A 60,948-nucleotide genomic window follows, 5' to 3' on the forward strand; every position below is an offset into this window, starting at 1 on the left:
TGGGTTATATAACGGCATAAACTTTCCCCTTAGCACGGTAACGTTTTACTATTGGTTTTTGAACCGGTAGACGCGAATCTTAGTTATGGATCCATAGGGTTTGACATCCCCACTCGGGCTAGTCGCGCTAGCATTTAACGGGTGTTTAATATTCGAGGACATACGCACTCGCCAGGTGTACTTTTAGGGGGTGATATTTATATTTACGTTAAGTCTAGTTACCATGTGCCCACGGTTATACATATACTTTTCATACTGTTTTGAAACATTGAAATCTCGTGGTCAATCTTATATTACTGTTACAATTTAAACTATAGCTCACAAACATTATTGTTGACATTTTTAAGCATGTTTTCTCAGGTGCTTAGAGGTTTGTTGCTTCCGCTGTTAGACTTGCTGTCATGCTGTTTAGACTTGATGTTAAGGACCTGCTGTGTTAGATATCCGCTGAATAACTTAGAGATGTCTCAATTATGGAACTTTTCTTTTACATTCGTAATTTATGTTATTTTCAAAAATAATGACTTTGTAACGACCTTTATGTCACGTTATCTTTTGTAAATGCTATGTCTTTTTATGAATGCAAACTGGTTTTCAAACAGCATATAGTATTTGACCGTGTAAAGATCCTGTTGTTGACAAATTGTACACGATGGATTTGTACGGGGCGTCACATTTGGTATCAGAGCATTGGTTGTAGGGAATTAGGTTGCATTAGTGAGTCTAGACAGGACCGAGTAGGATTCACTAATAGGACTAATCTACAACTTGCTAGTTTACTTATTTTCGCGAAACTTACTGCATGATGGTGCTTACTTTTACTACTATATGACGTATACTGCTACTTGATTTTCACTACTGCATGACATTATCTGCTTTCGATTGCATGATACTTCTGTACGATTTGCTATTATTGCCATGATATTTACTACTATAGATGATCTAGACTGTCGTAGTTATTTTGCCTAATACGTGCTTGCATTATGACTTACTGACATGGAAAAAGTTATTTTTCCATGTTCAGATGTCGGATATCCCGCCCGTTGTCATTTTGGAGAGCGACTCAGACACATCCGCCACCTCGCCTGCCATTGTTGCCGATTCTCAGATCCCGTCGTCGACACACTCAGTGACTCTGGCGCTTCGTCCTCTGGAGCCAGTGGCCATGCACCCTACCCAGTGATCATCTCAGACGGACAGATCCACCAGAGATTCCAGCTCTACTCATCCCAGGACCCTCAGAGCCACAGCACCATTCCGGTGGTGTTGTGATTCCCGGGGAATACGGGGACGTTTCGTTATGTAATGAGCATAACTATTGGTGTAGATGCCTTCCTGATGGACGTGTCATACCGATCCCACCTTTCAGATAACGGATTATGATTATCGGCCTAGCAGAGCCACCTCCAGCTGTTTTTGATGACTTATCATCAGACGACTCATCCTCTGATGACTCCAGTGACGAGGATTCCGACGAGGACCCTGAGGAGGCGCCCGTGCAGCCACCCTCTACCCCACCGAAGAAGCGGTATCGTTTCGATGGTACCGTTATTCCAGGGGTTAACGGAGGTAGGTCGTTCGTTAGTGCACATGGACTGAGGACTATTGTCACCGCCCGCAAGCGGGTTGTGCCGTATCCTGCCGATCCATTTGTGCGTAAGGCTTACCATTGCGCACCATCTACTTCTGGCATTAGACCATCTGCACCACCTGTACCGACTGCACCGCCTGCCCCACCATCTCCCTCCGTCGAGGAACTGACGAGGGGAGTGGAGATCCTCCGTGCCCGGGTAACTGAGCTCGAGGACCAGATGTCCCACGTAATGGACATCCTTTACCGACCGTCACCATAGGGCATTGTAGTAGATTTCATTATGTAATCTCGTTTGTAGTTTCATGTTCTACTCATGTATTGTGCGAACCTATGCGGATGTATGCAACTTATTATTAATGAATGGAACTTAATGTTGTTTACTTTTTGTACGGTGTTCTAATTACGTTACTGTATGTTGATTTTGTGGTATCTGTATCTAGTGCATTGCTTAGTTAACATGTGTTGCGCTGATTCCATGTTGGTTTCCATATACTATATTATTATTTATTAAATGCTGGATTTTGACTTAAGTCAAAATTTTTGTTTAGTAGAGCAATGGTAAACGGAAGAGCAGCTCCCACAGCAACACAAATTGGGGAAATGATTGCTGAAAGAATAGACGCAGCTATTGCGGAAATCAACCCCCCAGCTCCACCAGTTAACCAGCCCATTCGTAACGGGTGCACATACAAAGAGTTTCAAAGCTGCAAGCCCCACAACTTTAGCGGTACTGAGGGGCCAGTTGGTCTGACTAGGTGGTTTGAGAAATTAGAAGCTGTGTTCCGTGTAAGCAACTGCTCAGAGGTGAACAAAACCAAGTATGCTTCATGTACGCTGTCAGACGGCGCCCTAACCTGGTGGAACACACTGGCTCAAGCTAAGGGTATTGACGAGGCTTATGCCACTCCGTGGGAAGAATTTAAGGGAGCCCTGATCGAAGAGTACTGCCCCAGAGCAGAGATATAGAAAATGGAGGCTGAGTTCTGGGAGTTGAAGGTTGTGGGAAACGATCTTGATGGTTACCACCGTAGGTATCTGGAATTAGCACTGATGTGTCCCACGATGGTTACCCCAGAATTTAAGAGAATGGAGCGATACTTGTGGGGACTTCCCAAGTCCATTCATGGAAATGTCACCTCTTTTAATCCACCTAACGTCCCGGCAGCTATGCGCATGGCGCAAACCCTTATGAACCAAATTATCAGCAAGGAATCGGAAAAGGTAAAATCCGAATCGGGAGCCAGTGGTGAGAAGCGTAAGTGGGACAACAACAAGGGAAGAGTCTATGATCAAACCCCCACTAAGAGGCATAACGACGGAAGGAACCCCAACCCGAACACCAGCTCGGACCCCAACTACAAGGGTAGTCTACCGTAGTGCAAGAGGTGCTACAAGCACCATACCGGGTACTGTAATGTGGTCTGTGAAAAGTGCAAAAGGACCGGGCATATTGGTAAGGACTACAAGATTCCCATCCGAGCTGTGAGGACCAACCCCAATGGACCAAGAAAGTGTTATGAGTGTGGACAACAGGGCCACTTCAGGAATGAGTGTCCCAACAAGAGAAAGGATGGCGGACCAGCGCGTAGAAGAGCTTTCAATGTAAACGCAAGGGATGCTCGTGAGAACCCCGACTTGGTTACATGTATATTCACTATCAACAATCTATTAGCTTCTGTCCTATTTGATACCGGTGTCGATAGGAGCTATGTTTGCAGATACTTTTGCTCTAAGATAGATTGGTCATTAGTTCCTTTAAAGGAGAGTATGCTTGTTGAGGTAGCCAATGGAAAACTTGAGAAAGTTGACCAAATTGTCCGAGGAGCTATTATCAACATAGCTGGTGTGGATTTCGCAATTGACTTGATACCCATCAAATTGGGAAGCTTTGACGTGATTGTCGGCATGGACTGGTTGACCAAAGTGAGGGCCGACATTATCTGTGGAGATAAAGCTCTTCGTATACCACAAGGAGATGGTGAGCCACTGGTTATATACGGAGAGAGATGTAACTCGGAGCTAAACCTCATTAGTTGTATGAAAGCGCGGAAGATCATGAAGAAAGGACGTCTTGCTGTTTTAGCACACGTGAAGGCTTTAGAAACAGAAGAGAAGAGCATGAATGATGTACGAATCGTGAATGAATTCCCCGACGTCTTTCCGAAAGAACTGCCTGGATTACCACCACCGAGAGCCGTGGAGTTCCAGATCGATCTAGTGCTGGGAGCTGCACCCGTATCTCGCGCACCTTATCGTCTAGCACCTTCCGAACTGCAAGAGTTGCAGAGTCAACTGCAGAAATTGCTCGACCGAGGGTTTATCCAACCGAGCTTGTTGCCTTAGGGCGCACCTGTTTTATTCGTGAAGAAGAAGGACGGATCCTTCCGCATTACCGCGAACTCAACAAATTGACGATCAAGAACCGATATCCTCTTCCCCGAATTGACAATTTTTTTGATCAGCTGCAAGGATCAAGCGTTTACTCTAAGATTGATTTGCGATCCGGTTATCACCAGTTGAGGGTAAAGGAGAGTGATGTGATGAAGACTGCGTTCAGAACCCGCTATGGTCATTATGAGTTTCTCGTGATGCCGTTCGGTTTAACCAACGTACTCGCTGTATTCATGGACCTCATGAATCGTGTATGCAAGCCATACCTGGATAAGTTCGTTATCGTCTTCATAGATGATATCCTCATCTACTCCAAGATCGAAGAAGAACATGAGCAACGTCTCCGACTAGTGCTTGAACTCTTGAGACAAGAGCAACTTTATGCCAAATTCTCCAAGTGTGAATTTTGGTTGAAGGAAGTCCAATTTCTGGGTCATATTGTGAGTGATCAAGGTATCAAAGTTGATCCCACAAAGATCGAGGCTATCAGTAAGTGGGAGACACCCACTACTCCAACTCACATCCGCCAATTTCTAGGCCTTGCCGGTTATTACCGGAGATTTATTGAAGGCTTTTCGTTGATTGCGCGTCCTTTGACCGCACTGACTCACAAAGGGAAGAAGTTCGTTTGGTAGAACGAACAAGAATCAGCATTTCAAACCCTGAAGCAGAAGTTAACCACCGTACCTATCTTGTCGCTTCCTGAAGGCAGTGACGACTTCGTGTGTACTTCGATGCTTCAAAAAATGGTTTTGGTTGCGTATTGATGCAAAGAACGAAGGTCATTGCTTATGCTTCTCGTCAACTGAAGATACACGAGCAAAACTACACTACCCATGATCTCGAACTTGGAGCCGTTGTCTTTGCTTTGAAGTTGTGGAGACACTATCTTTATGGGACAAAGAGTACCATATTCACCGATCACAAAAGCCTCCAGCACATCTTTGATCAGAAGCAGCTGAATATGAGACAATGTCGATGGATCGAGACGCTGAACGACTATGATTGTGAACTCCGTTACCATCCTGGCAAGGCAAATGTTGTAGCCGATGCCTTGAGCCAAAAGGAGAGAACGGTACCGCTTCGCATCCGTGCCTTGAATATCACCATTCAGACAAATCTCAATAACCAGATCCGCGTAGCTCAAGAGGAAGCTCTTAAGGAGGAGAATATTTCTCAAGAGCACTTGAACATTCTCGTTTCTCGATTTGAGGTCAAGGAGACTGGACTCCGATACTTTGCCGGGAGAATTTGGGTACCTAAATATGGAGATCTACGGAGCCTTATACTAGATGAAGCCCATAAGTCGAGATATTCGATTCATCCAGGAGCTGGTAAGATGTACCACGATCTCAAGGTTCAGTATTGGTGGCCAAACCTGAAGAGGAATGTTGCAACTTATGTTGGTAAGTGTTTGACTTGTTCGAAGGTTAAGGCCGGACATCAAAGGCCATCTGGATTACTTCAACAACCGGAAATCCCGCAATGAAAGTGGGAAAGAATAACGATGGACTTCATTACGAAGCTACCGAAGACGGTAGGCGGTTATGATACCATCTGGGTTATCGTTGACCGACTTACCAAATCTGCTCACTTCCTAGCTATGAAGGAAACTGATACGATGGAGAGGCTTGCTCAACTGTACATAAAAGAGGTTGTATCTCGTCATGGTGTGCCTCTATCAATTATCTCAGATCGCGATCCCCGTTTTGCTTCCAGATTCTGGCGTTCTTTGCAAGAAGACTTGGAAACCCGTCTCGAAATGAGCACATCGTACCACCCGCAGACCGAAGGTCAGAGCGAACACACGATTCAAACTTTGGAGGACATGTTGCATGCCTGTGTTATTGACTTCGAAAAGGCTTGGGAGAGGCATTTGTCACTAGCCGAATTCTCTTACAACAACAGTTATCATTCGAGTATTAAAGCCGCACCTTTCGAAGCCTTGTATGCCCGTAGATGTCGTTCTCCTATTTGTTGGGCCGAAGTAGGCGAAAATCAAATCACCGGACCCGAGGTAGTCCATGAAACAACCGAGAAGATTGCCCAAATTCAAGCTAGACTTAAGATGGCCCGTGATTGCCAAAAGAGTTATGCTGATCTTAAACGTAAGGACTTCAAATTTAACGTGGGTGACCGTGTGATGTTTAAAGTCGCACCTTGGAAAGGTGTAATCCGCTTTGGAAAGCGTGGAAAGTTAAACCAACGATACATTGGTCCGTTTGAAATCTTGGAGCGTGTCGGACCAGTTGCTTACCGTTTGGATCTTCCGACTCAGTTGAGTGCTGTTCATCCTACCTTTCACGTGTCGAATTTGAAGAAATGTCTTGCTGCACCAGAACTTGTCATACCACTGGAAGAACTCACAATTGATGACAAACTCCACTTCGTGGAAGAACCTGTCGAAATTATGGACCGTGAGGTCAAAACTTTGAAACGCAACAAGATTCCGATCGTCCGAGTTCGATGGAATGCCAAACGAGGACCTGAGTTTACTTGGGAACGAGAGGATCAAATGATGCAGAAATATCCTCACCTTTTCCCGACTTAAACACCTGCCTCAGCTTAAATTTCGGGACGAAATTTCCATTAACAGGTGGGTAATGTAACGACCCAACTTTTTCGACTTGCTTTTATGCCTTGTATTTTAGCGAAACTGCGTATTTGTGCGTACTATGCTACTTTATACTCTAGAACCTTTATATACATGGTTTACTTTCATTTATATATTAAAACATGCCTTAGAGTACGTAGGATACTTAACTTGTTCACCGGAAGCTCTTATGACCGTTAGTGTCACTTGACGTTTCGAATAAACTGCGAACCGCGCACACGTTTATCTTTTGTCATAATCGGAATATTATGACTACGAAATATTAATTATTATTTTATAAAAATAATTACTTGGGTTTTTGGATGCTTAATTATGCGTAGTAATTTAATTATGCTTACTAGTTAGTCTTGTTGGACTTTCTACCTTGTTGGACTTAAGCCCACCCTACTCTAGCTAGTAGCCCATTTATTTAGCCCACTATTTAATTACTAGTGACCCAATAATAAGTAAGATAAATGTCCATTTATTAGAGGGAACATGCTAGCATTTGTGTCAAGTATTATCCTTAATGTTACATGGGATCCCAACATAAGCACCTACTTTAAACAACCATTAACCAAAAAGTAAATCTTGTCCCCCCTCCCCCCTACCAAAACCTACGGCCCTAATGGCCTCCCCCCACCCTCATTTCCTATAAATACCACCCTTATTCCATCCATTTAACACTTGCTCTCATTTGTATTTCACACACACTTACTCTCTTATTTCCTTTCTAGTCTTTCTCACTCTAAAACTTGTAATTTTTTGATTTTTCTTCTTCTTCTTCTTTCCTTTTCGTGATCATCATCATTCTTTAAAAGATCAAGCTTTTTAGCTTTGATCTTGATTACATCTTGTAGATTCAAGCATGAATCCTTCAAGAACATGGAAGATTCAAGCTTTCTAGCTTTGAATCTTCACCTACTTTGTAGATCTATATCTTTTAACTTTAATCTTGTTATTTTTTTATAAAGATTCAAACTTGTGTTTGTAATCTTCATGTAACTTAAAGATCCAAGCTTTATGCTTCAAGATCTTCAAGAACAACCAAGATGCAAGCTTTCTAGCTTGAATCTTCATATCCTTTGTTGGATCTAAGTTTCCTAACTTATGATCTCATTATTTTGTTATAAAGATCAAAACTTGTGTTGATGGTCTTCATGTAACTTAAAGATCCAAGCTTTATGCTTCAAGATCTTCAAGAACACTAAAGGTTCAAGCTTTCTAGCTTTGTGACCTTATAACTTGTGTGAAAAGAATCCAAGCTCTCTAGCTTAGGGTTCCATCACTTCATTTGACTTATATTATGTTCATACTTGTTTGATTGAAGTAAAGTTTATAGCTTTAGTTGAAAATGTAACTTGTAATTGTGTTAAGACTAAGGATATGATGTAACCTTGGTTCATCATCCATCTAAGACTCTTAAATGAGTTGTGTTCTTACTTGGTCTTAACATATTGTGTGTTGATGGTAGAATCTTGGTCAAGGTGATGCTAACCCATCAACGAGTTGTACACTTGAAGCTACAAGCATCAAGGATGAGAACCGTGATGAGCATCAAGCACTAAGAACCCCACCGGAGCACCTTGCTTACTATTTTCAGGATCTGATCATACAACCTGGGCTACTGGAAAGTTAATTTTCAGTTATTTCGGTTCGATTAGATGATTTTTTGTTTAGACCTCGTCTTAATCCGAGTTACGGTTTAGGATTTATGGCCTTCCGAAAGTAACTACACCCTATTAACGTTGTGCTGAAATTTCTGATCTACTCGCGCTTAAACCATCACCAAGGTCAAATGAAGACGAGTTTGGTTCTGGAAATTGGTCAGCAACTAGAGGACTCCCATACGGAGCCATGGCCACTGATTAAGCATCTTTTCCTTTTGTATAGAGGTCGTAACAGCTGACCGAAGTCAGCCTATTGTTTCGACCTCTATACTTGATTAAACTTACTTAGCTTTTACAATGATGAATGATGATGATGATGACACTTAAACTTATTTTATGCACTATTGGACTTATAAGGACAACATACTGACCTAGTAACCTTTGATTTAGGTTGACGACCTTTCGGACCAACTTACTACTTGCATACTTTCATTACCTACTTTACCGCTTTTATCACTGTGAGTTATAGCTTTCCTTTTTACTTTACTATTTTTGGGACTGAGAATACATGCGCTTTTTATGTTTTACTTATTTGACACGAGTACTTAAACTTTACATATGTGTGGGTTATATAACGGCATAAACTTTCCCCTTAGCACGGTAATGTTTAACTATTGGTTTTTGAACCAGTAGGCGCGAATCTTAGATATGGATCCATAGGGTTTGACATCCCCACTCGGGCTAGTCGCGCTAGCATTTAACGGGTGTTTAATACTTCGAGGACATACGCACTCGCCAGGTGTACTTTTAGGGGGTGATATTCATATTTACATTAAGTCTAGTTACCATGTGCCCACGGTTATACATATACTTTTCATACTTTTTTGAAACATTGAAATCTCGTGGTCAATCTTATATTACTGTTACAATTTAAACTATAGCTCACCAACATTATTGTTGACGTTTTTAAGCATGTTTTCTCAGGTGCTTAGAGGTTTGTTGCTTCCGCTGTTAGACTTGCTATCATGCTATTTAGACTTGCTGTTAAGGACCTGCTGTGTTAAATATCCGCTGCATAACTTAGAGATGTCTCAATTATGGAACTTTTCTTTTGCATTCATAATTTATGTTATTTTCAAAAATAATGACTTTGTAACGACCTTTGTGTCACGTTATCTTTTGTAAATGCTATGTCTTTTTATGAATGCAAACTGGTTTTCAAACAGCATATAGTATTTGACCGTGTAAAGATCATGTTGTTGACGAATCGTACACGATGGTTTTGTACGGGGCGTCACAAATATGGTCGATTATACCGCCTGAATTATATTTATGTAATCTAACTTTTATTAACCTCACTAACATTTATATTTATGTTATTTAAGTTATATATGGTCGGTTATTCCACCTGAATTATATTTCTGTAATCTAACTCTTATTTACTTCACTAACATTTATATTTATGTTATCTAACATTTTTGATTACTTATGCAATTAATCATTATTTATTTCATGCATACTAATGTTTATTCTTAAAATTTATTATTTATGCATAATATGTTTATTCTCTTAATCTTCATATTTATACTAAACATATTTATACTAAATATATTTATAGTAATCGTATTTGTACTAATAAAATTCTTTTATTAAAAATTATTATTAATACAACGAGTACATAACAGTCGTTAACGTCAACTAACGACGTTACAACGGTCATATATACATAACGGTTGTTAACGTCAATTGACAACGTTACAACGACTATATTTTTCAAATATAAAATAAACATCTCCGTTTTCACATTTTCACAAATCAATCTTCATTTTCTCAGATTATCACCATCAATTTTTTTTTTTTTTTTTTTTAAAGATGATTCACACAAGGATGATTTTTCCTATTGTATTGGTCATACTAACTATCATCATTGTTGCTAATATACCACCGGGTGAGCCTATATTCTATCCTGCTCTTGTGGTTTTATCATTTGTAATCATGCCATTATTATGTTGTTTGCTACTTATGAATTTAAAATAATTCTAATTTCATTTTATTATTTGTTTATGATTAGAAATTGATTATGATTATAATTTATGTTGTTCATCTTTCTGATAATAGAAAATGTTAAACTTATCAAAGCTTGAGTTTGATGCCCTAGACGTATCGAGAACAAACTACACATCATGGGTCATGGATGTAGAAATAAATCTTGGATCATTGGGTATTCTAGAAACTTTAAAAGAAAACAATACTTGTTCTGATCAAGATAAATTAAAATCAATTGCTTTTATTCGTAAACATATTGATATCACCTTAAAACATATGTATCTCACTATCAAAGATCCACATATTTTATGGAAAAGTATCAAGAGTAGATTCGATAATCAAAAGGAAATATTACTCCCATCTGCGAGGGAAGAATGGAGAAATCTAAGGTTCCAAGACTTTAAAAAGGTAAGTGAATACAGCTCGGCCATGTTCAAGATCCGTTCAAAGCTTCAATTTTGTGGTCAAGAAATAAGTGATGCTGATATGATGAAGAAAACTTTCTCCACAATGCATTCTGCAAACATAACTATACAAAAAAAATTTGGGATTGCAGAATTACAACACTTTTTCAAAACTTCAAATTTATCTCTTAGTTGCAGAAGTGAATAAAGAATTACTGATGAAGAATCAAGAATCTCGTCCTACGGGTGCGCTAGCATTTCCTGAAGCTAATGCTATTAACAATAATAATAATAATAAAAGAAATGCACCTGGACGAGGACGTTGGCGAGGTCGTGGTCATATTGGCCAAAACCATCATCATGAAAATTACCATAACAATAATAAAAATCATAACTATGTTCGAAATCACCCTTATGGCAATGGTCGTGGTGGTGGTCGTGGTCATAATGGTTACGGTGGTCGTGGTCGTGGACAAAGAAATAATAATCCACAAAATTATAAATTTCAACCACCATACAATCCCACAAATCATAATGTTGAAGGAAGCTCTTCAAAGAATATTGAAGATTCTTGTTATCGATGTGGTAAAATTGGACATTGGTCTAAAAACTGTCGAACAAATCAATATTCTGTTAATCAATATCAAGAATCCCTAAAGGGAAAAGGAAAAGAGGCAAGCCTTGTGGATGACCTTGATACAAAAATCACTGAACCAACAAGCGACAACTTTAATGAATAAATTTTCTATTATATGTCCATATCAAATAAATGGATGTAGATTTACGATCTATACCATATCTACTTTACTATATGTTTCCTTATTATGTACTTTCGTTTATAACATATTTTGAATGTAATATATTGATGAATTATGTACTCATTATTTGTTTATCATATTTTGAAGTTCATGATGTACACTACTGGACTGCAAAATCAGTCAAATGGTGGGGATCTTTGTATTGCAGACAGTGGTACCACACACACTATACTCAAATCTAAAAAAAATCATTGATTTTAAAGCAACAGAAGGAACGGTACATACTATATCTGGTCCTGCGAATTTAATAAAAGGAATGGGAAAGGCAAAATTCATGTTACCAAATGGTACAAATTTTCTGATAAAAAATGCCTTATTTTCTCCCATATCAAAGAGAAATTTGTTAAGCTTCTCTGACATATACCAAAATGGATATAATTATCAGTCAGTGACTACAGAAAATGATAAATATTTAAGTATCACTGACAAGAAGCATGTAATTGAAAAACTACCAAGACTTAGTTCTGGTTTACATTATACATATATAAATGTACCAGAAGCACACATGGTAGTTAATGAAAAGGCATGTGATCCTGTAATGATCAATCTGTGGCATGAAAGATTAGGCCATCCAGGATCAACAATGATGAAAAGAATAATTCAAAATACACATGGACATTCATTGATGGATCAAAAGATCCCTCATGATGCACTTATCCCATGTACATCATGCTCACTTGGAAAATTAATAATAAGACCATCACCTCTTAAGGTTGAAAAAGAATCACCAATGTTTCTTGAAAGAATTCAAGGCAATATATGTGGACCAATTCATCCAACATGTGGACCATTTAGATATTTCATGGTCCTAATAGACGCATCTAGTAGATGGTCTCATGTTTGTCTATTATCAAGTCGAAATATGGCATTTGCAAAATTTCTTGCTCAAATTATTAAATTGAAAGCACATTTTTCTGATTATAATATTAAAAGGGTGAGATTGGATAATGCTGGTGAGTTTACATCTCAAGCATTTAATAATTTTTGCATGCCTATTGTGATTGTTGTTGAACATCATGTTGCCCATGTGCATAAACAAAATGGTTTAGCCGACTCACTAATCAAACGATTGCAGTTAATAGCTAGACCATTGATAATGAGAACAAAACTCCCAGTATCTATATGGGGTCATGCAATTTTACATGCTGCATCATTAATTTGCATTAGACCAAGTGCAAGTCATACATATTCTTCCTTGCAACTTACTTTTGGTCATCAGCCAAATATTTCCCACCTTAGAACATTTGATTGTGTGGTTTATGTTCCTATCGCACCACCATAACGCACTAAAATGGGTCCTCAAAGAAGGATGAGAATATATGTTGGATATGAAACATCTTCAATCATAAGATATATTGAACCCATGACGGGTGATGTTTTTACAGCACGTTTTGCTGATTGTCACTTTAATGAAACATTGTTCCCTAGATTAGGGGGAGAAATAAAAAATAAAGAAAATGATATTTCATGGTGTGAACCTCAATTAATGTATCTTGATCCTCACACAAAAGAATGCGAGACCGAAGTTCAAAAAATAATGCATATGCAAGAACTTGCGAATAAATTGCCTGATGCATTTACATATACAAAAAGAGTGACTAAATCATATATACCAGCAGCAAATGCTCCAGCTCGAATTTAAATTCCAAAAGCTAGAAATAATGTCGCTCTTGAGTCTTTGCCACGCCAGAAACGTGGAAGACCAATTGGTTCCAAAGATAAAAATCCTCGAAAAAGAAAATCAGCTGATAATGAGGTAAAAGAAAGTGTTCAAGAAGAACCACAAATCAATACTCTTTCTGCAGAGGAGATTGATGATGTCAATACGGAATTTTCAATCAATTATGCACATTCAAAAATATTATGGAACCGAAATGAAATGAAAAATCTTGATGAGATATTTTTATATAATGTTGCATATGACATCATGAATGATGATGATGATCCAGAACCAAAATCTGTCATGGAATGTCAAAGTAGACATGATTGGGATCATTGGAAAGGAGCAATACGAGCTGAATTTGAATCGCTCAATAAAAGAAAAGTTTTCGGATCTATCATTCTCACACCTAAAGATGTGAAACCTGTGGTGGGTTTTTGTACGAAAAAGAAATGAGAAAAATGAAGTTACAAGGTATAAAGCTAGACTTGTAGCTCAAGGCTTTTCCCAAAGACCAGGAATTGATTATGAGGAAACTTATTCTCCTGTTATGGATGCAATTACTTTTAGATACTTAATCAGCCTGGTAGTTTCTAAAAATTTAGAAATGCATCTCATGGATGTTGTGACTGCTTATCTATACGGATCAGTTAATAGTGATATATATATATATATATATATATATATATATATATATATATATATATATATATATATATATATATATATATATATATATATATATATATATATGAAGATACCTGAAGGATTTAAGGTATCAAAAGCAACCAATGCAAAACCAAAAGAAATGTACTCAATCAAGTTACAAAGGTCTTTATATGGGTTGAAACAATTGGGTCACATGTGGTATAAACGATTAAGTGATTACTTGATAAGCAAAGGGTATACTAATAATCTTATTTGCCCATGTGTATTCATTAAGAAAACAACATCCGGATATGTGATCATTGCCGTTTACGTCGATGATCTTAACATCATAGGTACAAATAAAGAGATCCATGAAGCCATTCAACTTCTAAAGAAAGAATTTGAAATGAAAGATCTCTAAAAAACCAAGTATTGCCTTGGTTTGTAGATTGAGCATATGCCTAATGGTTTACTTGTACATCAAACAACTTATACAGAAAAGATTTTAAAACGTTTCAATATGGACAAAGCAAACCCATTAAGTACTCCTATGGTTGTTAGATCACTTAATGTTGACACTGATCCATTTCGTCCCTGTGAGGATCATGAAGATATCCTGGGACCAGAAGTACCATATCTTAGTGCAATTGGAGCTCTTATGTATCCTACAAATTGTACAAGACCTGACATTTCTTTTGCAGTTAATTTGTTGGCAAGGTTCAGCTCAGCTCCTACCAAAAGACACTGGAATGGGATCAAACACATATTTCGATACCTTCGAGGAACTACTGATTTAGGATTATTTTATTCTAACGAATCAAAATAATATTTGGTTGGTTATGTAGATGCAGGTTACTTATCTGATCCACATAAAGCTAAATCTCAAAATGGATATGTATTCCTAAATTGAGGTACTGCAATATCATGGCATTCTAAAAAACAAACACTTGTTGCAACATCATCAAATCATGCCGAAGTGATTGCATTACATGAAGCTACTCGGGAAAGTTTTTGGTTGAGATCAATGACACAACTCATTACTGATTCTTGTGGACTAGAGCGCGATAAAAGTCCAATAATTATCTATGAAGATAATGCAGCTTGCATAGCACAGATAAAAGAAGGGTATATCAAAAGTGACCGAACAAAACACATACCTCCTAGATTCTTCTCATACACTCAAAATCTCATTAAGGACAACCAGATTGAAATGAGATATGTTCAATCCAACAAAAACTCTGCTAATCTTTTCACGAAAGCACTTCCAACTGCTATTTTCAGAACACACGTTCACAATATTGGCATGAGGCATTTCAAAAGATGTAACAGCTGAGGCGATGCCTACTTGAGGGGGAGTCAACTTTATACTGCACTCTTTTTTCCTAGCTAAAGTTTTTTCCAACTGGGTTTTCTTTAGCAAGTTTTTAACGAGGTAGTACTATTGATCTCTAAATGATAATAACATTGTCATCCAAGGGGGAGTGTTGTAAAGTCAATTGTGGCTAACAATATTATATATATTATTATTATATCACCTACCATGTACAGTACATTATATACTATAAATAAGGGATGTAAGCTACCATATTAAGCACACCATCTATTGAACAAAAATAGTTTTGCTCTCTACTTCAATCTTCTTTAATATTTGTAGTACTATTATCAAGAACCAAACCACTAAAGGTAGTTATAAGCCTACTGAATTATATATATATATATATATATATATATATATATATATAATTAATTGATTTTTTTAAAAGCTCCGTTTCGAATGTAGTTAATTTCAGTTTGTTCATAAAATTATTTCGAGTTGAACGGTGATAACGGATAAATTAAACTCGCGGCGGAAAAAAAAAGATAGATCCCGTTAAAATTTTGGTTGGAATTTATATAATGTTTAATATATTAAACTTGAAAGTTTTATTTTGACTCCCAATTAATTGAATGTTCACATCTTTTTACCCTGACAAATTTTACCCCTCAAGTTTGAGCCATTTGACTCGTTCCTTCCTTGGCAAAAACGACACTTTTTCCACAATCACAAATAGTCCTAAACAACCAAATTTCTTGTGGGTATTAGTAAATAAGGTTAATTTATTAATTATATTATTATATTATATATATACTAAAAGAGGTTAGTTTTGATGTCGTACCCGGCTAAAAAAATGCCGTTCCAACTTTTGCTTTCACACCACAAATTTACACCCAAACCCCCTCAAGAATTCAACAAATACAGTTTACCAGGGGTATAATTCGTAAATTTACAAGGTTTTAAATGTAAATTTATTTTTTATTTAATTAAAAAAACAAAACCCACCATAAAATTCAACGGCCTTATCTACCTACTCGGCGCAAGTTAATTTTCACCGCTACTACCATTAAACTTGAAATAATTTTTGGAACAAAACGAGACTAACTACGCTCAAAATGGATAATTTTTCAGAAACAGTACGCGCATCTACATTTAAAACGGGTCTTAACACATGGGTCGTTTCCCCTTCTGTACATACACAACGCTACGTTAAATATGAATATGCAGACTGAAAGATCCCGCCACATTGCGCGGGCCGAACCGGGCTAGTTTACTACTATTAGTGTTAGTATAGATTTTTTTTAGAAAGGCAATATTAGTATAAGACTATAGATAGATGGATCAGTAAATCATAATTTATTCGAGTTTTCATTCTATGCAAAAGAAGAAACATGCACGTTGTGCCCTTATAGACCTTTGTTAACGCATCGTGGTGGTTCCTAAATCACAACCATCACGCCACCATGGCGTCACAACGCGGCGTGATGGGCTGCAAAATTTGTAACGACCCGACTTTTTCGACTTATATTTATTTTCACGAAACTGCGTATTTATGCGTACTGAGCTATATTATATTCTCGGATCTTAATTCATGTTAATTACTTTCGTTAATATTTTACAACGTGTTATTACGTGTGTAATCACTTAACTTGATCCTCGAATGCTTTTACGACTGTTAGTGTCACTTGTCATTTAAAACGAGCTATGTACTTTGTACACGTTAAACTTTTGTCATAATTGGAATATTATGACTACCTAATACTAATTTTTATTTTCTAATGACAGTTACGCGGCTTATTGGTTGCTTAATTACGCTTAGTGTTTTACTAATACACACTAGTTAGTCTTAATGGATTTTTACCTTAATAGACTTAGGTCCACCCTACTCTGGCTAATGGACTTTTAAGTTAGCCCAATTTTAATGGATTTATGACCCATTAAAATGTAAGACAAATACCCATTAAGATAAGCCAACATACTAGCATATTTGTGTGCCATTACTACAATATGTTGCATGGGATCCCAACATATAAGCACCACCTTTGTACCACCACCATGCAAAAAGCAAAAGTTGTCCCCCTTGTCCCCCTAGGCTGTCGGCCACCAAGCACACCACCACCACTGTAAATTCAAGCCTCATTCTTCATTTCACACTTCATTTTATTCTCATTTCACACACACTTGATCTCTAATTTTCTCTCTAGTCTTTCTCACACTAAAATTGTAAGTTCTTGAATTTTCTTCTTCTTCTTCTTCTCTTTTTCTTCTGAATCACGACATCATCATCATCATCATCATCATCATCATCATCATGAGATCAAGTTTTTTAGCTTTTTGATCTTGTTATATCTTGTAGATTCAAACTTTGATTTGAATCTTTCAAGAACATAAAACTTGTGTTTATGATCTTCATGAAACTTAAAGATCTAACTTTTTGCTTTAAAGATCTTCAAGAACATTAAAGATCCAAGCTTTCTAGCTTAAGGTTTCATATTTTGTTTAGATCTAAGCTTTTTAGCTTATGATCTCATTATTTTTACTAGATCTTAGCTTTCTAGCTTATGGTCTCATTAATCTTGTAAAAAGCCAAGCTTTCTAGCTTAGGGTTTCTTAACACTTGAGATCTAAGTTATTATTATAGATCTCACTTACTTGGAACCTTTCTATAATTTTTATGGTGATAAAAATCAAGTCTTCATCATCTCATACGATGAAGATGCATAAACTTGTGTCAAAAGGACAAAGGTTGAAGCTTTATTGTGTTTATACAATAAAGAGACAACTTTGATGTTCAAAACTTATAGAAAGTTAGCTTTTACTTTAGTTGTGTATTGATGGTTAAAAATTAGTCATAATGATGCTAAAACATCAAAGAGTTGTACACTTGAGGCTATTACGCATCAAGGATGAGAACCGTGATGAGCATCAAACACCAAGAAACCCATCAGAGCACTTGTTTCTGTTTTTCAGGGTCTGATCAGACTCATGGTGTAGTGACCCGAACTTTTCCATGTTTATATATATTAAATGAAATTGTAATTTACATTATTAAATGTTTCCAACATGTTAAGCAATCAAACTTGTTAAGACTTGATTAATTGAAATAGGTTTCATATAGATAATTGACCACCCAAGTTGACCGGTAATTCACGAACGTTAAAACTTGTAAAAACTATATGATGACATATATATGATTATATATATAGTTAACATGATATTATGATAAGTAAGTATCTCATTAGGTATTTTAACAATGAGTTATATACATAAAATTGAGTTTATTGAATTAAGAAACTCGAAACGATATATATAACGATTATCGTTATAACAATGTCTTACTAAATACATATGAATCATATTAAGATATTGATACACTATGTTTAATTATGATAAATTATAAGTAAACATGTCATTAAGTGTATTAACAATAAACTACATATGTAAAAACAAGACTACTAACTTAATGATTTCGAAACGAGACATATATGTAACGATTATCGTTGTAACAACATTTAACTGTATATATATCATACTAAGATATATTAATATATCATAATATCATGATAATGTAATAATTTAACATCTCTTTAGATATAATAAATAATGGGTTAACAACATTTAACAAGATCATTAACCTAAAGGTTTCAAAACAACATTTACATGTAACGACTAACGATGACTTAACGACTCAGTTAAAATGTATATACATGCAGTGTTTTAATATGTATTCATACACTTTTGAAAGACTTCAAGACACTTATCAAAATACTTCTACTTAACAAAAATGCTTACAATTGCATCCTCGTTCAGTTTCATCAACAATTCTACTCGTATGCACCCGTATTCGTACTTGTACAATACACAGATTTTAGATGCATGTACTATTGGTATATATACTTCAATGATCAGCTCTTAGCAGCCCATGTGAGTCACCTAACACATTTGGAAACCATAATTTGGCAACTAGCATGAAATATCTCATAAAATTACAAAAATATTAATAATCATTCATGACTTATTTACATGTAAACAAAATTACACATCCTTTATATCTAATCCATATACCAATGACCAAAAACACCTACAAACACTTTCATTCTTCAATTTTCTTCATCTAATTGATCTCTCTCAAGTTTTATCTTCAAGTTCTAAGTGTTCTTCATAAATTCTATAAGTTCTAGTTTCATAAAATCAAGAATACTTCCAAGTTTGCTAGCTTACTTCCAATCTTGTAAAGTGATCATCCAACCTCAAGAAATCTCTCTTAATTACAGTAAGATATCTTTATAATACAAGGTAATACTCATATTCAAACTTTGATTCAATTTCTATAACTATAACAATCTTATTTCGAGTGAAAATCTTACTTGAACTTGTTTTCGTGTCATGATTCTGCTTCAAGAACTTTCAAGCCATCCAAGGATCCTTTGAAGCTAGATCTATTTTTCTCATTTCCAGTAGATTTATGCACAAAACCTGAGGTAGTAATGATGTTCATAACATCATTCGATTCATATATATAAAACTACCTTATTCGAAGGTTTAAACTTGAAATCACTAGAACATAGTTTAGTTAATTCTAAACTTGTTCGCAAACAAAAGTTAATCCTTCTAACTTGACTTTTAAAATCAACTAAACACATGTTCTATATCTATATGATATGCTAACTTAATGATTTAAAACCTGGAAACACGAAAAACACCGTAAAACCGGACATACGCCATCGTAGTAACACCGCGGGCTGTTTTGGGTTTGATAATTAAAAACTATGATAAACTTTGATTTAAAAGTTGTTCTTCTGGGAAAATAATTTTTCTTATGAACATGAAACTATATCCAAAAATCATGGTTAAACTCAAAGTGGAAGTATGTTTTTCAAAATGGTCATCAAGACGTCGTTCTTTCGACTGAAATGACTACCTCTTACAAAAATAACTTGTAACTTATATTTCTGACTATAAACCTATACTTTTTCTGTTTAGATTCATAAAATAGAGTTTAATATAAAACCATCGCAATTTGATTCACTCAAAACGGATTTAAAACGAAGAAGTTATGGGTAAAACAAGATTGGATATTTTTTTGATTGTTGTAGCTACGGAAAATATTGTAACAATTCTATACAAATCATATATTAGCTAACTTATATTGTATTATACATGTATTCTAATATATTATGTAATCTTGGGATACCATAGGCACGTATGCAAATGTTTTGACATATCATATCGACCCATGTATATATATTATTTGGAACAACCATAGACACTCTATATGCAGTAATGTTTGAGTTAGCTATACAGGGTTGAGGTTGATTCCAAAAATATATATACTTTGAGTTGTGATCTAGCCTGAGACGTGTATACACTGGGTCGTGGATTGATTCAAGATAATATATATTAATTTATTTCTGTACATCTAACTATGGACAACTAGTTGTAGGTTACTAACGAGGACAGCTGACTTAATAAACTTAAAACATCAAAATGTATTAAAAATGTTGTAAATATATTTTGAACATACTTTGATATATATATGTATATATTTTTTATAGGTTCGTGAATCGACCAGTGGCCAAGTCTTACTCTCGACGAAGTAAAAATCTGTGAAAGTGAGTTTCATTTGCCTTTTTACCCTTTATATTTTTGGGCTGAGAATACATGCGCAATTTTTATAACTGTTTTACGAAATAGACACAAGTAATTTAAACTGCATTCTATGGTTGAATGATCGAAGCCGAATATGCCCCTTTTTGCTTGGTAACCTAAGAATTAGTAAACCGATCTACTAATTGACGCGAATCCTAAAGATAGATATATTGGGCCTAACGAACCCCATCCAAAGTACATGATGCTTTAGTACTTCGAATTCGTTTTTATCATGTCCGAAGGATTTCTCGAAATGATAGGGGATATTCTTATATGCATCTTGTTAATGTCGGTTACCAGGTGTTCACCATATGAATGATTTTTATCTATATGTATGGGATGTATATTGAAATATGAAATCTTGTGGTCTATTATTATGATTTGATAATATATAGGTTAAACCTATAACTCACCAACATTTTTGTTGACGTTTTAAGCATGTTTATTCTCAGGTGATTATTAAGAGCTTCCGCTGTTGCATACTAAAATAAGGACAAGATTTGGAGTCCATGCTTGTATGATATTATGTAAAAACTGCATTCAAGAAACTTATTTTTGATGTAATATATTCTTATTGTAAACCATTATGTAATGGTCGTGTGTAAACGGTATATTTTAGATTATCATTATTTGATAATCTACGTAATGCTTTTTAAACCTTTATAGATAAAATAAAGGTTATAGTTGTTTTAAAAATGAATGCAGTCTTTGAAAAATGTCTCATATAGAGGTCAAAACCTAGCGACAAAATCAATTAATATGGAACGTTTATAATCAATATGAACGGGACATTTCACATGGGGTTCTAGAAAGTTGATTTCCAGATAGTTCGGTTTGAGTAGATGACTTTTCGTTTAAGACTCGCCTAATCTGATATACGGTTTAGAATTTATAGCCTTCCGAAAATCACTACGCCTTCGTAACAACGTGCTGAAATTTCTGACATACTCGCGCTTGAACCGTCACCACAGTCAAACGACATCGAGTTAGGATCTAAAAATTGGACATCGGTAAGAGGACTCACAAACGGGCCTTGACCACTGGCCGCATGTCATTTCAGTTTGTATAGAGGTCGTAACAGCTGTCCGAAGTCAGCCCTTTGTTTCGATCTCTATTTTTGTTGAAAACTTACTTTATCTTTTACGTAAGATGATGATAATGATGATGCTGTAAGTAACTAGAGGGGGGGTGAATAGTTACTTAGTGGTTTTTTAAAACTTTTTTAAAATGTTTAACAATCAAAACATAAGTTTTAAGCGTGGAAGCGTTTGTGTTTGTTAATGCAAGTATGTAAAGAATGTAAGTGCATAAACACAAAGATTTATGGTGGTTCGGGTGGATGTTTACTAATCCACCTTAATCCCCTCCCCAATTCTATGAATTAAGAGTTTTCTTCACTATGATACCCCAAACCCGGTGGAGTGTCCGGATACAACACTAGCTCCTCGATAAGCCGCTACTTATGAACCCTTACGTCCCTTTGAAGAATTTACAAACACCAAATGCTCTTACCATAAGATCTTAATGCTCTAGCCTAGTGAAATCACAACTACCTTCTAGATCCCTTTAAGAAGATAGCTCACAAGTAAACTTATAACTAAGCTTACAATCACTCAAAGTTCTTCAATAGGTCACACCAACTTAATTCCCAATGGAATTGATCAACTTCCTAGCTCCCTTTAAGAAAGTTGAATCATTAAGCAAGATGGTGTTTCCTATCATAAGAACCATCTAACTTCCTTGACCCCTTAAGGAAGTGTCTTACAAAGTAAACTTAAAGATACAAATGATAAGTACAAAGTTTACATTTCAATTCTACTTAGTGTAAGTAGAATCTCTCTTTCTCTCTTATAATCCCTCCATTGATATGTGCTTGAGGCTTGGGAGATCAGTAGATATGACTTTGAAAGAATGTTGGAAAGAGGTAGTCTTCTAGTTTGGCAAAGAGGTGTATTTATATTCCAAGAAAAACTGGACAGACAAAACTGCGGTCGAAGCACGGTCAACCGTACTGGCAGCCTTACAACTTCTGTTAGCATTTCAACATACCCGTTGGAGCTCCTTTTTCTTTGAATTTTTGGCTTCTTTACCCAATATAGAGCCTTTAAAATATGTTTAATACACCTAGAAATTAACTCCATTACCCCTTTGATCTTGGACATATGCATGGAGGTTGACATGTGCTATCTAAAGAGGAAAGTTCAATATCCTTGACCATTGTCATTGATTTCCTAATAAGATAAATGCAGATTTTTGTCCCTTGACAAACCACTAACATCCAAACTTCATTTCCCAAATCTTTAAACCCTTGTCTTCATCTTTGATGGAAGTATCTTGCCCATTGGAACCTTGTTACAACTCCATTGAACTAGTTTGAGAACACTTTGACTAGTTGCACTAATCACAAAGATACATCACTACATTCCAAACCTCATACCCATGTCTTCACCAACTTGTATTTTCTTTGATGGAAGTATCTTGCTCTTTAGAACATTGTTACATCTTAAATGAACTAGTTTGAATCTAGTTAGAACTTAATGATCCTTGTTACAACCTTGACTAGCTTGAACTAATTACATTTACATACATACAATGGTACTTAAAACTAATGGGAGAGCACCTCTTTAATTGGGACTTTAATGACCATTATTAGTATGTTTAAATAAAATTATGTAAGAGTATAAAAAGATATAACACTTGTGTGTTTAATCTTATTTCAAGTTAAATTGTCATTAAGGTGTCATTAGGTGTGATTAATCAAGATTAACATCTTTTGGTTCAAAACTCTTTTGAAATCAAAGAAGGCAACTATTATAAGTATGTTTAAAAAGGTTTTGTAAATTATGGATGCCTCAAAGTGGTCTAACTCAAAGTGGTTGAATTTGATTACAGTGAAAACTGCGGTCGATCCACGATCGGCCGTGAGGTTGACCGTAGATCAACAGTTTTGTAAAATGGGGCAGCTGTTGGAACAGGACATCTACGGTCAGACCCGCGGTCGACCGTGGTGCAGTCACATATTAGTTTTTACCAAGTTAATCATTTATGTATTGGTCTTTTGCTAGAGATAGTGTAGGCTTGTGAACTTGTGTTGTTCAATACGTGGTTTAAGCACACAAGACTTGGTGTCATCATCAAAACAAAGTGGTTAACATTTGAATATTAATATTGGATCACTAACCAACAGATGCTTAGGACTTAACTTACGTACTTTTAAACCTTTTGGGACGATTTACTAACTTAGTAACCTTTGACTTAGGTTGAGGCTACTTGCTTACTTTTTCGTATCGATTTTACCGCACATTCACTGTGAGTTATAACTCCCTTTTTACTTCAACTATTTTTGGGACTGAGAATACATGCGCTTTTTATGTTTTACATACTAGACACGGGTACTTTAACTTTATATATGTGTGGGTGACATAACGGCACAAATTTTCCCCATAGCTCGATAACGTTTAGTCATTGGTTTATGAACCGGTGAACGCGAATCTTAGATATGGATCCATAGGGTTTGACATCCCCACTCGGGCTAGTCGCACTAGCATTTGACGGGTGTTTAATACTTCATCTGTTTTAACGCACTCGCCAAGTGTACTTTTAGGGGGTGTTATATTATTTTACGTTAAGTTAGTTACCAAGTGCTCACGGTTAAGCATATACTTTTCATACTATTTTGAATACGAAATCTCGTGGTCTACATTACATTATTGTTTATAATAAAACTATAGCTCACCAACATTCGTGTTGACGTTTTTAAGCATGTTATTTCTCAGGTTCTTAGATGAAATTGCTTCTGCTGTATTAGATTTGCTGTGTTAGACTTCCGCTGCATTGTTAGAGATGTCTCAATCATGGAACTTTTATTTTGCATTCACAACTTATGTTATTTTCGAACTATGGTTTTATAATGACCTTAGTGTCACGTACTTATGTTAATGATTTCTATTCGTAGAAGCACGTTATCCTTTGTAAAACAATTGACGTTGGTAAAAATGTTATCTTTTTATGAATGCAAAACTTTGTTTTAAAACAGCATATAGCATTATACCGTGTAATGGACATGTTGTTGATGATCCGTACGTGATGGTTTTAGACGGGTCGTCACATTTGGTATCAGAGCATCGGTTGTAGGGAATTAGGCTGCATTAGTGTGTCTTTACCGAGTCGATTAGGATTCACTAATAGGACTAATCTACAACCTGATCGTTTACTTGTTTCTGCGGAACTATTACATGCTACTGCTTACTATCACTGCTATATGATATTGCTGTATGCTAATGTTTATTCTCACTACTGCATACTACTACTATCTGCTTTTGATTGCATGATACTGCTATAGAATACTGTTATTACCATGATATGTACTGCTGTAGATGATCTAGGTTGCTGTAGTTATTATGCCTGATTACGTGCTTGCTATATGTCTTACTGACATGGAAAAAGTTATTTTTCCTTGTTCACAGATGTCGGACATACCGCCTATTATCATTTACTTGGAGAGTGATTCAGATTCGTGTTGGTTTTATTTTTTGATAGAAAAATTGATATGGTTACTTTGTGAAGGATGTTATCCCACATAGGTGGGAGGAGAAAGTTGGAGGTAGGTGACTTGGTTATAAAAGGAGGGCTAAGTCTTCATTCTAATTTGCACCAATCAATACACTTTAAGTATTTGATTATTTCTTTCTTTCTTACCCTTGTTTGAGAGTTGTATTAGTTAAATATTTTGGAGAGTGTAGTTGGCTTAAGAGAGTCGTCTATATCATTGTAACAATTTGTGATATAGTGTATTTCTCTCTTTGGGGGCCGGTGGTTTTTCTCCTGTTTTGGAGTTTCCACGTTAAATCTTGTGTTGTGTAGTGTTCTTATTTCTTTACTATTATTGTTGGGCTGGGTGGTGGGAATTAGTGAGACCGTAATTTCCCAACAACTGGTATCAGAGCGTCAGGTTTGACGGGGGTCTCGGTTATAGGAGTCGGAGTATGCTCTGTGGTTGCCACGGAAGTGGATCGTCCACATTAGAAATGAGTTCTATTGATCGTATAGGGAATCTGGTTAGACAATATTTTTTCTGATTCGGAGTAAGTGGTGTCTAGAATTTGTAGTGGACCGGGTGTTGGATTTTCTAATTTAACGGATCCTGTGCGCCACTTGATATGGCCGAAACGGACGGTTTTTATTTGCGCGGTGTCATCGGGCCGTGGCTCGCCAGGATCAGCCACTCGTGGGAGAGGGTACTGTTTTAAATTTGTATTTAGCAGGGCCTAAATCTTACTACTCCTTATAAGTAAGGGAAGTATGACCTAGAGTCGTATTTTTGAGATATCAGTAGAATCGAACCTATATTTAAGCCTGAGATAGTTAGGGAGTAGTGAATATTTATTTTGGGATTTTCAAATTTAATAAGACAGATAAAGTAAATGCGATAAAATTCGTAATTCAGATAAGGTTAAAGTGAGTGCATACTATGACTTCATCAGTTATTTTGCCGAGATTATGGAATGCTGGCTCATGAATATGCAGAGGCCTTGTATTCATTACACTGGTCCTAAACGCCCCTGTCATAAGACATGTCACTGGGTACTGCATTAGGCTTGAAGATTCTGAATAGACAGCAACGTCCCATACCCCCGATGCCCGTGCAGTCTGACTACAGGCATACACGTTCAGATGGCTCATCCAATTGAGCGACTCAGTTGGGTGACGTATTAACATTCCAAAATGGTCTAGACTTTCTTAAGCGTAATAGAATACATGGTTTACCATATCCGAGAGATGTGATGTGTTTCAATGCTTTCGTTAATGATTGGTAAAAGATAGTTATGCCCTTAAAAAGAGTTCAACCATAAAGAACACCATGGCCAAGTCAAGCTGACTTCCATGAACACGTTCGGTTATCCTAACGGTCCAATACTTTATGTGTCTAAACAAACAGTTCCTTAATTAACTAAGAATCCCTCAAGCGGGGTGCAATGCTTGAGACCGCGTTATGGTGCAGTGTACTGGTCAACACTAACCGTGTTCCATGGCCTTACTTAGCAGAGGTACAGCTTACAACAACCGCTGTGGTTCAGCGTGTACGTACGAATTTTATATGCTTGGTGACTACACTAGCATGGTCTAGGACCGACAATGTACTAAGGGTCTAGTCAGATGTTTCACTACGAAAGAGTCTTCAGTCGGAATCCAAAGCTTGATAGACTTACTACAACCGGTGTGCCTCAGTCGATCTTACGTTGTATCCGATAGACTTCTCTTACCAAGGGGTGACACAGATAGTGTACTCTGAATCAGGGTTCGCGACTTCCCAATAACAGAGCCTATAACTACGTTCTATTAGTTGGAAAAGCGATTGAGTTTAAAGCATAATCGAAAAGCATTTCGACAGCATACACAGACCATAATATTATTTCGGCATTATAACTGCTTACATCATAGCATACACTAAAGATAACTACTCGCTAATCATGGCAACAATATCATAAAACATTATATAAGATAAAGGATAGAAGTACAAGTAGATTAAACGAGTTCTGAATACAAAAGTGACAACTTCAAGACTCCGGACCGCTCCTAATACAATCTTCAGCGTTCTTCTCCGAGTACTAGGCTTCCCGCACGGAGTCGAAGGCCTTGAGAGTATGACTAATATTGTACAAGAGAGAGAAAGAAGTGAATTGAAGTGTGTGTTGGAATGAATGACAAAGACCCTTTAAATAGACTAGAAATTTGCCAAAATCCGCCTGGCAGGCCGTATGGTGGCCCGTATTTGGCAGGCCGTATGGCTGGCAGCCCGTTTTCTGAGGGCGTTTACAGGGCCGTGTGGCAGGTCGTACCCCATACTGGCAGGCCGTATGGTGGCCCGTTTTTAATGCTGGTTAGCTTTGATTCCCTGGATCGTAACTTGATTTCTTGTCTTTCACCGTTTTTGCTCTAGAATCTTCGTTTTAGCTCCGATTCTCTTGATTCTTTTTGCACCGCCTTCGTAATTACTTGTTCTTCAATTCTAACCGACAGAGTGGGTATTTTGCCGACAAAGTTCGAATCTTTCTTGTTTTTGGGCCTCAATACCGGGGTGAAAACGTGACTTTTTAGCCGATATCACCACTCCACTACATCTGTCTGCCAGTCGAAACGTGAGCAAAATCAGAGAAAGTATTGTTTATAGGATACGAATACGATGTCGAAGTTTAGTCCAATGAGTTTTGATGTAGAGAAATTTGATGGGAGGATCAATTTTGGCTTATGGCAGGTTCAAGTCAAGGATGTGTTGATTCAGTCCGGTTTACACAAGGCGTTAAAAGGTAAACCCACCTTTGTTTTTGGTAGTGATTCTAGCAGTAAGTTCGATGAAGAAGAATGGGATGATATGGATTTGAGGGCGGCAAGCGCGATTCGTTTATGTCTTGCAAAGAACGTGCTTGCAAATGTGCACGGGTTATAAACATCAAAGGAGCTTTGGGTTAAACTAGAGCAGTTGTACCAGGGCAAGGGCATCTCAAATCAGTTGTGTCTTAAAGAACAATTTCATACTTTGCGTATGGATGGGGGTTCAAAGATTTCAGATCATCTGAGCATTTTGAATGGTATTGTTTCGGAACTTGAAGCTATTGGAGTTAAAGTGGATGATGAAGATAAAGCTTTGAGGTTGATATTTCTTTGTCATCGTCTTATGAACACATGAAACCTATTTTGATGTATGGGAAGAAAACTCTGAAGTTTGAAGACGTTACTAGCAAGCTCCTATCCGAGGAGAAAAGACTGGAAGGTAACGGGGTCTCGTCATCAGGAGATACGATAGTGTTGTGTTCGGATAGGTGAAAGAGAAACTCTGGGAAGAATCTGGTATGCTGGAGGTGCGGGAAGACTGGGCATGTAAGGGTTAATTGTCCAGGTGGAGCTAATTCGGTAAATGGCTCTAAAGGCGCTAATGATGTCTCCGTTGTTACGGAGAGTGACGAATTCCTATGAAGTCACATCATCCTCATGGTGTGTCCGCGCCACCGTGGAAAGAGATGTTCGTTAGCGGTTCCACAATTACACATGGGCATTGGTTTGTCGTTGATGCAGGTTGTGTGGTGGAAACTGATGTTGTAGCTGATGAGACTTTCGGGAAAGCCAAACAGGGAAGTTGCACCATAAAGTTTCAGCTGGTTGTTCAACAACATGTGCCGAGGTGAAATGCTTGGAATGTGATATTCTAAGTGCTATACTCTTAATGGTGGAGTATGATAATTCTTGTTAAGAGTTATGATTGTCTGTAATGACAATGATTGTCGGTTTAGACAATGCTCGGTAAAGATGCAAGTTTTGTCTCTTGGGAGATAATGTCATCGGCATGAAGATGAGGATCTTGAAGTTGTCGTCGAGGAATCATCTATATCGGTTATCCTTATATGTTAAAGTATCGTTATCTTTTTCTATCAAAAAGGTGGAGATTTGTTGGTTTTATTTTTTGATAGAAAAATTGATATGGTTACTTTGTGAAGGATGTTATCCCACATAGGTGGGAGGAGAAAGTTGGAGGTAGGTGACTTGGTTATAAAAGGAGGGCTAAGTCTTCATTTCAATTTGCATCAATCAATACACTTTAAGTGTTTGATTATTTCTTTCTTTCTTACCCTTGTTTGAGAGTTGTATTAGTTAAATATTTTGGAGAGTGTAGTTGGCTTAAGAGAGTCGTCTATATCATTGTAACAATTTGTGATATAGTGTATTTCTCTCTTTGGGGGCCGGTGGTTTTTCTCCTGTTTTGGAGTTTCCACGTTAAATCTTGCGTTGTGTAGTGTTCTTATTTCTTTACTATTATTGTTGGACTGGGTGGTGGGAATTAGTGAGACCGTAATTTCCCAACAATTCGTCTGCTACTTCGCCTACTGTTGTTGCTGACTCACCTATTCCGTCACCGTTACCCTCCGACGACTCTGGTGATTCGTCTTCTGGGGATAGTAGTCACTCACTTGACCTAATGGTCATCTCCGACAGTGACGAGGATCCCGAGGAGATCCCAGCTCCACCCAGCCCTAGTCTTCCGGGGCCATAGTATTATTCTTTAAAGCCTATGAAATTTTTTTAAATATTTTATATCATTCGTTAGGGTTCAAGGATTTTTTATTTTTTATTTTTTCAATTCGTTCTAGATAATTAAATTTTCGAGATCGACCGTGATAAATATGGTCCATGCCTATTGATACATAGATGTGCATTTAGGATAGCCAAACCCTAACTATAAACAAAGAATAAAGACTTTAGATTTAAATAGAGATTGCTTTAACGAAAAACTGTATTAAGATTTTTACAAATAATTTGTAGTCGTAATTAATTTTTTTAATTGTGTGATCGAGAGAGTATGGATTTCAGTTTGGTGATAAAATGTTTCTTACTATGAAAATTAAATTAAATAAGCTAAAACGAAAAGGAGAATATGGGAGAGGATGTAGAGCCATTATCGCTTGTACAAGTAGCATGGATTGTTGTACATCGTGAATTTATAGTCCCACTGAAATCAAAGTATATCTCACACAGACACATTTCGTCTACATTTTTCTGAATCAATCATGTCATCATGTGTTCTTAACTATACAAAATTAAAATTTTCAATTTTAATTATATCAATGCTTACATTTTTAGATGGAGTGAACTCAGTTACATTAGTCTCTGACGAGGTAGTTAAACTACCTGGTCAACCTCCGGTCAATTTCAAACAATTCGCCGGTTATATAACCGTCGATAAAGCTAAACGGAGATCTCTCTTTTACTATTTTGTTGAAGCTGAATCTAATTCATCTTCCAAACCACTTGTTTTATGGTTAAATGGAGGTAATTTAAAGTTTTACTATAGTTTGTTATTATTAATTAGTACTCCATTGATTCTAATTGTAGTATTAATTAATTAATTATTTGAATTTTATAAAATTGTGTAGGGCCAGGTTGTTCATCAGTTGGAGAAGGGGCATTTGTAGAGCATGGTCCATTTAAACCAAGTGGTAGTGTTTTGTTGAAAAATGATTTTAGTTGGAATAAAGGTATACTTATAATAAATGCAAAATCTTCATTTTCTGTTATTTTTGCTGAGGTTATTTATTGCAGCATTGAATGTTAAAAGTGAAGCCTTCCATGTTTGCCCTAATTCATTCATTGCTACCCTTGATTTATGTGTCTTGTGATTTTCAGGATATATAACTTACTATAAGTTTAAGGATATAACTTTGTTTCTTTAATTGACAGAGGCAAATATGTTGTATTTGGAATCACCAGCAGGAGTGGGATTCTCTTATTCTGTTGATACATCCTTCTATACTTCAGCGAATGATGTCATGACAGGTTCAAAATGATTATGTGCTGATTATTTCGAGTTGGTATCTATAGGATTTATATTATTGTTGCTTTTGCTACATATTTTTAAGTACAATAATGCAAACTGTTTACATTTCAGCTGGTGATAATCTTGCTTTTCTTGTGAACTGGTTCAAGAAATATCCTGAATACATGAATAGGGACTTTTACATCACAGGCGAAAGTTATGCAGGTATTATAAATGTAGAGACTTTAAAAGAGATTTAAAATGGGATTACTAGTCTGATAAAACTTACCATATATGCACATTTATGGTTTGCATGCATGTGGGTCAAATGTCATCTATAGTGTATTCAAATTCAAAATCTACTAAATTGCTTAATTGTATTGTCTATTGCAGGACACTATGTTCCTCAACTAGCAAATCTCATAGTTCACTCAAAAGCCAAAATTAATCTCAAGGGAATCGCAGTAAGTACAATTAGCAACCTTTAAGTTATGAAATGACCAGATTATCCCCTTGATGATGATGATGAACTAAGTATTTGTTGTACAGATAGGTAATCCACTTTTGGAATTCAATACGGATTTTAATTCTAGGGGAGAGTATCTTTGGTCTCACGGTTTGATATCGGATGATACATATGACATGTTCAATAGAGTATGCAACTACTCGACTATCAGAAGGCAATCACAATCCAGGTCTCTTACACCTACATGTTCACGAGTTTCAAATCAAGCTTCAAAGGAGATTGGTAGATTTGTGAACGCGTATGATATCACTCTCGACGTGTGTTTATCGAATGTTTTTTCACAATCACAAGTTCTCGAGCAAAGTGTAAGCTATATATATAACTTCACAGTTTCTGTTTATAATATGTAAATGTAGAAATCATCTAGCTTTCATAATCATAATTGACGCCCAATTGGTTATAATGACTTCAGAATTCTAAAATCAACATATTTGAGATCAAACCAGCCTGGCCCAATATGTATTGAACCAAATTCTTGACCCTTTACATAACCATACACCCATGGTTGCAAACAACGGTTGTGGCAGCCATTGCGGCGGTTTGGTCACTAGCCCGTCACGTTTCGCACAAAAACATCTAATTAGTCGGTCAACCCTAAAAGTCAGGTCAAAATCTGGAAAAGTCGGTCAACATCAGTCAAAAGTTGACTTTTTGTTTGGCCTTGTTCTATTGTAAACGGAAAACCCAAGCTCATTTTTAGAAAACATCATACAAAACCTATATACTCCGTATTATATAAAATAACACCACTCATCTTATTTGTGAATCATTTATTTTTAAAATATTTATGTTCGAAATATTTAAGTCTGAAATATTATAGTACGGAATAATATTTAATTATTTAATATATTTTTATTTAAAAGTTAATGTCCCCGTTTTGACCAATTCACCTTTGGTCCTTCCCCGGCTCGTGTCCGTCTCGCGTCTTTTTCAACCTTGAATACAACCCACCCATTTTGCTACTACCTCTAATGATATGGGCCATTATTGTTTCTGTTTCTAACAGCTATTTCAATTGACAGCAAGATACGGAGACCAAGATAGATGTTTGTGTTGAGGACGAAATGACCCAATATTTGAACCGAAAGGATGTTCAGACCGCTTTCCATGCCAGAATGGTGGGTATCAGCGAATGGAGCCCATGTAGCGAGTAATACCCAAATCCAAGTTCCTCGTTTCTTTTCATGACAGGGTCCTAGTGTCCTACCAATAACCATGTTTTTTTTTTCTTTTGGCGGCAGGGTTTTAAGCTATGAGATGGAGAATCTTGAGGTACCAATGACTCCTGTGTTGGTCTCGCTTCTCAAGTCTGGCATTAGAGTTTTTGTTTACAGGTTAATAATTAGCTAAACCTTTTTTTCTTCATAAATTTGTGTAGTTATGGATTTAGTGTATTGTGTATGATGTTGTTTGTTAACTCTTTCAGTGGTGATCAAGATTCAGTCCTCCCGTTGACTGGGACGAGAGTTGTGATCAATGGTTTGGTTAAGCAATTAGGATTGAACACAACTCTACCATACAGGGCCTGGTTCAATGGTAACCAGGTGTGTGTGCTTTTCTTCAAAATACATCATTAGTTTTTTGTTACTATTTTTATGAATAAGATGTTGAAATTTAGATGTTTTTGCTTTCTAGCAGTGGTTGCTAGAACCTTAGATTCAGTCTATGATATGCTTTAATAGGTCATATGGGAAAATATAAAAGTTTAAACAAGTCAAGTGGGAAGAAAGTGGCTTAATGTATATTTAATTCATAAGACATATAAATATCCTTTGATCTGAAAAACGAGTATTAGTATTAATACGTAGTAATATAACTTTTGTGATCTTATTGGACGAAAAGTCTTATGTGGTCACATATGATCGAAACCATTTTGACCGATCTCCCAACCCATTCATTTCACCACCTCTACTTTCTGTTAGGAATTTGGGACCCAACAAGACAGGTGATTTAAACCAATCACCAAACCCACGAACGATAAACGAATAAATAAAGCATAAGAACGATAAATTAATGCATAAAACGACACAAGGATTTAACGTGGTTATATCCCAACTCCAAAACACGGAGAATGGTTTACTCCACGGACGCAAACCAGATATCTTTCTTTATTATGTTGTGCACACATTTACAGGTTACATGGGGTTATATTTATAGGACAACTTAGAAAAAGAAATACGTGTTCTCAACTTGCTGGACAAGTTGCAACCTCACATTTGGTGAGGATAATGTCACCATACGTGACATATAATTCCAACAGCTCCAATAAACCTTCGATCTTAATTCTCACGTAGTGACACATGCTTTCACGTTTTGAAACATGGATTATTTGTTTCACCAATCTTACGTATGACACATGATGTCACCAACGGTGACCCTAAGTCACCAAACATGACATTCATCCTGATCCAAATTTCTCTTTGTTTTAATTTCCTTCACATCTAACACTTTCTTGATGCATTTATATTGGTTAATAAGTTTGGTTTTGTGCAGGTTGGTGGATGGACACAAGTATATGGTGACGTTCTAACTTTTGCAACCATTCGAGGGGCGTCGCATGAAGCTCCATTTTCGCAACCTGAGAGATCAATTGCTCTTTTCAGGGGGTTTTTGGCCGGAAAACCATTACCACCGGCCAATGGAATCACACAAAAGACCAAAACAGTGATCCCTCTTGTTTAGGCTAACATTATGCTGATAACAGCTGTCACACCGTTCTTGGCTCTTTTTGTTTCGATGAATAAATTATGTACAACGAATTTTGTGGCATGCATCTTCAATGAGTCTCAACAGAAGTTTGTTATGCAGTTGGTCTCGAAAACTCATGAATAATTAATGTTGTATAATACAAGAAGTTGAAAATTGAAACCTGCCAAGTCAAAAATATCTGTATGGTATAATCATTATAGTTTTATTAATGTTGTATCTTCATAAATCAGAATGCAAATTATTACTGATTTTATAATGAATAATGAATAATGATAATTCATAATGATGATATTTAAAATGATTAAGAAAATAAATATTTTGTTATCAGAAGACAGACGTCAAATAAAAAAGGTTAGGTGATCTAATTAACTATAATACTACATGGTTAACATTAACAACTTTTTACTATAATACTTTAACAGCATACACATACTATGTTAGGTAAAAAAATTAAGCCTTCATAACAGAAAACTTCGTCCCCGTTTACACATCCATTGTTTGAAGAAGTCCACAACAAAGCTTCACAATACTCGACAAAATATTACATCAACTCTACATTTAGTATTATTTATCTATTTAATTAAAGATAAAAATAATACTATTCTACTTCATTAACGAAGTATCTTATTTCAGGCCCAAATCCCGGATGATGATCTTGAGTAAGTTGGTTTAAAAAGATATATTGTGTTATTCTGTTTGAACCGATACTAAAGAGTGCAATATATTTGGCCCCATTACTCTCTCAATGCATTCATCTTCCTTTATTTTATTTCTATATAGTTTATATAATAAATAACAATACTCTCAACTTTTCATGTAGCTAGCTAGTTCACCTACTATATATCAATGGAAAAGATGATGAAAACTATTCATTTTTTCGTTTTGTTGCTATTTTTTGGTGTAAGTTTCTCTCATTCCCTTCCTTTATCGACTAAATTGAGATGGATTGTTGACGAGTTGAGCGGTGAGCGTGTCAAGTTTAAGTGTGTAAACTGGCCCGCTCATTTAAAACCCATGTTAGCCGAGGGGCTAGACAAGAAGCCAGTTGGTAACATTGCAAGGCATGTTGCTTCAATGGGGTTTAATTGCGTTCGAGTCACTTGGGCTACTAATATGTTCACTCGTTATAGCAACAAGACCGTTGATCAAACATTTCGTGAGTTGCACCTTATGAGCGCAATTGCGGGCCTCGAGAGGAATAATCCTAAAATTTTGGATCTTACGGTTGTTGATGCTCTATCGGTAGTGGTAAATGCGATTAAGGACCATGGTCTCATGGTGGTTCTCGATAACCATGTGAGCGAACCAATGTGGTGTTGTTCTAACAATGATGGAAATGGGTTCTTTGGAGATCAATATTTCGATCCACAAGAATGGTTGGATGGTTTGTCTATCGTGGCAGAACGTTACATAAATACTCCTATGGTAAATTTCCAATAATCTTTATTCAGAAGTTTGTAATATCGTCGCGATTAAATAGACTTATTAAATACTTTATATTTGTAGGTTGTGGCAATGAGTTTACGAAATGAGCTACGTGGGCCCGGTCAAGATGTGGATGAATGGTACAGATGGTTTCGTAGAGGTGCAAAAACGATCCACAATGCTAACCCAAATGTATTAGTCATCATCTCGGGTTTAAACTATGATCTAGATTTCTCTGCACTAAAACACGAGCCATTGGGACTAGATGATGCATTATCAAACAAAGTAGTCTACGAGTCACATAGATACACATGGTCAAGCGGACGAGACAAATGGCTACGTCAACCACTAAATCAAATTTGTGATAGTGTTATTCGTGATACAAGTAAGAACGTCGGGTTTTTAACAACGGGTCCAAATCCAGCCCCGTTGTTTATCTCCGAGTTCGGGGTAAACCTAAACGGCACAAACCTTGCTGATAACCTTTTTCTACCTTGTTACATGGCTTATTTAGCTGAAATGGACTTGGATTGGGCCTATTGGGGTTTGCAAGGAAGTTATTACTTTAGACAAGGGGTCCAAGATATGGATGAACAATTTGGGCTGCTTGATAGAAATTGGAACCAGCTTAGAAACCCTGATTTTAACGGAAAATTGTATCTGATCCACCAAAAACAACAAGGTAATGTTTTTCAGACTGACTTCCATTTTATTGCCAAGCTGTTGGTTTTATACTCATAATTGATAATTGATAATTGATGGATGGATGTTTCATGTAGTTCCAAAAATGACTTCAAGCAACTACACATTCATTTACCATCCATTGACGGGGCTATGCATAATGGTTGATCACAAGAACGAAATATTTGCTGATGAATGCCACATGTTAACTGGATGGAGACATGTAGGCGATTACACGCCGATCCAACTATCAAGCACCCCGTTGTGTCTCAAGGTGGCCGGAGATGGGCTTCCAGTGACGCTAACGACGGATTGCTACACCAACCAAACCACATGGAAGTCAATACCAAATTCCAGGTTTCAAATCGCTAGCAAAGATGAAAACGGAGCGGATCTTTGTTTAGACTTTGATCCTAATAATAACTCGAATATCTTGAGCAAGAAATGCATTTGTGCAACAGACAACTGGTCTAGATGCTTTGAAAATCCACAAAGCCAATGGTTTCAGTTTGTTTCAACCAATAGTAAATTTCTTTAAAATTACATTATTACAATTACAATTACAATGCATATGATAATCCTGCTTATCACATCTTTATATAACATGTTATATTATACTTAGAAGTTTAGAGGTAATGTGTAATTTTGTTTCATGAAGAAAAACATTTCTTCAATTTCACTGATTATATTGGCATCGCACAAGTCAACTAACTGATCAGCGGGTTAAGTGATAAAATGGGAGACATTTGCGAAGTTTAGTCACCAAAAATGAATAAAAAAATTTCTTTGACATTTGCTCTTAGACAAAAAAAACCACAACCATATCAATTTCACCATTCAATAAAGCATTCGGTAAATAATGAGATAATAACTCCTTATAAACCCAATCACAACTACCATTCAATTTTCATGGTTCTCAAAAATACATCTAGGCACTTAATTACTTCATACAATCTATGGTCGTGGAAGTATGCTCTTGAATGGTTACGATATCGTACCTAAGATTAGTCATGCAACGTTCCCAATATGTCGTGGTCATCATACAAATGATACCTGCAATGATTACCAATAATTTCAAATGTAAGCTCGAATCAACAGAATATCAATCTAAGTTAAATGAACTCACATTTTCAAAAGCAAAAACAACTCAAAAAATAAAGATAACATTAGTTTTTCTTTCTCCAACCATATAACTTGATAATTCATAAAGAAAACTTCCATGGCACTAGAATGTATGTGTTATGGAAGTAAGTTTAGAAAACACAAATATTAACACGAAAATGCAATACATACATAGATCATTAAAAAGTAAAACCTGACAACTTTATTCAAAAGGATGAACAAGCTTACCAGCAACACTTCCATGGCATAAGCATTCAAGGAATTAGGTAGCTATATCAATGGCATATTGAAGACTCCAAATATGATAAGGCATACCCCTTAAGTACATATTAGCATCAACTACGAAAACATGTATTTCTTAACTTTTCTAAGGTGCCATGTCAAACTGCAACGTAGTAATGTATGCGTAGGAACTAAAAATATGATTAAGTTCCTAGGCAATCCAAAAAATGTTTGGTAGTATAAAATGAATATTTTAACCTAGAATCTCATAATAGCATAAACACTTCTATAGCCTCACCAAAGAGAATCATATCTATCGGTTTCTTACAAGCACAATATTAGAGTATATCCAGCCATCTTATCTTAATCATCATAAACATAAAGCCACATTACACTACTGTATTATCAAATGAAGTGAAGTAATGCAGGTTATCAACATGATAAGTACCAATGTAATCTAAAGTGACGAATATATAAAGATATGGATTTTGTAAGAAACCGAATAATAAGAAGTTAATACTCACTTCTTTTCACCAAGTTTAACCTCTGTTCCTCCATACTCAGCTAGTAAAACAGTATCCCCTTCTTTGACACAAACAGGCACCAACTTCCCCTCTACATCACGCGATCCCGGTCCCACAGCCACAACTTTACCAGAGTTCAGCTAAATCAACGACCAATTATCAGTTTTTTTTTAACTAAAAAGCTATAATCTGCAAACTTATACAAACACATACATACTGTGTGTGCATATGTGCACATAATGCAATTACATTTATAAATCATATTATGATTGAGCATACATAATATTCACATCATGATTAGTTCTACGTTACACCGATTGGAATAACTGCAGAAACAAGACTGGTAATAATTGCATATAAATTTATAAATTAATTAACCTTGGAGGTTGCTTCTGGAAGCAGAATGCCAGTGTTAGTTTTGGAAGGAGGAACTATTTTCTCAATCAGAACACGATTCAAAGAAGGAATCAAACGCTTCGCCATTTTTGCTTGAGGAACAAGAAGCTGTAAAAAGAAATCAGAAAAATGGACGATGAAGAATTGGGGGTTTTGTTTTAGGGTTTAGCCGTTTTATATTGGCCAATAAATAAAAATAATACGGAGTAAATAAATAGTCAAGTTTGCATTTTCTACCCTTATACTATGAACAGAGTATAAACGTATCCCTGCATTTTGGAAAACTAAATTATGTTTAAAGTTCTCAAAGAAAGATAGATTATCCCCGCCGCGTTCTCCTACCTTCGCGATCATTTGTCACACACGCATTTTTGAGAGGAAACACCACTCGCATCTCAGGAACCCAATAATTATATGTTGTACTTGTACTTTTATATATATGATTCATATAGATTGTTGAATGCATACTTTCTACAACTGAATGATAATAATATCAATATCAATATCAATATCAATATTAGTATTATAATATAAATATAAATAAACAAAAACAAACACCTGTTGAAAGTACCAAGTACAGTAAGTAATAATAATATTAAAATATCCCTAAGTATAATACATATATATTGTGGCATAGGCTCACCAGTTCGCGTAGCTAGTAAGCATATCAAACTTCAGGGTACATCCAGGGGCGGACTTGAGGCAGGGCGAAGGGTGCGACCGCACCGGGCATCATACCTTTTGGGGCATCAAAATTACGTTTCATGCTATGTTGTGATAGACAAGTTTCAGATGAGTTACAACAACAAAAACGTGTTTTATGATTATTTAAAAATTTTAGTGGGGCATAATTAATTATTTCGCACCGGGCATCGATATACTCAGGACCGGCCCTAGGTACATCTCAAGTGTCTTGTGACGTTTCTTGGGAAGAATCTTTGATTTGAGGTGTGACATTGTACAACACGAATTGGAAGTTGGGTGATTTTATTGCTTATGCAATGACTAATGCACATCATCAAGTCTTGATCGCTTTCTAGCTGGATCCATAATGGTCGACTCTACCCCTGAAAGGCGTAGTAGGCTGGCATGTAATCAATATCAATAGCATCCACGGAAAAAACCGGATCAAACTATTGAGACAAAACCGGATCAAACTATTGAGACATTTCCATCTTCAGATACGCAAATTTTAGTGAGGATGAATACTTAAAATCTATTATCAAAACAAAGCAAATATATATTAGCTGCAAAATAATACTATAAATAAATAAAAATAGTTATAATAATAATGATAATAATTATAATTAACTATAATTATTATATTCAAGAGAAGAAACCACCTAATATTGAGCTTGGTTAACAATTGGGATGATTTTAGAGGCAAGAAATAATACTGTCAATGGGCTAAAGATCAAGGCCACTACTTGAGTAGTGATGATGAATTCTATTCTAATGTTGTCACTAAAGGATATTACAAGATGTTCGTGCTTTTAGTGTTATCGACCATCATTTTGGTTAATCGAGATTTACTTGAAAGCAAAGGGTTATTGAATTATACTCAATGACGAGTTTGGAGAGTGCAAAGTGCACGCTCGTCCAAAAATATGGTGGCATCTCACCACAAATTAAAACCAAAAAAAGAACCAGGAGTCACCCTACTATACACAATAAACCAGAGCTCTCGAAAGCTATGCACGCGAGGTTTGGTAACTATGATCCTAACACATACCCAAAGAAGTTCAATCATGTGGACCCTGTTGAAAGTGTTGGAGGTTTTATTAAATTCTTTCGTGTAGGGTAAAATAATCGATAGCCGGATAAATCACTGAATCGTGGTATCACTTTCCGAAAGTAATTATTCGACCCTTATAGCCTGGGTTACACGAATATCACTTTGGGATAAGACGGAGATTAAATTCTTGTTTTGGCAGAAACAAGAATTCCTTTTGCAGAAGAATATTTTGGTGTTCGTAACTTGTGTATTTTTCTCATGCATATTGGTTAATATATTTATATACACCCTTAATCATGAAAGAGTCTTTTATTAAAATCAATTGGCCGATTGATTAATAAAAGTATCTTCTATAATATTCAAAAGTGGTTACAGGAAGAATATTTCTATAAACAAATATTATCACTTCCATCATTAAAGTAAAAGTTGTTACTTTTACAATAAACAAATATTATATTTTACAACTATCAAAGCATGAGTGATCACTTTATAATAAACAAGTATTATTCCTTCAACCACTAAAGCAAAAGTGGGTGCAAGAATAATTCTTCCGTAATCACTCAAAATTGTGTTAAGTGTTTTCTTACTGCTGTCTCTTAAAAACCAGCACTGCAAAAGGACCAGCAGCGCAAAAATCAGCAAACAGGACCAGCAGCGCAAAAGTCAGCATACAGGACCAGCAGCGCAAAAGTCAGCATACAGGACCAGCAGCGCAGAGGAACCAGCAAACAGGACCAGCTGCGCAGAACAACCAGCACAGGGACCAGCTGCGCAGAACAACCAGCACAGGGACCAGCAATGCAGAACAACCAGCACAAGGACCAGCAATGCAGAACAACCAGCACAAGAACCAGTAATGCAGAACAACTAGTACAAGGACCAGCAATGCAGAACAACCAGCACAAAACACTTAGCCAAATTTCAGCTTACTAAGAAAACTTAGTACTGAAAACACTTAGTCAAATTTCAGGTAGACCAAGTCATGATAGTAAATAATGGAAAATCACTTTTGGGTCCAGGTAATCTATCACTTAATGGGTGTACACTCCGTACCTCCAAACCCATTTACAAGTGTAGATTAAAACCCAAAATTACACTAAATTTACAACAATCCTCCCCAATTTAGTGCAATTCGTTTCATGAGAATTAAACAAATTAAAACAAAACTCATGCATAAATGAAAATATCTTGAAGATTGAATTTTCACCTTAGTACATTACACATTCCAAATATTCGAGAATCGGGGTGTTCTAAGAATTGAACCCTTCAACCCATTTGAATAACTGAAAATAACATACACATAAGTTTTCAAATACTCTAAAGCTATCCTGACACTTTACAAGCCATGTGTCCATATCCATTCATGAATGTATCTAAAGCAAAAGTCCAAGCTTTGTTGAAGCGGCAAAACTTCACATTCACATAGGTAGTTCATTTCAGTCATGCACCTGCTATTGCACTTTTTCAAATAAACCATTAAGAAGCTAAACTTCATCCTCACCTTCAACAGGTCCGAGTACATACCTTACCTTGGGATGATACAAAATTTTGTACTCCAAATTTCTAAGTATAAGCCTTCCACATTGAATTCAACTTCTAATTTTCATCAGAAGGGAATTGGGTATCTTATAATTAGAAATTTATGTGGACTTTAAACTCATCCCCACAGCAGACTTGTTCACCAAGTCTCTTGCCAATCCCTTCGTCAAGTGATCAGCTAAATTCTGTTGTGACCTCACGAACACTATAGAAATCACCCCATTCATGATGAGTTCACGAATCATGCTATGTCTGACACCTAAGTGTCTAGACTTTCCATTGTACATCTGGCTATAAGCCTTTGCCAATGTCGCAGCACTATCACAATGGATAGACATGGGTGCTATAGGTTTAGGCCATAATGGTATCTCATGGATCAAGTTTCTAAGCCATTCTCCTTCTTTACCAGCAGCAGCTAAAGCAACAAACTCAGATTCCATCGTTGAGTTGGTAATACATGTCTGCTTCTTAGAAGCCCATGAAATAGCACCTCCCCCAAGCAAGAACACCCAACCACTCGTTGAAGAATGATCTTCAATATTGGTTATCCAACTCGCATCAGAATATCCTTCTATTACCGAAGGAAACCCATTATAAGATAAACTATAGTCCATAGTTTTCTTCAAGTACTTCAGTACCCGCCTAATTGCTTGCCAATGATGAGTACTAGGATTACTAGTATATCTACTCAGTTTTCCCACAGCAAAAGCAATATCCGGCCTTGTACAAGTCATTGCGTACATCAAACAGCCAATCACCTGAGAATACTCAAGTTGTGATACAGCTTCACCTTGATTAGGCATAAGCTTCTCACTTGGATCAACAGGGGTACTCACAGGATTACATTCAAAGCAATTGAACTTTTTCAACACCTTCTCAATATAATGAGATTGACAAATCGAAATTCCTTTGCTTTCACGTTTGATCCTAATGCCAAGGATAACGTCAGCCTCCCCCATATCTTTCATGGAGAATTTTGATGACAAAAATTCTTTTGTTAAATCAACCTGACTTTGGTCAGTCCTAAAGATTAACATGTCATCAACATATAGACAAATTATAACTCCTTTACCAGAATCATCAAATTTATTATATACACATTTATCTGCTTGGTTTAATTTAAAACCACTAGATAAAATCACTTCATCAAACTTTTGATGCCATTGCTTGGGTGCTTGTTTCAAACCATATAAGGATTTTACAAGTTTGCACACCTTGCCTTCATTTCCTGGCATGACAAAGCCCTGAGGTTGGTTCATATAAACCTCCTCATCCAATTCACCATTCAAGAATGCTGTCTTCACATCCATCTGGTGAATAACTAGATTGTGAATCGTAGCCAAAGCAATCAGCAGTCTAATGGTAGTGATACGTGCCACAGGAGCATAAGTATCAAAATAGTCAATTCCAGACTTTTGTCTAAAGCCTTGAATGACTAACCTTGCCTTGAATTTTTCAATAGTTCCATCCACCTTCATCTTCTTTTTGAAGATCCATTTGCAACCCAAAGGTTTGCAACCAGGAGGTAGATCAGCTAACACCCAAGTGTTATTGCCCATGATAGAATCCATCTCATCATTAATTGCCTCTTTCCAGAATGCAACATCCTGAGACCTCATTGCTTCATCATATGATTTAGGATCATCATCAACATTGAAACAATACGAATATTGGGTAGAAACATCATCCCTAGAACCTTCAACTAAGTATAGTTAAAAATCTGGTCCAAATGATTTAGGTTTCCTTTTTCTTTTGCTTTTCCGAAGCTCAAGTGACTGATCAACAGCCTTTTCAGAGACTTCATCATTACAATCCTTATTGATTCCATTATTACTTGGAATCATATCCTTTGGTCTAGGTATAGATGAAAATCGATTTTCATCAAAGATTGCATCCCTTGAATCAATCACAGAATTGATTGAGACAAACTCATTAGGCTCTATTACATAGAACCTATATGCCTTGGAATGTTCAACATATCTAACAAATATGCAATCTATACCTCTTTCACCTAAACTTTTCTTCTTGGAATCAGGTAGTCTTACAACCGCCCTACAACCCCATACCCGGAGATAATTCAAGTTAGGTTTCCTTTTATTCCAAAGTTCATAAGGTGTAATCTTGTTTCTTTTGTTAGGAACTCTATTAAGCAAATAACAAGCTGTTAACATAGCTTCCCCCCAAAATCCTTCACTTAAACCCGAATAGGATAACATGGAATTAACCATTTCCTTAAGGACCCTATTCTTCCTTTCAGATATACCATTTTGGTGTGGAGTATATGGAGCTGTGGTCTCATGGATAATACCAACGGATTGGAAATACGATTGGTCAATGTATTCACCTCCCCTATCCGTTCTAAGTCTTTTAATCAAAGCCTTTTGTTGTAATTCTACTTCAGTTTTAAATATTTTAAATTTATCTAATGCTTCATCCTTAGTATGTAACAAATAAACATAGCAAAATCTAGAAGCATCATCAATAAAAGTCACAAAATATTTCTTGTTCCCTAAAGTAGGAGTAGCATGCAAATCACATAAATCACTATGTATTAATTCCAAAATTTCAGTATCACGATGTACATTTTGAAATGGTTTCTTAGTGATCTTTGTTAACATACACGTTTTACACTTTTCATTGTTCATGTCAAAGGCCGGTATTAATCCATCTTTAGACATATCTTGCATTCTTTTAAAGTGTACATGTCCTAGTCTAGCATGCCAAAGTGTAGAATTATTTATGCTAGAAGTAGATATAAAAGCAAAATTAACATTCAAGTGATTAATGTTAAGTCTAAACATTCTATTGCATAAATAACCAAAACCAACAAACATACCATGTTTTGACAAAACAAACTTATCAGATTCAATCACTTGTTTATAGCCACAACAATTTAACACACTACTGGAAACCAAATTTTTCCTTATTTGTGGTACATGCAAAACATCAAACAAACAAATAGTTTTTCCAGAACTAAAACACAAATCCACACTTCCACGTCCATGAACAGAGGCTGTTGACTCATTTCCCATATGAAGAATTGATCTATCAGTCACGGACTCGTAAGTCTTGAACCAAAATCTATCCTTGCATACATGGGTGGTGGCTCCCGAGTCAACCCACCACGCGAAATCATCATCCTGCACAAAATAAGCCTCAGATATATATGAAACATAATAATTCTCATTTGAATTATTAAATATATTCTGACCTTTCGAGTTGTGGTTGTTTAAACCATTTCCCGAACCGCTTGTGCTAGATCCTTTGGCATTATTATTACCAAAAATAACCTTGCAATCCTTTTTCATGTGTCCAGTTTTACCACACTTCCAACAAGTCAATTTAGACTTCTTGTTCGGATTAGCCTTGTTATAACCTTGATGTTTACGTTTGCCCTTTTTGTCATTATTACTAGTGAACTTTTTATGTTCCACCATATTGACAACAGACGTACCAGCAACTTCGTTGCTCTTTGGCTTGTCATTATCCTGCAACCTGAGGGATTCCTCAATACGCAGATGACTACCCAACTCAACAAGAGTTAACTCCTCCTTCTTATGTTTCAAAGAATGTTTAAATTCTTTCCAAGATGGAGGTAGTTTATCAATTATGCTTGAGACTTGAATAGACTCATCCATGTTCATCTTATGTTGTGTGAATTGACCAAGTATACGAATGAGCTCATTGTATTGTTCCAAGACCGGTCTAGAATCGACCATCTTGTAATTATTAAAATTACTCACAAGGAATTTTTTACTAGAAGCATCCTCAGACATATACTTGGTTTCTAAACAGTCCAATAGTTCTTTAGAAGATTCAATATTTAGGTAAATATCAAAAAGGGAATCAGCCATACCATTGAGGATTAAACCTCTAGCGATGTAGTCATCGTTCTCCCACTTGCACCTTTTCCGAATTTGTTCAATAGTGGCATCATCACCATGATCTTCAGGAATTGGTGTGCTGAGTACGTACACCACACTCATGCTGCTCAGAAAGAAGTGCATCTTCTTTTGCCATCTCCTAAAATCAATTCCCTCAAACTTATCAAGTTTGGAGAAATTTGCCGTCATGTGTTTCATCGTAGCCGCCATCGATTATAACAAATAATTACTTTCGATTGTTGGAGGTTTTATTAAATTCTTTCGTGTAGGGTAAAATAATCGATAGCCGGATAAATCACTGAATCGTGGTATCACTTTCCGAAAGTAATTATTCGACCCTTATAGCCTGGGTTACACGAATATCACTTTGGGATAAGACGGAGATTAAATTCTTGTTTTGGCAGAAACAAGAATTCCTTTTGCAGAAGAATATTTTGGTGTTCGTAACTTGTGTATTTTTCTCATGCATATTGGTTAATATATTTATATACACCCTTAATCATGAAAGAGTCTTTTATTAAAATCAATTGGCCGATTGATTAATAAAAGTATCTTCTATAATATTCAAAAGTGGTTACAGGAAGAATATTTCTATAAACAAATATTATCACTTCCATCATTAAAGTAAAAGTTGTTACTTTTACAATAAACAAATATTATATTTTACAACTATCAAAGCATGAGTGATCACTTTATAATAAACAAGTATTATTCCTTCAACCACTAAAGCAAAAGTGGGTGCAAGAATAATTCTTCCGTAATCACTCAAAATTGTGTTAAGTGTTTTCTTACTGCTGTCTCTTAAAAACCAGCACTGCAAAAGGACCAGCAGCGCAAAAATCAGCAAACAGGACCAGCAGCGCAAAAGTCAGCATACAGGACCAGCAGCGCAAAAGTCAGCATACAGGACCAGCAGCGCAGAGGAACCAGCAAACAGGACCAGCTGCGCAGAACAACCAGCACAGGGACCAGCTGCGCAGAACAACCAGCACAGGGACCAGCAATGCAGAACAACCAGCACAAGGACCAGCAATGCAGAACAACTAGTACAAGGACCAGCAATGCAGAACAACCAGCACAAAACACTTAGCCAAATTTCAGCTTACTAAGAAAACTTAGTACTGAAAACACTTAGTCAAATTTCAGGTAGACCAAGTCATGATAGTAAATAATGGAAAATCACTTTTGGGTCCAGGTAATCTATCACTTAATGGGTGTACACTCCGTACCTCCAAACCCATTTACAAGTGTAGATTAAAACCCAAAATTACAGAAACATGATTGGTGTGCCTTATGATGGATGGGTTGCTATACGATTTCTAGTAGATAATCCATGTTTGTTTTCATGGTTGATGCAGTGCTTATTCTTACAACACAAAATACATTGCTGCTTTAAATGATATGACCTTTTTTACATGTTGAGCAGGGGTACGGTTTATGCATTGCCATTTGGAAGTTCATACAAGTTAATTGGGAAGACTTGTTGGCTAGTTCTTGATGGAAAACTTCCAAACCAAAAGTTGTTACCTCCGCCACCCGATCTTTCAAAGTGCTAAAGTTTCCCTTTGACTCGTTCAATTCATTTATTCAAAACTGATGTCCCTTGGGTGATCCAAACTGATGTCCAAAAAAAATGTGAGGAAACATTCTACAATGAAGTCTTTATTCTTTCTTTTTTTAAGGGTTGCGTGCTATTCTTAAATCACATTTTCTGTAAGTAACAAATACTTAAATCCTTAGATCAAAGTATTAAACAGTAATTGGCTTAGCAGAAAAAATGGTACTTGAGTAGAGCTAGAACAGTGTTGAGATGATTGAGGTTTGATAGACTTAGCATATAATCAATGATAAAAAGAGTACAAACCATAATTAGCTGGCATTAACACCTACTTTAGATCTTTATCATCAGACATGAGTTAATAAATTATTTAGAAAAAATAAAATATACTGCTCAACAACATAACTAAAAATTATTACGGAGTAACATGTTATCCCTAGATGTAATACGTATATATTGTGGCATAAGCTGGCCGGTTCACATAGCTAGTAGTGAGTATATCAAGCTTCTTCACGGGAAATCTCAAGTGTGGTGTGGCGTGTTCTAGGTCAGCCCCTTACATGAGTAGTAATAGGTCATCCTATAATCAATATCAATAGCATTGTTGGAAGAAAACGGATGATGAAACAATTGAGAGATTTCCGTCTTCAGATGTGCAAATTTTACTGAGGATGAATACTTAATCTGTTATCAAAACAAAAACAAATATATATTAGCTGCAAAATAATACTCTAATGAATAAAATAAAAATAGTTATAATCACAATAGTAATAATAATAACTATTAATATAATTAACTATAATTATATTCAAGAGATGAAAGTACATCAGTTTTTTTTTTTTCTTTTCAACCATCTAACATGATAATTCAGAAAGAAAAACTTCAATTATGTGTTATGGAAGTATGTTTTCAAAACACAAATATTAACCCACGAAAATTCAAAACTTTTTAGTAGTATAAGATGAATATATATATCATGACCTTAAATCTCATATAATAACATAAACACTTGTATTACCTCATGAAAGAGAATCATATAACTCTCGTTACCTATTATGACTAGTAGCTAGTAATACAGGCACAAGCACGATATCAGAGTATATATACTCTGGCCATCTTATCTTAATCATCATAAAACCGCATTACACTTAACATTTTTTATCATCAAATGAAGTGAAGTAATTAAGCAGGTTATCAACACATTAAGTAGTAAGGTAATATAAAGTGACAAAAAACATAAAGATGCGTAAATTTTAAGAAACAGAATAATAAGGACTTAATACTCACTTCATATGTAACAGAGTTAGTTAGAAGCGGCAGTTTCTAGAATCAATAGTTTCTGATCGGAGTGAATTAGATTTTGTGTTGGTGCCAAGGACTGATAACACGCTGCGTGGATACATTACTATACCCGTCTCTAACATTCTTTCTCGACCAATAACGTCGACTTCATATGTAGCCCCATGTTTCAAATTGTAAACAAAGAACCGATAGTGTATACATGTAACTAATACATCCCCATCTTTGTTCCAACATCCTAAAACCCTTATGTCGCTTCTAGGAAATTGGGCTTGAATTTCAAATTGACAATGCATCACCCATTCATTCAGTTTCAAACTGAATACCCAAACCTCCCTTAAATCACTATTTCTTTGCACAAGACCAACCTCCCCATTCAGATTGACCAGATGATCGCTTATCATTTTCTTGTTTGTCGTTATGAGAGGACAAATCAATCCAAACTCCTCCTTCCTAACATCAAACCATATAACCTTGTCATCAGTTACTCTATCAGAAAGACTAACCAACCAATGCAAACGACCATTCGCGAATACGGGTTCACCTGATATGGGTAAACATGGGACTTGGGGTATTTCATGCCCATGAGTTTTTTCCAAATACATGCACCATGATGCATAGGTTCTTCCTTACCAACTCATGTTTATATGAAGGTGCACCAGTATCTTTCGGGAAAACAAACACCGCTTTAAAAGTGTTGTTGTCATTATCAAAACCAAGCCCACATGACTGTCGGGAAAGGATGTACGGCATAGGTGAAGGAAGTGGGGGCAACTCGTAACACTCTCTCCTTAGAGGATGGATAGCAGACAAAGTTGTCACGTGTTCAACATCATATTGTGCTATTAACAGCAGCTCATTGCAACTACTTAGGGTCCGTTTGGCTCGCGGAATGCTGGAGGATTCCAATGGAATTGGAATTTAATTCCATATCATATTGTGTTTGGCTCATGGAATTCCACAAAAATAAATTCCATTGGAATTTATATATTCCCTTATTTACAGAATTGAGATTCTTTCATAAACGCGATGTAATCTAATTCCATCCCAGGCTGAATGTTCAAAAGACGATTATACCCTCAACCCTAATTACAAATCCACCGCTCTGGATCATTCTTTCTTTGCGATCTCTCTCTTTTTCTTTTGCTTCCTGCGATTTTCTTAAACAATCTCTCTCGAATTCATCCATAACATAAGGTAATCCTTGTTACTTTATTCATTTCCTCGTTTAAATCTTTATTTCGACGCTTCTTCTCGATCTTTTGAAGATATTTACCAAAATTGATTTGAAATTATTTTACCACAATTCGATTCGAAGATGTTTTACCAAAATTCGTTATGAAGATATTTACTAAAATTCGATTTGAACTAATTTATGTATATAATACTTATCGAATTCGATTTGACCTAGTTTGTGTATATAATACTTGACGAATTTCATGTAGGATCTTTGCTGTACAGAGCTAGGTTTCTCTAAGCTACAAGGTAACAAAAAATCACCATTATTGTGTTAGTTGTGCTTTCTCTTCATTTGAGTGACTTAAATCAAAATTTTCTTGAGCTATTTGAAAGAACATGAATTCTAGATATTGAAGTTTGTCATTTATCAATACATATCTTACTGATAAATAGAGTTATAAGTTATATTGTGTGTTAGTCAATTATTTTATATATAGTACCTGTAACTCTAATTTAGTATAGTTTATTTATGTGTGTAAAATAAAATATGACATGAATGATGTCATTCAAATTGGTTTTTCTTGGTACTTCTTTTAAAAGGATAGACTCTGCTTTTTGTGCTTTACAAGGTACTCCTTATTTGATTTATTTGATGAAAGGATAGAACATTTTGCATCTAATTTTGTTTCAAATTTTGTGTTGAGTGTACAATGCTATTTGGGTTCTAAGTACATTTTGCATCTAGCATTGCACACTCAACACAAGATTTGAAACAAAATTAGATGCAAAATGTTCTATCCTTTCATCAAATAAATCAAATAAGGAGTACCTTGTAAAGCACAAAATGTAGAGTCTTATCATTTTAAAAGAAGTACCAAGAAAAATCAATTTGAATGGCATCATTCATGTCATATTTTATTTTACACAAATAAATAAACTATACTAAATTAGAGTTACAGGTGTTATATATAAAATAATTGACCAACACAATATAACTTATAACTCTATTTATCAGTAAGATATATATTGATAAATGACAAACTTCAATATCTAGAATTCATGTTCTTTCAAATAGCTCAAGAAAATTTTGTTTTAAGTCACTCAAAAGAAGAGAAAGCACAACTAACACAATAATGGTGATTTTTTGTTACCTTGTAGCTTAGAGAAACCTAGCTCTGTACAGCAAAGATCATACAGGAAATTCGTCGAGTATTATATACACAAACTAGGTCAAATCGAATTCGGTAAGTATTATATACATAAATTAGTTCAAATCGAATTTTAGTAAATATCTTCATAACGAATTTTGGTAAAATATCTTCAAATCGAATTTTGGTAAAATAATTTCAAATCAATTTTGGTAAAATATCTTCAAAAGATCGAGAAGAAGCGTCGAAATAAGAATTTAAACGAGGATTTGAATGAAGTAACAAGGATTACCTGATGTTATGGATGAATTTGAGAGAGATTGTTTAAGAAAATCGCAGGAAGCAAAAGAAAAAGAGAGAGATCGCAAAGAAAGAATGATCACATACTGCATTATATAATCACGGTTAAACTATATCTAACCAAAGTACCAAACCAAACATATTAATAAAAATTGATTAATTAATACTAGAGTAATAAATTTTAAGGTTACCATACCAGCTACAAGAATTATTAATTTATAAATCAAGAAACTTGGAGGTTGCTTCTGGAAGCAAGCATAATGACAGTGTTAGTTTTGGAAGGAGAGACTATTTTATCAATCAGAACACGATTCAAAGAAGGAATCAAACGCTTCGGGGTTTTGTTAGGGTTTGGACGTTTTACATTTGACCTATAAATAAAATAATTTATAAGTTTGTATTTTGTACCCTTATACTATGATCTGAGTACAATAAGGTCTTAGGTTGGGTTTGGATCCAAACGAATAGAATCCAAATGGGTCAACTTTTAAAATCGGGTCCAGACGGGTTGGGTTGGGTTTGGGTCGAGGCTCATTTTTTTGCCTAATTTTTACCACAACATGTATAGGGCCGCACACGCCACTTTTAAAGGCCGACAAAAGAAAACACATGTGTAATATAACATGACAAAAGAAGAATCATGCAAACATAAATTACTAACCAAATGCCCAGCGATAATCGGTGTCTTTACCTTTTGGTGTAACCTTGTGTGACGTGGATTTAGAGGTTTTTGACTTATCCTTCAAACTTAATGGTCTAAACAATGGAATTGGCGGTTTTCTTGGTTGATGGATTCTGGATTTCACCTCAGCAACTTGTTTTCCCTTGGCATCATTTGACTCACCAGGTGAAACTTTTTTATTGTTCATCTTTGTGGACAAAATTTACGAATTCCTATCCATAAAACAAGTAGTAATACAATTTACCAAATTGCTAAGCTTTATAAAGTCAAGAAATGTGAACAAAGATATCAATAAACATTTAGTACTACTGTTGACCTGCAGTTAGCCACACAAATATATATGTACTTCAATCATACTTAATAGTTAGCAGATAAACAAAACAGAGATTCATACGCCAAAGATTAATGCATAACAAGTAACAAATACAGCATAAAAAATGTTCACAAGCAGCCGACCTTTTTATTTGTGAAGTACTTTCGGGATTTTGTTCAGATTGTATAAGACAAATCATGAACCATATCAACACAATAAGCATAGATAAATGAGTCCAGGAGCCAAGTAACGAAAGCAAACATACAAATTTCTTTGAAGTATATCACGGTTAGACAAAAGATGTAAATCAATAAACAATAGAGAATTGGAGATTTAATGTATAGATCTGAATGTCCCTAATTTCAAACACGCAACAACATGAAACAAACAAATAGCCACAAAAAGAACTCACCAAACCCGATTTCGAAACAACTGATAATATAGAAGTAGAACCATAACTGAGGTAAAACAAATTGGTGACAAAACCCCAAGTTAATTTCAAATTAAAATCGCACCTGATGAAAAAATTGGAAAAGTTGAGCTGAAATGAAGCTTAAATTTTAAGCACTAGACAAAACCCTCGCCTTCAATTTTAGATGAGCTACGTAATTCGTATGTATCTTTCACCCTCGCCTTCTTTCTCGTTCTACGACCTGATAGACACTCGGACGACCTATTTGTTTGACTTAAACAGGTCTTTAAGTTATTGGGCTTTTTAAAGGTAAATGGACCCAAACGGATTTAGGGTAAAATTAGATAGATTTAAACAGATTTGGAGAGGACCAAATGGACCTTTTTTTAAAAAAATTTGGTTTCAGGGTTTGGATTGCAAGCCGTAATCTGAGTACAAACTTATGCCTCCATTTTGGAAAATCAATTTTTTTACAGCACTTTAGAATCACCTAGACAGGACTAAACTACTCACGTGATCATCTCACTTAGTTGCACAACCCTTCCTCAACTGATGCCCTTGAAGAAACCTGAACCAATCTGAGGGTACGGCCGGTAAAACTCCTCCTCCCCGCTGCTCCCGCAACGCAATGTGCGAAGGACGAACTTTGGTGGATCTGAAGGTCAGGGAATAATCTTATGTGCAATTGTAGTCTCTGAGAGTCGAACTCCTGACCTTAGGTGCGGGATGAGTGATACATCTGGCGAGCGCCGATGAAGAACATAAGAAAAAGCATGAGCCACATCTAACAAAGAGTGTCAGGGCACTACCACTTGAACTACAACATAAAGTTTTGAAAAATCAAATTATGTTCAAGGTTCCCCAATCCAAGAAAGACAAGTTATATGTTGCACTTGTACTTTTTTTAAATATATAAAATTTATACTATAGAAGATTGTTGAATGTATACATTTTATAACTTTAGACATGTGCAGTTAGCATCTTCTTTAGGCGGGGCGGATCTTAGTGAGGGCAGGGAGGGGCACCCGCCCCCACTAGATTTTGAGTAACTTGTGTTGTATTTATAGTGATGATTCAATGTAGATTAAGTTTGGGGTAGTATTTTGAAGAAAGAAAAAAATGGAGGTTAGAATAGAGGTTGAAGAAAGAGAAGTGAGCTTATTTTTCTTCCTGTACTATTTATTCTTGAAAGTTGAAATAGATCATAGGTTCTTTTGACTAGCACCTTAATTTACTCGCTGTATAGTGGGATACTCTTATATACAGAGTATTAATTTATATTTATATTTTTATGTATCACAACATACGGAGTAATAAACTCCTTAATATGATAATGATACGGAGTATTTCATTTCCCCATTTTATTACTGATGTGTACATAGTGTACATACACATATTACCCATATATTTTATATTAGTGAAATGACCCGTGAAAACACGAGTTTATTTAAATGAAACAGTTTAATGGTATGTTTTACATATTAAGTGAATGTAAATGTTAAAGTCATTTAGTTTATTGCCTCGTGGAACCACTTATTACGACTAAAAAACTTGTCGTTGATATTTACAAACATAAAGTTCGTTCAAAATTGAGTATTTATATTTATATTTTTAATAATAATAATAAATACCTTTTACATTTTTTTAGAAAAATAAAATTACAATTTATGAGAGATTAATATTTCTTTTTATAAAAGATTGTGTATTATTTTTTAAATTAAATTAATATATAATTATGACATCATCATTATGAAAATTAAGCTTAATGATTACATCATCATTTTAGAGGTTTATTAGATTATATAGAAGATTTATTTTTCAATATAAAATACAAAATTAATCAATATATAGAATATAGATTCTCTTTACATATAAGTAATTTTATAGTGTCTATGTTCAAAAATAATTGTGATAGTAATAAGTTTGTTGATGTAGAAGCTTTAAATTATATCTTATATTCGGGTTAACATATCAATTAACTCATAACAAAAAAACATTTTATGATAAATTTATTTTGCCCCTCCTATAAGTTCTTTCAAGTTCCGCCACTCCGACTTTAGCGTATCATTCATAATTCGATATGCGAGAGAAATTTGCAAAAATGGGGTTTCCTATGATAAAAGTTTCTCGCATTTGTAATTAGTACCCATGTAAGTTAGATATTTTGGTTAATTAATAGTAAAATGTGAAAAAAAATATAAAAATGTATGTTCAACATCGATGCATTTGTTAGTGACATCTGAATGAAAAAAATAACCTTGAACTATTTAGCAATATTTACCACCCCATTGAATATCAATATAGACGCTAAAAGAACCACAAAAAGAAAGATACATATACATATATATATATATATATATATATATATATATATATATATATATATATATATATATATATATATATATATATATATATATATATATATATATATATATATATTGGTAGGATCAAGAGGGAAGTAACCATTCGGGGGGAAGCGGGGGGAAGCAAAATTTTTTTTTTTTTTTTCGTTTTTTGAAAAAACTTTGTTCACGAACATTGTAGAAGAGATGAAAATATGAACATTTAGTAGAGACACTTTGTGATAAATGTTTTTATTTTGGAGGGAAAACGCTCGAAGAAGTAATATATAACAATTATCGTGTTTTTCGAGCGTATTTTGAGGTTTTAGCTATTGGGGTTTAGATATTAAGGTTTAGATATTAGGGTTTATAAGGTTTAGATATTAGGGTTTAGAAATTTAGGGTTTAGGGTTTAGATTTAGGGTTTAGATTTAGGATTTAGATTGAGTTTTTAACACGAACGGTTTAGAATTTAGGGTTTAGGGTTTATGGTTTAGGGTTTGGTGTTTTGGGTTTATGGAGGGTTTAGGGTTTGGTGTTTTAGGTTTATGGAATAAACCCAAAACACCAAACCCTAAACTCTAAATCGGGCTAAATTTTACTTCACAAAACATGAAGAAAAAAAACGTTCATATTCTTCACGAACAATATTACCTTGAATGTTATTTTTGTCGATCGTTTTCCCGCCTAAATAATAACATTCATCACGAAGTGTCTCTTCTAAATGTTCATATTTTCGTGTGATCTTGATGCCGGGAAAAAAAATTCAAAAAAAAAACGAAAAAAAATATTATGCTTCCCCCCGCTTCCCCCCGATTGGTTACTTCCCCATTGATCCTGCCCCTATATATATATATATATATATATATATATATATATATATATATATATATATATATATATATATATATATATATATCAGGTAGTAACGTATGTTGTCAATGTCTAAACGGTTAAGCACTGGATGTTAAATATCATTCAGTGCATTTATTAGTAACATCAGAATGACAAAATTGTTGTAAATTTAGTAGTTAAATATGGATGGTAATTAGTCAAATATGGATAGTAAAATTTGTACTATATATATGTGCATAATGTAAGTTACAAAAACACACATATACATTAAATACATCACACTTCTTCAACCTCTTTCTCTAATATATCTTCTACAACACATCTCTCTTTTATTGGTTCTTTCAATTTGAATATATTGAACCAGGCCACTAAAGGTAGTTATAAGCCTACTGAAATATAACACGTTATCAGCACGAAGTGCTCCGTATAATCAAGGTTTATCTAAGCAAGCACGCGTCACTAATCAAGATAAGAAATTATCTAACTTTTATTAACTTCACTAACATTTATATTTATGTTATTTAAGTTATATATGGTCGGTTATACCGCCTGAATTATATTTCTGTAATCTAACTTTTATTAACTTTACTAACATTTATATTTATGTTATTTAAGTTATATATGGTCGGTTATACCGCCTGAATTATTTTTCTGTAATCTAACTTTTATTAACTTCACTAACATTTATATTTATGTTATTTAAGTTATATATGGTCGGTTATACCGCCTGAATTATATTTTCTGTAATCTAACTCTTATTACTAACATTTATATTTATGTTAATAAGACCTCATGATTGTACGCAACACGTCATTTGACAACACGGTACTTTATGTACGCAACACGTCATTTGACAACACGGTACCATGGGTCGAGATTAATTCCGATCAATACGAATACGATGGGGTCTTTATATGTTATCTAACATTTATGATTACTTATGCAATTAATCATTATTTATTTCATGCATACTAATGTTTATTCTTAAAAGTAAATCTTAAAAGTTAAAATAAGAAAAAATAGTTTGTATTTTTATTAAAAGTAAATCTTAAAAGTTAAAATAAGAAAAAGTAGTTTGTATTTTTATTAAAAGTAAATCTTAAAAGTTAAAATAAGAAAAAGTAGTTTGTATTTTTATTAAAAGTAAATCTTAAAAGTTAAAATAAGAAAAAGTAGTTTGTATTTTTATTAAAAGTAAATCTTAAAAGTTAAAATAAAAAAAAGTAGTTTGTATTTTTATTAAAAGTAAATCTTAAAAGTTAAAATAAGAAAAAAAAATCTTGTCCTTTATATTACTCATACGCGTTTTGATATAGTGACTTTATTCGTTAACGTCAACTAACGACGTTACAACGGTCATATATACATAACGGTTGTTAACGTCAACTGACGACGTTACAACAACTATATTTTTCAAATATAAAATAAACATCTCCGTTTTCACATTTTCACAAATCAATCTTCATTTTTCAGATTACTACTCTCAAAAAGTTTTTGTAAAAATGATTCACACAAGGATGATTTTTCCTATTGTATTGGTCATATTAACTATCATCATTGTTGCTAATATACCACCGGGTGAACCTATATTCTATCCTGACCTTGTGGTTTTATTATTTGTAATCATACCATTATTCTGTTGTTTGCTACTTATGAATTTAAAATGATTCTAATTTCATTTTATTATTTGTCTATGAATAGAAGTTGATTATGATTATGATTTATGTTATTCATCTTTTTGATAATAGAAAATGTCGAATTTGAAAAGGCTTAAATTTGCTCATTTAGAACAAGTGGGAACAACTACTTAACATGGGTTATGAATGTAGAAAAACATCTTGAATCAAACGGTATTTTAGAAACCCTGAATGAAAATAACAATTATTCCGAACAAGAGAAAGCAATAGTAAGTATTTTTCTTATAAAACATATTGACGAGTCCTTAGAATCTACATATTATATGATCGAAAATCCAAGTGTATTATGGAAAATACTCAAAGATAGATACGATATTAATTATCAAAAAATAATAATAATAATAATAACGGTGATCCATGAAAGAATAAAATTAAAGATATTAGTAGACGCTCTTATAAGAATTCCGGAGATTCTTATTAATGATCTGGTAACGTGGATCATCAGTCTAGTATTTCTTGAATACATGAACATCTTGTTTAGCTCTACAAATAAGTCCCAAAAGAAAAGAAAATGAGAGTGAATCTGTTGACAAATCTTGATTAAATTAACCCTGAGCTACCTTGAGACTTGAATGGTTTGAATTTTCTAAGATGCCTAGTTTTTTTTTATGTATCACTCATAAATAAATGGTTTTAGACCATAACGCATATGTTTTATTAAGTGTTATCTTTTATGTACTTCAGATTATAACTTGTTTGCAGGTAATATAATTTAATTATCTTGCTGAAATATAACTCATTATTTGCTTATCTTATTTGAAGTTTTAGTATGAATCCTGCTGAAATACAACATCAATTAAATGGTAAAGACCTATGTATTGCAGATAGTAGTAACATACACACTATGATCAAATCTAAGAAATATTTCATTGATTTAAATCAAATGAAGGAATTATAAATACTATATCAGCTCTTGCAAACTTGATATAAGGAACGAAAAAGGCAAAATTTCATATTACCAAATGGTACGAATTTTTTGGTAAACAATGTCTTGTTTTCTCCCAAATCAAAGAGAAATTTGTTAAGTTTCTCTGATATATATCATAATGGATATGATTATCAGTCAATGATAATCGAAAATGAGAAATATCTATGTAGCACCGAAAAGCGCATATGATAAAAAGCGCATATGATGAAAAGCGCAGCGCATAGGATTAAAAGCGCATATGATAAAAAGCGCATATGATGAAAAGCGCAACGCATATGATTAAAAGCGCATATGATAAAAAACGCATATGATGAAAAGCGCAGCGCATATAATTAAAAGCGCATATAATGAAAAGTGCATATGACGAAAAGCGCAGCACATATGATTAAAAGCGCATATGGTGAAAATGATATATGATGAAAAGCACATATGGTGATTAATGAAAATCACATATAGTGATTAATGAAAAGCACATATAGTGATTAACGAAAAACACATATGGTGATTAATGAAAAGCACATATGACGATTAATGAAAAGCACATTGAGAAATAATCACCAATGTTTCTTGAAAGAATTCAAGGGTATATATATGGACCAATTCATCCATCATGTGGACCATTTTTCTAATAGACGCATCTAACGCATGGTCTCATGTTTGTGTGTTATCAAGCCGTAATATGGCATTTGCAAAGTTTCTTGCACAAATTATTAAATTAAGAACACATTATTCTGATTACACCATTAAAAGAATGAGACTTGATAATGCTGGTGAGTTAACATCTCAAGATTTTAATGATTATTATATGTCTACAAGGATTGTTGTTGAACATCCAGTTGCTCATGTGCATACACAAAATTGGTTTAGCTGAATCAATAGATAAACGCTTACAGCTAATAACTAGACAATTAGAAATGAGTACAAAACTCTCAATATTTATTTGGGGACATGTAAATTTACATGATGTGACATTCGCATTAAATCAAGTGCAAGTTATAAATATTCTCCATTACCAACTTAATTTTGGTGGAGACCGAATATTTTCCATCTTAGAACATTTGGTTGTGCAGTGTATTTTTAATTGAACAATCACAACAAATGGTTCCTCAAAGAAGGATTGAAATATATGTTAGATATGAAACATCTTCAATCATAAGATATATTGAACCCATGACGGGTGATGTTTTTACAGCAAGTTTTGTCGATTGTCACTTTAATGAAACATTGTTCCCTATATTAGGGGGAGAAATGAAATATAAATAAAATGATGTTTCATGGTGTGAACATCAATTAAGGAATATTGATCATCGCACAAAAGAATGCGAAAAGAAAGTTCAAATATAATGCATATGCAAGAACTTGCAAATTAATTACTTTATGCATTTAAAGATACAAAAAATAAGTGACTAAATCATATATACCAGCAGTAAATGCTTCAGCTAGAATTGAAATTACAAAAGCTGGCAATAATGTCACTTATGAGTCTTTGCTACGGCAGAAACGTGGGAAACCAATTGGTTCCAAAGATAAAAATGCTCGAAAAAGAAAATCAGCTGATAATGAGGTAAAAGAAAGTGTTCAAGAAGAACCACAAATCAATACTCCTTCTGCAGAGGATATTGATAAATGTAAATACATAAATTGCAATAAATTATGCAATATTATGAAACTGAAATGAAATGAAAAATCTTGATGAGATATTTTCATATAATGTTACAATGACATCATGAATAAAGATGATGATCTGGAACCAAAATCTGTCATTGAATATCAAAATAGACGTGATTGAACTCAACGGAAAGGAGCAATACGAGCTGAATTTGAATCGCTCAATAAAAGAAAAGTTTTTGGATCAATCGTTATCACTTTTAAAGATGTGAAACAATGGGATACAAATGAATTTTTATCCGAAAAGAAATGTGCAAATGAAGTTACAAGGCAAAACTTGACTTGTAACTCAAGATTTCCCACAAAGACCAGAAATGAATTAGGAGAAAAACTTATCCTCCTATAATGAATACAATTACTTATTAGATACTTAATCAACCTGGTAGTTATTTAAATGCATCTCATGGATGTTGTTACTACTTATCTGTATGGATCACTTAATAATGATATATATATGAATATACCTGAAGGGTTAAGGTATCATAAGCATCTAATGCAAAACCCAATGGAATATATTCCATTAAATCACAAAGATTTCTAAATGGGTTTATACAATCGGGACGTATGTGGTATAATCGATTAAATTACTACTTGATAAGAAAAGGGTATACATATAAACTTATTTGCACGTGTGTTTTATAAAAACAATGTTCGGATATGTGATCATAGCTGTTTATATCAATTATCTTAAATAAAGAAATCTATGAAGCCATTCAACTTCTAAAGAAAGATTAAAAAAAAAAAAATCAAGTATTACGTTGATTTAC

The 60,948-nt window shown here is 35.0% G+C and overlaps 3 protein-coding genes across 3 annotated transcripts; 2 read left to right on the plus strand and 1 right to left on the minus strand.

The window, feature by feature from the left end:
* The first annotated feature begins 30,037 nt into the window (after positions 1-30,037).
* On the plus strand, positions 30,038-34,449 carry LOC139876645 (serine carboxypeptidase-like 45). Its single transcript, XM_071863999.1, has 10 exons — positions 30,038-30,550; positions 30,655-30,756; positions 30,959-31,054; positions 31,167-31,259; positions 31,428-31,498; positions 31,584-31,865; positions 32,583-32,710; positions 32,802-32,894; positions 32,987-33,104; positions 34,054-34,449. The coding sequence occupies exons 1-10, from the start codon at positions 30,289-30,291 to the stop codon at positions 34,240-34,242; spliced, it is 1,434 nt and encodes a 477-aa protein (XP_071720100.1). The 5' UTR covers positions 30,038-30,288; the 3' UTR covers positions 34,243-34,449.
* A 666-nt stretch (positions 34,450-35,115) lies between these two features.
* On the plus strand, positions 35,116-36,913 carry LOC139877235 (glycosyl hydrolase 5 family protein-like). The gene is made up of 3 exons (XM_071864652.1): positions 35,116-35,694; positions 35,776-36,376; positions 36,474-36,913. The coding sequence occupies exons 1-3, from the start codon at positions 35,116-35,118 to the stop codon at positions 36,911-36,913; spliced, it is 1,620 nt and encodes a 539-aa protein (XP_071720753.1).
* Positions 36,914-37,194: 281 nt separating this feature from the next.
* On the minus strand, positions 37,195-38,797 carry LOC139877665 (10 kDa chaperonin, mitochondrial-like). Its single transcript, XM_071865097.1, has 3 exons — positions 38,622-38,797; positions 38,244-38,383; positions 37,195-37,428 (listed from the first exon to the last, which is right to left on the minus strand). Exons 1-3 carry the CDS (start codon positions 38,724-38,726, stop codon positions 37,380-37,382), a joined length of 294 nt encoding a protein of 97 aa, XP_071721198.1. The 5' UTR covers positions 38,727-38,797; the 3' UTR covers positions 37,195-37,379.
* Between the last annotated feature and the right edge of the window lie 22,151 nt (positions 38,798-60,948).

This window comes from Rutidosis leptorrhynchoides, chromosome 11 (assembly GCF_046630445.1).
Source record: "Rutidosis leptorrhynchoides isolate AG116_Rl617_1_P2 chromosome 11, CSIRO_AGI_Rlap_v1, whole genome shotgun sequence".
Lineage (NCBI taxonomy): Eukaryota > Viridiplantae > Streptophyta > Magnoliopsida > Asterales > Asteraceae > Rutidosis > Rutidosis leptorrhynchoides.

Bases quoted from the DNA above. Each gene is read 5' to 3' on its own strand.
- LOC139876645 (XM_071863999.1), top strand. From the start codon at position 30,289: ATGTCATCATGTGTTCTTAACTATACAAAATTAAAATTTTCAATTTTA. The intron at 32,895-32,986 runs GTTAATAATTAG...TAACTCTTTCAG, and splicing joins ATTAGAGTTTTTGTTTACAG to TGGTGATCAAGATTCAGTCC. The intron at 33,105-34,053 runs GTGTGTGTGCTT...GGTTTTGTGCAG, and splicing joins CCTGGTTCAATGGTAACCAG to GTTGGTGGATGGACACAAGT.
- LOC139877235 (XM_071864652.1), top strand. From the start codon at position 35,116: ATGGAAAAGATGATGAAAACTATTCATTTTTTCGTTTTGTTGCTATTT. The intron at 35,695-35,775 runs GTAAATTTCCAA...TTATATTTGTAG, and splicing joins GTTACATAAATACTCCTATG to GTTGTGGCAATGAGTTTACG. The intron at 36,377-36,473 runs GTAATGTTTTTC...TGTTTCATGTAG, and splicing joins GATCCACCAAAAACAACAAG to TTCCAAAAATGACTTCAAGC.
- LOC139877665 (XM_071865097.1), bottom strand. From the start codon at position 38,726: ATGGCGAAGCGTTTGATTCCTTCTTTGAATCGTGTTCTGATTGAGAAA. The intron at 38,384-38,621 runs GTTAATTAATTT...TCGTTGATTTAG, and splicing joins TTCCAGAAGCAACCTCCAAG to CTGAACTCTGGTAAAGTTGT. The intron at 37,429-38,243 runs GTGAGTATTAAC...TAATCATTGCAG, and splicing joins GTTAAACTTGGTGAAAAGAA to GTATCATTTGTATGATGACC.